The sequence below is a fragment of the Salvelinus sp. IW2-2015 genome, linkage group LG23 (genome assembly GCF_002910315.2).
Source record: "Salvelinus sp. IW2-2015 linkage group LG23, ASM291031v2, whole genome shotgun sequence".
NCBI classification, from domain to species: domain Eukaryota; kingdom Metazoa; phylum Chordata; class Actinopteri; order Salmoniformes; family Salmonidae; genus Salvelinus; species Salvelinus sp. IW2-2015.
Window position 1 is genome coordinate 31,066,354 of NC_036863.1, and position 61,187 is coordinate 31,127,540.

The 61,187-nt window shown below is 41.6% G+C and overlaps 1 protein-coding gene across 2 annotated transcripts; it reads right to left on the bottom strand.

The window, feature by feature from the left end:
• Window positions 1-24,841: 24,841 nt before the first annotated feature.
• LOC111950752 (SWI/SNF-related matrix-associated actin-dependent regulator of chromatin subfamily A member 5) lies at window positions 24,842-50,884 on the bottom strand. 2 transcript variants are annotated; one of them, XM_023968619.2, is made up of 24 exons: window positions 50,735-50,884; window positions 49,771-49,860; window positions 49,245-49,411; window positions 48,964-49,064; window positions 48,668-48,768; window positions 40,401-40,580; window positions 40,121-40,276; window positions 39,855-39,986; window positions 39,227-39,295; window positions 38,267-38,376; window positions 37,910-38,136; window positions 36,603-36,724; window positions 36,186-36,338; window positions 32,574-32,706; window positions 31,379-31,524; window positions 30,586-30,714; window positions 30,050-30,160; window positions 28,195-28,308; window positions 27,445-27,567; window positions 27,178-27,310; window positions 26,907-27,025; window positions 26,443-26,655; window positions 25,505-25,615; window positions 24,842-25,279 (listed from the first exon to the last, which is right to left on the bottom strand). In XM_023968619.2, the coding sequence occupies exons 1-24, from the start codon at window positions 50,879-50,881 to the stop codon at window positions 25,211-25,213; spliced, it is 3,156 nt and encodes a 1,051-aa protein (XP_023824387.1). In that variant the 5' UTR covers window positions 50,882-50,884; the 3' UTR covers window positions 24,842-25,210. The 2 variants fall into 2 exon arrangements, with proteins under 2 accessions (XP_023824387.1, XP_070290645.1); XM_070434544.1 differs by lacking the exon at window positions 49,245-49,411 and having other exon boundaries at window positions 50,735-50,873.
• Window positions 50,885-61,187: the final 10,303 nt, after the last annotated feature.

Consider the following 61,187-nt stretch of genomic DNA (forward strand, 5'->3'; position numbering starts at 1 on the left):
GCCCAAATAAATGCTTCACAGAGTTCAAGTAACAGACACATCTCATCATCAACTGTTCAGAGGAGACTGTGTGAATCAGGCCTTCATGGTCGAATTGCTGCAAAGAAACCACTACTAAAGGACACCAATAAGAAGAAGAGACTTGTTTGGGCCAAGAAACACAACCAATGGACATTAGACCAGTGGAAATCTGTCCTTGGGTCTGATGAGTCCAAATGTGAGATTTGGGGATGGATGATCTTCGCATGTGTGGTTCCCACTGTGAAGCATGGAGGAGGAGGTGTGATGGTCTGGGGTGCTTTACTGTTGACACTGTCAGTGATTTATTGTCACGCCCTGACCTTAGAGAGCTTTTTATGTCTCTATTTTGGTTTGGTCAGGGTGTGATTTGGGTGGGCATTCTATGTTAATTTTTCTATGTTTTGTATTTCTTTGTTTTGGCCGGGTGTGGTTCTCAATCAGGGACAGCTGTCTATCGTTGTCTCTGATTGGGAACCATACTTAGGGAGCATTTTCCCACCTGTGTTTTGTGGGTAGTTATTTTCTGTTTTGTGTTTCTGCACCTGACAGAACTGTTTGTTGTCGTTTTGCTCTTTGTTATTTTGTTCAAGTGTTTTTTGAGAATAAATCATGAACACTTACCACGCTGCGCTTTGGTCCACTTCTTCATGCAACGATGACCGCTACATTTATTTAGAATTCAAGGCATACTTAACCAGCATGCTACCACAGCATTCTGTAGCGATACGCCATTCCATCTGGTTTACGCTTAGTGGGACTATRATTTGTTTTTCAAAAGGACAATGACCCAAACACACCTCCAGGCTGTGTAAGGACTATTTGATCAAGAAGGAGAGTGATGGAGTGTTGCATCAGATGACCTGGCTTCCACAATCACCTGACCTCAACCCAATTGAGATGGTTTGGGATGAGTTAGACCGCAGAGTCTAAAAGCAGCCAACAAGTACTCAGCATATGTGGGAACTCCTTCAAGACTGTTGGAAAAGCATTCCTCATGAAGCTGGTTGAGAGAATGCCTAGAGTGTGCAAAGCTGTCATCAAGGCAAAGGGTGGTATTTTGAAGAATATAAAATATAAAATACATTTTGATTTGTTTAACACTTTTTTGGTTACTACATGATTCCATATGTGTTATTTAATAGTTTTGATGTCTTCACTGTTATTCTACAATGTAGAAAATAGTAAAAATAAAGAACAACCGTTGAATTAGTAGGTGTGTCCAAACTTTTGACTGGTACTATATATGTAATAACAATGTAATAACAATGTGTACTTCTGTTGCTTACTTTAAGTAATGGTACCTGCTACCGAATGATACGTAAAGTTTCTAGTTTTAAAGAATATAGCAATAATACAATAGTAAGGTTGTTACAATTTAATTAGAATGAATTGAATATCTGGTATGTAGAAGATTGCAAAATAAGGTGTAACCCAGTTGTGTGTCAGTAAAGTAAATAAAGATAAAGATCTCTCTCCCAAGGTAGTAGGTTCAGACTCAGAACCCATTAGTATGAAAGACTGGAACTGCTGCATACATTTTTCAGGATGTTTCCTCACATTTTATCACCATTGCATCACTGGTAAGTGATAAGGGAAGACCAAAATCCAAAAGGAGTTCACCCCCCTTGCAAACTTTCAATAGTCCAATAATCCATGAAATTGGCCCCAACTCCCAACTGTTCACTGTGCCCTCTAAATCAGGTATGCACATTCCTTTATATGATGTGGGAGTATGTATTCAATATATTCAATGCTTTGCATCTATTATGTTACTTAACGATAATAGCTCCTTGAATCTCTCAATCAATCAGAGACGATTACTGCTGGCAGGCAGCACTGCCGCAAAAAAAGATGTTGGCTCTTAGATGACAATCACCTCACTCTCTCCCGATTCACCAGTAGATACAGTTACTATTAGAAGTTATAACATTATAATTATCGACAGCTAGAATGAATGGTGCTGGTCAAGGAACAATTGAGACCTGGAGAAATATACCTGACACTGTTAAGAATAATCTTAGCTAAAACCCAACACATACAAATAAACAATCTATAAAGCCTAACACATACAATATACTGTATATACAGTATATCGTATGTGAGTATACCAAACATTAGGAACAACTTCCTATTGAGTTGCGCCCCCATCAATAATGGATCATAGCTTTCACCTGGATTCACCTGGTCAGTCACTCTGTCATGGAAAGAGAAGGTGTCTTTAATGTTTTGTATACTCAGTATTTATACACTGAACAAAAATATAAATGCAACATGCAACAATTTCAATGATTTTACTGAGTTACAGTTCATATAAGGAAATCAGTTAATTTAAATAAATTCATTAGGCCGTAATCTATGGATTTCACATGACTGGGCATGGGCGCAGTCATGGGTGGGCCTGGGACGGCAAACGTCCACCCACTTGGGCGCCAGGCCAACCCACTGAGAAGCCAGGCCAAGCCAATCAGAATTCGTTTTTTCCCCACAAAAGGGCTTCATTACAGACAAAAATACTCCTCAGTTTCATCAACCGTCCGGGTGGCTGGTAATAGATGATCTTGCAAGTGGAGAAGCCGGATGTGGGGGTCCTGGACTGGTGTGGTTACATGTGGTCTGCGGTTGTGTGTCCAGTTGGATGTACTGCCAAATTCTCTAAAACAACATTGGGTAGAGAAATGAACATTCAATTCCCTGGCAACAGCACTCATGGACATTCTTCAAGTCAGCATGCCAATTGCACGATCCCTCAAAACTTGAGACATCTGTGGCATTGCGTTGTGTGACAAAACTGCACATTTTATGGTGGCCTTTTATTGTCCCCGGCATAAGGTGCACCTGTGTAATGATCATGCTGTTTAATCAGTTTCTTGACATGCCAAATCTGTTAGGTGGAAGGATTTTCTTGGCAAAGGAGAAATGCTCATTAACATGGATGTAAATACATTTGTGCAATATTTGAGAGAAATAAGCTTTTATTTCAGCTCATGAAACATGGGACCAACATTTCGCATGCTGTTTTTATATTTTTGTTCAGTATAGATACATATTTTCATCTTTTTGTACTTTCTTTACTTTCAGGCCCACAGGGAAGGGTTGGTATGGGGGAGGGTTTTCTCTGGTTTCCGGGAGAGGGGGCAGGAGGGTGGATGTAAAAGCATCCTCGGTTGACAAGCAACATTGGATGTTTAGGGGGTAGAGGGGAGGGGGACTTAGTCAATACGTGGTGGGGGGAGGGAAGGGTAGTGGTTGGTTGAGGTTAAATGGAGACATGTTGGATGGGTGGGGTTGGGGGAATGGGATAGCAGGTTGGGTGTGGATGCAAAAATAATAATTGTTTCCAAAGTGAAATGATTCAATACGTTGTACTCCTGTACCCTTTTTGAGTGTCAGACCACAGAATGTATCTATTGTACCTGTAATCCCCCCCCCCCCCTACCCGACAAAGTCGGAAAATGACAAAATAAAATGTGGTCACAAAAAATTGTCCAGTAATCCTATTACATACTTCCTCTATCTTAATTATTTTATAGCCAGGTCAAAATATCATAGGGTATGGTTGTATTATGACTGCAGACGTGCTCCAGTGGATCTTCAGAATCAGTGTGGAAGACAGAACAGCAAAGGGTTAACCTTAAGAGAGGAACAAAGAGAAGAGTCAGGGGGCTGGGGCTGGCTTCAGTCTACTTACTTCTCCTTCTTGATCTCTCACACCCTGGAGAGGACAGGGATATTTCCAGCCTCTTTCCCACATTTATTCCCGAAGGGAGGACAGGCTCCAGTGTGTGAGATAATCTGCAAATCAATGAAGGAGGTTGTAAAACTCTTACTAAGTCATGTCACCCCAGCTGGGGGTAAATTCACTCTGAAAACTTCTAATTAGGAGTGTCAAACCAGTTAGGGTGTTTTAAAAGGTGGGGTGATATTTTGTCACTTGGTGACCGTTTGCTACCCTCAAAATGTCATAGTGCGGTAGCAAGGAAAGTTGCACTGTAAGAATTTGATTTGGTTGACGTTAACCTGCAGCCCTGGTTTTCAGTCAGGTTCAGTCACAGAACTGAAAATTGTACTAGATTGTAAGAGGATGTGAAGATAATAAAAAGAAAAATGAATACAGAGCTGTGAAGAGCGAGGCACCATCTAGTAGAAGAGGAGAATGCAGCTGCTTCTCACACTGGTTGTTTCTGGTCACAGTGCTCATAACTAAAAACCTGGAGGGTGTTTTTCACCACCAAAATAAAACATGTAATGTCTTATTGTTAATGTTTAAAATCATTGCTGAGTAATATATACATAAAAATGTGAGAACCAGCCCCGCTCTCCCCTACAGATTTGATAGAACATGAAAAGATGAAAGGTTTGAATTTTGTCCGAGTTCATGCAGATTTTCTCTTTTTACTTTCCTATCATTTATAATGTTAGAAGTGTTTACAGCTCTTGATGAGTATGACGTTATAACTTAACTCTGTGACCTCATAAGCATTGTAGGTTTGCTCTTGCTATTAAAAGAGTCTGCAGCAAAGTCCTTGACATCATATACTATCTGTATGCAGACCTTACCTCCACAGTAATCCACACTTTCCACAGTTTGTCTCCAAAGACCTCTCTGCCCTCAAGAAGACAAACAAAGGATTTTTATGAATCCCTTCAGGATTACTGCCAACCAATAATTATTCCAGCACTCCCTTATCACTTAAAGCTAATCTAAACATGTCTATGGGCAGGAGGCTGATGGACAGCCCGTCCACCTCTTTGCATAGGATAGAACATGTTAAGCAAAATCCTTTTTTTGTTGAATTTATTCATTAAAGGTATTTAAAATTAACATTATTTACCTATATTTGACCAGGTAAGTAGATGAAGAAGTTGAGAACACATTCTCTTTTTTAATAATGACCCAGGGAAGAGTTGCAGAGGAGAGGTGAAGAGTTGAATGAGCCAATCTGAGGCCAGGGTGTTCAGGTGGTCATGGTAGCATGGGCAGTCAGGTTGGGAATTCAGACAGGACACTGGGGTTAACACCCATTGTCTTGTGACAAGTGAAATACGATCTTTGAATGACCATTGAGAGTCACTACATCCATTTAGCGTGCCTTCTGAACAACAGAGCACGCCTCCCGAATCTTATGGTCTCCCATCCAGGTTTCGAAAAGGCCCCACCTTGCTTAACTTCCAACAGAGGAAATCAGAGGGCTGAAGGGTGGCAGTTATGGCACTCATGTTTTATTCAGAGGAAAACAGTAATAGTCTTGACCTCACAACAATGTTCTATTCAAGGGTATGGTTGAGAAACAATAAATTAAAGGATATTTCAACTTTTATTTAAAGGGTGAAATTGTTTCAAAGCCTTGTGCCTAAACAGGCAAATCAGTCGCATATTACTGTCATGCAGTCAGGAAATGCATGTCCTAATCCCCCAATACAAATAAGGCTGAGATTCTGCCATGTCACGTCCAAGGCTTAGAAAGATTATTCTTGAACCACATCGAATGCCTAAATAGATTAAGAAAACCGATACAGCATCCTGTTAGACTCCTGCTTTAAAGTAAGAATTAAGAAGAGAGAGGGCTTTTGGATTTCCTTCATTGCATATTTTATGCTGTATTTGTTGGTAATGCAAAAGTGTAAACCTTAATAAGTGCCCTGAAGGGGTGTACCACTTGCTATCATGATTAATGAATGGTCTACCTACCTGGGAAGAGGTCGATAGGTAAAGGTTGTTTATACTGAGCACAACTAGCTGAGGTGAACTCAAGATTTCAGTTGACTCATGAGGTTACAATGCAAGTACAGAACACATTTTATAGCTTTTTATCAATTTTTTATTCCTTCCCATTCCCCAGAGGATTTCCTGTTTCTGTCACATTTTCATCAAGAATATTTCATTCAATTTTGGATTCCATTATCTACTGATTCCAAAAACAGACGACCTGCATCTGACCCCATGATCTTAAGGTGGTTTTGTTGAAGAATGGGTCACAGAAGGACAGGGAACAGAAGTGTGTTTTGCCCTGGCATTTCTCTGGCACCTTCATATTGTCGCTTTTCTATTGCTCCTTTAAGGTCACTGGGTGCTTGCTGTGTCTATCATTGTGCTTCTGGTGGCATTTCTTTATACAATACCATGAATATTGAGGTTGTTTAAGTCCGCATGTCCCACACAATATAAATGGTTTGGTTTTCCTGCAAAAGTATGAAAGGAAATTGATATGACATTTCGGTATGAATCATCACCCCAGCTGCTATATTTCAGACCCTAATGCAAACATGTCAGTGGCTTTTATCCTCACAAACATTTTGATGTTAGAAAATAAAACATGTTACCTTGAGGGAGCTGTAAAGTGAGTGAGTAAACTGCCGGGGAGAAACCTGTAAAATCCAGGGACTGTTAATTGCAATTGGGTCAGTTAGTGCTACATGTCTAATCAGATATATAGAGACCTGTAATAGTTAGATCTACAGGCCTGCTGGGCCAGATAAATGCTGTATAACACAGCTGCCCCAGCCTCTGAACTGAGAAACTGTCATTGGCCTTTGGAATTGCTAATATATAAACAAGCTCTCCTGTTTATTTCCCAATAATGACATATAAATCACAAGAGACACTGCCTCTTGCAGGTCACACTTCATTTTACTGTGCTTATTCACCATAGGTATACTATGTAGAAAAACTATATCATTAACTATCTCTAATTAAATTATTACCAAGACGCACCAATGAGAACTTAATTTTAAATTATTTATAATTACTCATTAAGTCCCAAATCTCTGGTGCAGTTAACATTTAAAAACTCATATTAAAAACCCACTCTAAAACCCATATTAAAAACCCACTCTAAAACCCATATTAAAAACCCACTCTAAAACCCATATTAAAAACCCACTCTAAAACCCATATTTGTCAGATGTTTTTAGACATCAAAAGTGTTATGTTGAGATGGTTTCATGTCCTGTGGTATCTGTTGTGTAGATCCAGCTATATGCCTCAATCGAAAAGATAGGTACACAAATAACTAGATTAGACATTGTGTTTCTGGCCTTTCTCCTCTCCTTTTATCGAGCTAATACTTGAACAAGGTTGTATTTAGTTGCATCAGCATTATGTGAGTGCACATGTTTGTGCTCAAATTACCGAGAGTAGTGCTAATTCAATCTATCACTAGAGGAGTCCTGAGAGACCGGTGTCTTCGTCCAACACTATTCTATCAATTACAACCCAGAAGGGCAGGTGGGATTTTCTGGTTCATACCCTAATCTCCACTATCAATAACCTCATAAGGTCAAACCATTTTGTTGCTTTTGCATGTTGTGCTATGTTGCTCTGTCTGCATGCTATGTCTTGTTTGTCCTTTTTTTTAACCTTTATTTAACTAGGCAAGTCAGTTAAGAACAAAATCTTATTTTCAATGACAGCCTAGGAACAGTGGGTTAACTGCCTGTTCAGGGGCAGAACAACAGATTTGTACCTTGTCAGCCTAGGGGATTCGAGGAGATTCCTAGGGGATACTAGTCCAATTCTCTAACCACTAGGCTACCCTGCCGCCCATGTTGCTCTGCGTGTGCTCACTGCTCATTGATTGTCTGTATTGTAATTGTTTTTAATAACCTGCCCAGGGACTGCGATTGAAAATTAGCCGACTGGCTAAAACCGGCACTTTTACTGAAACGTTGATTAATGTGCCCTGTCCCTGTAAAAAAAAAAAAAACTCAAACTCAATTAACAAGCAAAAATATGTTTGTCTTGAAATCAGTCTTTTTTAACCAGCAACATTCATTGTACCCAATAAAATAAGTGAGTGAATATAATAAATACATAACAATCTGACAAAACAGAAATCTATAAATTAAATGCTCTGTTGAGGCCACTGTGCTCATTTCCAATGAGCTATTTTAACATGAGCGGAGTTGGCTGGGAAAAGTAGATTTTGTATAAAACTTGAAGTGGTATTAGTATAATTAGTTTTCAAAGACCCTCCCTTTATTTGATGTATGCATTTTATTTCCTAGATGCTTAGTTAGTGACTGCTTCCTGCTTTAACTTTACTAACCATATTATTATAACATGTTATTATAGCTACTGTACATACACTGACTGGAGGTAGGAGACTGAACAGAAAGAAAAGTTTATGTGAGAATGAAATATAACCGTACTGCATGCTTTAGTTACATTCAAATTCTTGCTTTATTTCTTAAAAACGTATGACAGTTAAAAACAAGTCGGGTTTCCTTTCAACTCCAGGCCTTTACCTTTCATACGTACTTTTTTCCCTAAGTGTTGATCTCTTTGTAGTGGATTTCAAACCTATGCTCACAAGGGATGAAAGAGATGTACTTTTCCTGATGCCTTGTAAAGCATGCATAAAGGTAGCCTTGATGAGCTGTTTCTGAAGCTCATTTGAGATGTCAGATCTTCTTGTTGAGGTGCTAGACAGTTGAAATGATCACATATTTATTCAGAAATTCACTCTTGAATTTAGGTAAGGGATTTAAAAATCTCAATAATTCTCAACAACACTATCCTGATGAAGTCTTCAACAAATGAATGGACAACAGATAGTGCCAAATGTATGGTTATTTGGGCTCAAACTGGCAACATAGCCTAATAACAATAATATTTCAAATGCAGTAATAATGTTCTTTCACAATAAATGTACTGTCTATGTCAGTACTATGTACTAGCTCATAGTAGGCCTACCACAAATCAACAACAACACAATGCTGAAAAGCAGAGTGAGGGACACACTGAAAGTCTCCATGGCTCACTAAAGATGTATCTTGCTCTTATCTCCATTTCCATCTTGTATGGACAGATTATTCTCTCTTCTGCCAGTCTTCACTGACCCTCTGTCAAGCCCACATCCTGAGAAAAAAGGGAAGTTAGCAAATCAATCCTAAAGAGATTCATTTCATCAACTGGCAGGTAGAGAAAGACCTGACACCCTGAATCCATCATCTGGGCAGAATCCTAATAAAGACAAATTCAGTCCTGAAGAAAGTCAACAGTAATTCAATTGTTTTATTTATCCAAATGATGTGCGCACCATTGTTTATCATTTAATTTCCTGCTGCTCATCATGATTGGGGTAAAATGGGAAAAAATATATGTTGTTAGCACAAAGTGATCTCCCAACATCACATACTGTATCTGTAATGGGTGCGTGCTGGTGGCAGGGAAGTCAGGCGCAGGAGAGTGAACTTGGTATAAACGGAGCAGTTTAATAAATGCTCAAAAAACTCAGAAAACCAATATATACAAAAATAATATAAAAGGGTACAAAACCCGTCGAACACCAGAACATGACACCAGAACATGACACCAGAACATGACTTGCACAAAACATACAACAAACAATCACGACAAAGACATGAGGGGAAACAGAGGGTTAAATAAACAACATGTAATTGATGGGATAGAAACCAGGTGTGATGGAAGACAAGACAAAACCAATTGAAAATGAAAAATGGATCAGCGATGGCTAGAAGGTCGGTGACGTCGACCGCCGAACACCGCCCGAACAAGGAGAGGGACTGACGCGCGGCTCCAGCAGCGCGTCTACATCGACCTCGGGGACGACCCGGAGGGCGAGGCGCAGGGCGATCCGGATGGAGACGGTGGAACTCTCGCAGCATAGAAAGATCCAACACGTCCTCCACCGGAACCCAGCATCTCTCCTCCGGACCATACCCCTCCCAGACCCCTCCCATACCCCTCCCACCCGACGTCTCGAATCCAGTATGGAACAAACGGAGTACGCCGGGGCCCCCTCGATGTCGAGGGACATCGAGGGGGCGGAGGAACCTCCCGCACCTCAGACTCCTGGAGCGGGCCAGCCACCACCGGCCTGAGGAGAGACACATGGAATGAGGGGTTAATGCGGTAATCGGGGGGAAGCTGTAACCTGTAACAAACCTCGTTCACTCTCCTCAGGACTTTAAATGGCCCCACAAACTGCGAACCCAGCTTCCGACAGGGCAGGCGGAGGGGCAGGTTTCGGGTCGAGAGCCAGACCCGGTCCCTCACTGCGGTGACGGTCTGCGCCAACTTTCTGGCGCAGCACGGCGTGCTGAAGGTGGACATGGGCGGCGTCCCGTGTTTCGTCTGCGCGCCGGAATTAGTCATCCACCGCAGGAGCCTCGGTCTGACTCTGATGCCAAGGAGCCAGAACCGGCTGATACCCCAATACACACTGGAAGGGAGAGAGGTTAGTGGAGGAGTGGCGGGGAGCGAGTTCTGGGCCTTCTCTGCCCAGGGCACGAACGCTGCCCACTCCCCCGGCCGGTCCCGGCAATAAGACCTCAGAAACCTACCCACATCCTGGTTAACTCTCTCCACCTGCCCGTTACTCTCGGGGTGAAAACCTGAGGTAAGGCTGACCGAGACCTCCAGACGTTCCATGAACGCCCTCCAGACCCTCGACGTGAACTGGAGACACCGATCAGACACTATATCCTCAGGCACCCCGTAGTGCAGGAAGACATGTGTAAACAGGGCCTCCGCAGTCTGTAGAGCCGTAGGGAGACCGGGCAAAGGAAGGAGACGACAGGACTTAGAGAAACGATACCCAACAACCAGGATCGTGGTGTTACCCTGTGAAGGAGGAAGATCGGTCAGGAAATCTACCGACAGGTGCGACCACGGCCGTTGTGGAATGTGATTGGACAGCAGACYGAACGTACAAACGCCCAGCTGGACACTGGAGGGGAGMGGCTCTGCACGTGACACCTCCTCAATGTCCGCGTCCAGCTCCCACACTACCGGCGCCACCAGGCAAGAGGCGGGGAGTATGGGAGTGGGATCCATGGGCCGCTCCTCTGTGTCATACATCCGGGACAATGCGTCTGCCTTAACGTTCTGGGAGCCTGGTCTGTAAGAAAGGGTAAACACAAAACGGGTGAAAAACATGGCCCACCTTGCCTGGCGAGGGTTCAGTCTCCTCGCCGCCCGGATGTACTCCAGATTACGGTGGTCAGTCCAGATGAGAAAAGGGTGTCTAGCCCCCTCAAGCCAATGTCTCCACGCCTTCAAGGCCTTGACGACAGCCAACGTCTCCCGGTCCCCCACATCATAGTTTCGCTCCGCCGGGCTGAGCTTCTCCGAGAAGAAGGCACAGGGGCGGAGCTTCGGTGGCTTACCCGAGCGCTGAGAGAGCACAGCTCCTATCCCAGCCTCGGACGCGTCCACCTCCACTATGAACGCCAAAGAGGGACCCGGATMGGCCAACACGGGAGCRGAGGTGAACAGAGCCTTCAGGAGACTAAAAGCCCTGTCCGCCTCAGCTGACCACTGGAAGCGCACCGGGCCCCCCTTCAGCAGTGAGGTAATGGGAGCCACTACCTGACCAAAACCCTGTATAAACCTCRGGTAGTAGTTGGCAAACCCTAAGAATCGCTGCACCTCCTTTACCTTGGTGGGAGTCGGCCAATTATGCACGGCTGAAATGTGGTCACTCTCCATCTCCACCCCTGAGGTGGAAATGCGATACCCTAGGAAGGAGACAGACTGTTGAAAGAACAAGCACTTCTCAGCCTTGACGTACAGGTCATGCTCCAACAGGCGGCCAAGCACCCTGCGCACCAGGGACACATGCTCGGCGCGTGTAGCAGAGTATATCAAAATGTCATCAATATACACCACCACACCCTGCCCGTGCAGGTCCCTGAAAATCTTGTCTACAAAGGCTTGGAAGACTGATGGCGCATTCATCAACCCGTACGGCATGACGAGGTACTCATAGTGCCCTGAGGTGGTACTAAAAGCCYTCTTCCACTCGTCTCCCTCTCGGATACGCACCAGGTTGTAAGCGCTCCTGAGATCTAGTTTAGTGAAGAAGCGTGCCCCGTGCATTGACTCAGTCGCTGTGCCTATGAGCMGTAGCGGGTAACTACACCTCACAGTGATCTGATTAAGACCCCGATAGTCAATACACGGGCGCAGACCTCCCACCTTCTTCTTCACAAAAAAGAAACTCGAGGAGGCTGGTGAAGTGGAGGACCGAATGTACCCCTGACGCAGGGATTCGGAGACATATGTTTCCATAGCCTCCGTCTCCACCTGTGAGAGGGGATACACATGACTCCTGGGAAGTGCAGCGTCTACCAGGAGATCTATCGCACAATCGCCCCGCCGATGAGATGGTAATTGAGTCGCCTTCTTTTTGGAGAAGGCGAGAGACAAATCGGCATATTCAGGGGGAATGCGCACGGTGGAGACCTGGTCTGGACTCTCCACCGTAGTAGCACCAACGGAAACCCCTACACACCTACCTGAGCACTCTCGCGACCACCCCGTGAGAGCCCTCTGTGGCCAAGAAACAGTGGGGTTATGACAAGCTAACCAGGGTAGGCCCAGCACCATGGGAAACGCAGGAGAGTCAATAAGGAAAAGACTAATTCTCTCTGTGTGACCCCCCTGCGTCACCATGCCCAAAGGAGCGGTGACCTCCCTAATCAACCCTGACCCTAATGGTCGACTATCTAAGTGTGAACGGGGAAAGGCACATCCACGGGAACAATGAGGATCCTTAAACTATGGGCTAACGCTCTATTAATGAAATTCCCAGCCGCGCCTGAATCGACGAGCGCCTTATGCTGGGAATGCGGGGAAAACTCAGGAAAAGTGACAAACACAAACATTTGTGCAACAGAGGGCTCTGGGTGAGAATGGTGCCGGCTCACCTGGGGTGACGCCCTGCCTGCTGCCTCGATTCTTAGAGGAACCAACCCGGCACCGACCGGCAGTGTGACCTCTGCGGCCACAGATGGTGCACGAGCGGGAACCCCCTCTGGTCTCCCTGCGCACCGCCCCTCCCAGCTCCATGGGTATCGGAGAGGGGGTGCGGGAGGATGGAACCACCAGACCCCGATCTGAACGTCCGCGAGTAGCCAGCAGGTTGTCCAGCCGGATGGACAGGTCCACCAGCTGGTCAAACGTGAAGGTAGTGTCTCTGCAGGCCAGCTCCCGACGGACGTCCTCACACAGACTGCAGCGGTAATGGTCGATCAGGACCCTGTTGTTCCATCCRGCACCGGCAGCCAGGGTCCTAAACTCCAGTGCGAACTACTGGGCGCTCCTCGTCTCCTGCCTCAGATGGTAGAGTCGTTCACCCGCCGCTCTACCCTCGGGCGGGTGGTCGAAGACTGCCCGGAAACGACGGGTGAAGTCCTCAAACTGGTACAACGCCGCATCTCCCTCTCCAGAGCTTTCCCGGTGAGGCATGAGACGAGGGCGGACACCCTCTCACGGCCCGATGGAGCCGGGTGGACGGTGGCCAGGTYTAGCTCCAGTTGAAGTAGGAACCCCCGGCAGSCCGCAGCCTCTCCGTCGTACTCCTGGGGAAGGGAGAGACGAATCCCACTGGAACCAGGAGGAACAGAGGCACTCAGGAGAGACCCCGGTTGTGCTGGTGGAGGCGCTGGAAGAACTCCCTGTCTCTCCCAGCGGTCCATTTTCTGGACAACGCGGTCCATGGCGATACCAAGATGGTGAAGTATTGCTGCATGCTCCTGGACACGCTCCTCCACCTCTATGGCCGGGGTACCTTGTCCAACTGACTCCATAAATGGGTCGGTGATTCTGTAATGGGTGCGTGCTGGTGGCAGGGAAGTCAGGCGCAGGAGAGTGAACTTGGTATAAACGGAGCAGTTTAATAAATGCAAAAAAAAACTCCAAAAAACAATATATACAAAAATAATATAAAAGGGTACAAAACCCGTCGAACACCAGAACATGACACCAGAACATGACTTGCACAAAACATACAACAAACAATCACCGACAAGGACATGAGGGAAAGAGAGGGTTAAATACACAACATGTAATTGATGGGATAGAAACCAGGTGTGATGGAAGACAAGACAAAACCAATGGAAAATAAAAAATGGATCAGCGATTGCCGAACACCGCCCGAACAAGGAGAGGGACCAACTTCGGCGGAAGTCGTGACAGTATCATGGTGATACACACTACCGTGTCAGGAATTAGATGAAGTACGATAGGCATAAGATATAGAAATGAATTTAATCTCCCATGATACATCAATGTTCACTCAACACTATTCACCCCAGGGTYACATTGACATTGACACTTTTGCACAAAGAAATACTGCATGTTACTTATTTTTTTAATATCTTAAAAAAAAAAAATATCATAATATGGCATAGATTTTACATGTAAACTTTGTATCATTCTCTGAAACAGGTTTTCAGCATGAATTATTAATGCTTACATTAAAGCTATTGCATGAATATACATTGTTGTATGGTTTCCCATATGCAGTATAACCATACAGTACATACTGAATCTACACAATTTTAAAAAGATAGATAAAAATATTTCATTACCCCACAGATAGGGAGTGCTACTCAGTAGGGATTGGGGCATGGTCGTCTTTCATTGAGAGTTCCCTTAAGAAATCTAATGGACAGAATGATGGATGCAAAACATGGCTTTGCTTAAAAGAAAGTGCCTTGTGCCTTTGGCACAGGACCATTGTCAGTGGAGAAAATATGGACTTTCTTACTCCTGAGTTTCTCCCCAAATAAGCTCTGTGCATTGTAGTATGATCTATTGACATGGCCACCGTTTACCATGGCTGAATTAATGATGTTGATATTTACAACTGACCATCCTTTTATTACCAGACCATGTCAATAATTTCACCTCAAGTGTGGTTGGTTCTGACTGCTTCCAGTCTGTACATAGCAGCCTAGAAGGCATCAAAGTATTCTCATCCCTGGACGTACTTAAATAGTTCAATTAATTCCATTGTATCATTTTAGAGGTCTACTATGACTTATTGACCTAGAGAAAAGACATACAGCTCCCATGAGCATAGAAAGGGTTACTTTTGGTAGTACCCTTAAGCCTGAAATGTCACTGCCTTCATATTTCTTAATGCTTGGTATTTCCCGCTTTCATGCAGTAGTTACAGCTCACTAATGGTGCTGGAGTAGCTGAGCTGGGATAAATTTGTCACCAATTTCCAGTTTGTCTGTACATCAGGCCAGACAAGCCTGAATGCTAAAGAGATACCAGTGGGGGGGTCTAATTTGAGCCACAGCACTTCTCCATGGCGATTTGAAATTTGCAATAATCTGAAGGAAAACAATTTCTAGACATGTAGATTTGCACTGCTCAAAGTAATATATCACAGCTAGCTACTGTCCTTCACTTTATTATGTTACCCCTGTAATTGAAATGCTTTGCCTATTAACTAGATCAAGTTGAGTTAACAAAATGTAACATTAGTTKATGCTTAAAATTTTAAGTCAGAGGGGTAATATTTTTTAGTTCGAAAGTGTGAGATTTTTTTAGTGTAACAACATTCTAGTGCTTTCGGATAAGAATATATAGTAATATATTATTCCTAAGCATTTATTATTGAAATATTATTATTTCAATCACTTTGCCTGAAACTAGCCATCACAAATCACTCTTGTACAGTATTATTTGGAGACCTGTTGCTAAGAAACAAAATGTGCAGCAGTGCATGCCAGAATACTTACTGCTGTCAAATCCAATGAGGCATATACTAGACTGACAGAGAAAAACCAGCCCACATACAGATCTTGATTTATATGACGATGATTATTATAGATGCCAAATTTACAACAAAATATAAATGGCATGTCCAAATAGATCAAATACAATACAATTGAGAGAAAAAACAAGATTGATATTTACTTTTAATCTCAAAGAATAGGACCACTGAACAATTTCAAGCTCTAGTCTAGATGTTTCTGTTAGAATCAAGACAGCTAGACAATGTGCCTTTCATCTGTCAATGACCATTCACAAAGAGAATCGGAAAACTGAAATCAAAAGTGACATTTTGACAAAACATTATTATAAACCTTGTATTGGGCTACATAAATGAAACATTGTAGGGTGTTGAAAATGAAATTCAATACAAAGCATTTTCTCATGAATATCAAATTGGAATCCATTTCTTAGCATTTGCATGATATTAAAGGGGGACTACAAAAGAATATGCCTATACCTCCCCAGGGTTGGTTGGGCAGATCAACCACTTTAAGAGAGGAGGAAAGTTGCACATTCACCCTGAAGTAAATTTAGTGTGCCAAAACATAGGTTCTATCACGTAAATACAAGGGGTGTATAATAAAATGCATGTACATTGTCTATAATTTTTTGGTGTGTGTCTTCCACCCCTACTCTGAGACAAACCACTTTAGAGCCCATGAATACACATTTCAAATTGTTTACAAAAATACTGATCATTACTAGTCTGGAAAGGCTCCATGATGTTGTAGGCAAGATGTGTCAATAATGAAGGGGGCTGTGCTTCTTACTGATTGGTTCCCCTTGGTGTCTTTCTCACTCAACTACCAACAGGAACAGCCACACACAGCCCCCGAGCGTCGCCCCGTTCCAATACAACTGTTGGATTTTCAAATCCAAATAACTGGAGGTCTCAACCCCCAGATCCTTTTGTTGTTGTTGAGAGAACCAATCAAAGCTTAAGCCTCAACTTCTGTTTGAATACCACACTAACAGCGAATACTGTTCGCCTGTCCAGACCAGTGTGTCACAGCTCTCCCTCGCTGTGTACCACACGTGTTGCGTCAGCCAGGCTAGATCGTTACAAGTAAACAGAGAAGTAATGGTAAAGGTAAAAAAGCACACATTATTTAGAAGACTGAGAAATTACTGCCCATGGGTTTCTATTTCTACATAAAACTGAAAATCAAAGAACATTTTATTTCTACTGTATATTGATATACTTTTGTTTTCTGTCTTATTTTCGGAGGAAATGAACAATGAGTTATGCTACATTCTTCCTCCCACCTCAAAAATACATTGTGAGATTGGATTTCCAGCTCATTTAACAGGCAGAAAAAGTGCGAATGGCATTCTGGCTCTTGGACTGGGAGTCATTCAGATTGTAATGAGTAATCTGGGCCATGTCCTGCCCCGGGTAGTGGAATCACTGTGTGACTGAATACAGAGGTTAATTCAAGCACCTCTACAGGTGTTGGGGAAAATCAGAGCTCCGCTGCCTCTGTAATACAGTAGTCCCTTTCCTCAGATCAGAACACATCTGCTGTGAGATTGGATGCGGGGCTCTCTCTTTTAAATAAAGTGACAGGTGACCCAGTTTGCCCTTACAAAAAAAACACATGTCAAATTTGCATTTCCACATGTGAAAATCACATTTTCAAATGTGAAATAGCTGTTTGCACATGTTGAGCTTAAATTACACATGTGAAACCATATTTTCGTATGTATTACATTTAGAGTTGTTCACACCACCTTTTCACATGTGAGGGAAAAAAAACATGCTTTCACCTCATGTGAATTCCACTACATGGTCAAAACTTTCATGTGAAAATATGATATGCAGTTTCCTATGTGAAAACATTACTCATGTGGAATTGCAAGTTGTGAAATCTAAAATTTGGAGTTTCACATGTAAGAAACCTTCGCATGTGAAAATATAACATGGGGAAAAAGTGTTATTCTCCTCACATCTGAAAAGGTGGTGTTAACACGTTGCAGTAGCAATGTTTCCACATATGCAATTGCAAATTCTGTAATGCCATTCTGTAAAAGCCTACCTGAGTATAATAATTCAACTCAATTAAAAATGATGAGCCATCCATTCGGAATGTTACTGCTGCAGGTGAACGCCTCTCTTCATAGTGTAACGACCCTGGGTTTATATGCGCGGAAATCGACTYTACCGCACGAGCATGCTTTTGCGGCACAGTCGATAGCGCGCCGGACCTCGGGCTAGAAGGTCGAGGGTTCGAGACCTGCTACCTGCTGTTTCATTACAATATGTTGGTTATTGACCGATGGAAAAAGCCCAGTGAAAAGAACAGAGAGGCTAGCGCTCCGTGTCTCCTTATTTATCCTGTTCAACATGTTAAAATTAGCGCTGTCAGTTGTTAATCAGATAATTGTTTGAATTTTTAGTGAAAGCTTTCAAAATACACTGAAAACATGCAAAATGCATCATCTATACAGCTAAAAACAACAATACGAAGTCAAAACAAATTGACTCTGAGGTTAAAGAAAGTGTTTATCAATTTACCAGATTTTGCTAATCGTTACTTTGGACAAAATCAAGACGTCAAAATWCTTGTAATGCTTTTTGTATAAAAAATCTGAAATTACAGCTCAATCCTGCGATATACACGATTACATTGTTGAATTGTTTGACAGCCCAAATTGACTTTAAAATATGAAAATGCACACGTGAAAGTGTAGGTGACATGAGTCAGTCATGGTTGCTCGTGGTCATGTGATGAGGTAGCCTTGCCTGCGACTTCAAAATTAGTGTTGCCCCTCTTGGTCTAATGGTGAAGACGTTGGCTGAGACCTGGGTTCTAATCCCGCCCGTTATAAYCAAATTTATATCACGTGAAATGTTTGGAAACAACGTGTCTGAGTCATGTGAAAAATCCATGTGAAACGCCACAAGTGTCCGAAAAACACGTCTGACTCGTGAAAATATCAAACGTCACACGTTTTCAAAAACCACYTTTTTTCACAGGTGTTCTTTCCACGTTTTATTTTTAAGGGCGGTGCCATGTCGCTGTGCCTATAAAAAAACAGAGGTCCAGCAGAGCTTGTCTGACTTTTTAACAGTGTATGAGAGGTGAAACATACACAGGTCTCATGAAGCCATATTGATTTCCAATCAGCAGCAGTGTCCAGATGTGCGTGGACAGAGAAGCGGGGGGCTTATTGAAGGTCTGGGTTTTAGGAGCTGGTCAACAGGTGTACTGTTAGAATGACCTGCTGTGCTTGATAAAAGACAGTACGGGCTGTACCACAGGGTGTATGTGCTATTTCTATTCGGGGAACAAATGAATCACAAGATGCAGGAGGGTATGGAAGAATGGCACATGGGTAGGTGGGAAAGCAGATGGAGATTATGAAAAAGTACTTGGCGTTGGCTGAACAATACAAAAGAAAGGCAGCAGCAGGCAGTTCTGACAGCAGAACTAACAGTTACACTAAGGCATAGTGGCAAGGCACTGGGAGACAAGCCAGCAGCAGAGGAGGCCCCAGGATATTAGGACTGGGTGTCAAAAGTAGGAGGAATGGTAAGCTGAATTAATTACAGGCTTTCAAAGTAAGACTCTTCTTCTTTATGATGTATGCTATCATTTAACATTATATGTAGTTCTGCTGGCTTGCTGTCATGTTGATGTCACCTGTGGAAATTATATGAATTATACATATGATAGGCAAAGCAATATACATAGAAACAATATACTGTTAAGAAAAACTTGGAAATCAAGTGATTATGTTAGCACTGCACATGCCATACCGTTCTGCCACAAACAGTACCTTTGTTAGAGTAGGCCTACACAGAGCTGTGCACAATGGTTTCCTTCCCCCACATGGAATAAACAGCCTATTCGCCTTGGGACATTGTGATCYGGTCATGTGTGAATGTAAATCTGTAAACCACTACACAGGGCTTTGGCACCTATCATGCATCAGAACGCTACTGTGAAGTGATATTAGACTGGGAGGTCATACCGATATTGTGGACCGCATATAGCTCTTCTTACAGCAACCTAATGAGGTGCATAATTACAAATATAAACAATATTCATAAAAAAAAAATTGATTGTTGTTCATTTAGAGTGATTGGTGAGGTGATTTGGTCCAACAAGTAGGTCACTTTAGTCCTGAACAGGTTCTGCAGAAAACACTGGTTCTTACTGAAAGATAAGACAAATCATGAAACACCCCATCATTAGCATTGTTAGTTGGTTTGTAAGACCGAATAGTCATCTTGCCATACGTAGAGCATTGTTCTCTCACCAGACAGCAGTTAGTGCTGTAAATGTACAGGGTGTCATCTCTCATCACCTGACTGGCAGCCGTCAAGTGATGGAAAATGACTTGGAGACAGGCCAAGGTTTCCTCACCCCTCTATTGCTGGGCCTGACAGTGAGAATAGCAGCTATTATCATGTACTGTTCACAGGGTGTTTAGTTGGCCAAAATAGTCTCAGGGGCAACATTGTGTCTTCCTCGCAGACAGAGCTGATGCCATTTTGACTGGTTCACATATATAAACTGAGAAAATAGTGGTAAAGGGGTAGTGCAGTAAAAAACAGTGCAGTTCTTCATTTTTTTTAAAGGATTTTTGGTTGAAATAACAGGTTGAATAACACAATGAAATTGGAACAATGATGATAATGCCTTTTTTGTGTATGAGCTGTTTGAAAAAAAAAGGTGAGATGGAACTTTTAGCCCACATCATGAAGTCACAATGTGATCTGATTATAATAGACCAATGCCTTTTCATTTGGTTAAGGGGGTGGGCTCTAGACCATACTATCAGCCAATCAGGGCTGTGTATGTAGATATCTTCAAATTTCTTTCCAAACGCCAACACGATCAGACTGAGCATTTCAAGGGCCAAAGGATTCTCAGGGAAATAACTTTAAAAATATATTATTTTCATTAAATAAACACACATTGATTTATTAGACATATCGTGATGATTTAAAAATACAATTACAAAGACATATGGATTTTTCACATCAGTGTAGTGAATCAAGAAATGTATCTAAACATAACTCTGTCTAGTTTGTATGAATATCAACAGTTGTTACAGGTACAATGAGAGATGTTATCTCTTCACCCATAATTTAAATAATTCTAAAACCACCTAAAGGCAACTCCAATTCAAATTTGGCCATTTCACACAATCTATTTTCTATTGAGTAATTTCAGATGGAAGTTCACACTTTGATACACCATAGTTTCCAGCAATATCACAAGGGGAAGATAGTAATTAAATGAAAAAAAACTGAGACTATGTTTGGAGAAATCGATTACAAACTCKATTACAGAGTCAATATTGTGTTAATGTCAACAGACAAATTATCTTTGCGACCGAGAATTATCTCTGTGTACCATCTACACAGGGACAAGAAACAAGTAAACTTGAAAACATCACCTTTCTAACTTGTCTTAAGTCGTGTTTCATCAGCCCAGTCTCACCTGGGACTGAGATCAAGGCAAACACATTGAATGGAGGGATGCTGATCCTCCTCTGTGAGGCTGTTGTTGCTTTTCTTTCTTTTAGTTTTTGCTCTTTTCTTTCCTCTAATCAATTGATGCCAATCTCTGAGGGCCTCATTATTTCTTAATTATAGATAGGCTGGCTCTACGATTTGGGACCAAAGTTTTATGAGGGCTGTCATGCATCATGGCTCCCTTCTTCTCACAGAGCATTTATAAGACAACAGTTCACCTTGGGATATTCTCTAGGAGGACAATGGCATGAATCTCACTCTTAAAGTAAGGGAATCATATTCATCAGCACAAAGAAAAAACTATTTGACGCAGTGTCAGTGTGTCACACAATGTTGTCTTTCAGATGATGCAGTAGCCCACAGTATAAGATGTTCCTGATTGACAATGTACACAAACATAATACATCTAACATCTAATACATCTAATTTTAACTCTGCATTATGCATCGTATGTAGTTTATTCTGCTTAAATAGGTGTACTGTTGTCACCTGTCAGAATTTAAATTGTGTATCAACTAAGTGACCCAAACTAAAGCTCCTAGTGATTCACACCAATTACACTATTTGAAAAGCGGCAAATGAGAACCTCCCTATTCACTGATAATTAGATAATCCATGCATTAGGAAGGATGTAACATTGTTAACATTTATCACACCTGAGTAATCACAGCTACTGTATGTGTTAATTAGAACTAGGCTCCATGTAGCTCCACATACTTTTTAAAGCTCTGGCAGAAGACACCTTAAAGATCTGCATGCTACCGAGGATCACTTACAGTTTTTCTACAGATGTTTGTAAGTATTAGTTACAGTATAAATTGCAAATTGCAGGGCCTAATATCACGGTCTCAATCAGATCATGCTAGCAGTCTCACAGCTTAAAGTAAACTCACAGCTCTGAAGCAGCGATTCTATTTCAATTAGATTAAAGGTAAAAGTATGTGTGATTTGAATTACTGCTTTTTGAAAACAGAATAAAAAACGAGTTGAGTTGGATTCAAGGGGAATATCCACATACTGAAGGGTGGTTTGCAATATCATTGGTTTCTTAACAGGTTATAAATGACATGATGAATATACTATAGTATATTCTCAGACTAGCCACCTGGTTCAAGACTGCCTCTTATTCTAGGACAGCGTTAAAATGCCCCCATGTGGACATATAGTGTAACTGCATCCTCCATGAATCACGAAGAGTTCCCTCCCAATAATAAATGAGCAGCTTAGATTAATCATTGCTCAGTGAAGCATATTATTGCTCTAGAATTTGTAAAAGGGGAACCACACACATTTTATGCCAACAAAAATGAGGGTCCAACATGTTACAGCAGTCAGTGTCAATACAATATATACCACATGACCAAAAGTATGTTGACACCTGTTCGTCGAACATCTCATTCCAAAATCATGGGCATTAATATGGAGTCCCCCACTTTGCTGCTATAACAGCCTACACTCTTCTGGGAAGGCTTTCCACAAATTTTTTGGAACATTGCTGCGGAGTCTTGCTTCAATTCAGCCACAAAAACATTAGTAAGGTCTGGCACTGATGTTTGACAATTAAGCCTGGCTCACAGTAGGTGTTCCAATTCATCCCAAAGGTGTTCAATGGGGTTAAGGTCAGGGCTCTGTGCAGGCCAGTCAAGGTCTTCCACACTGATCTCAACAAACCATTTCTGTATGGACCTGGCTTTGTGCACTGGGGCATTGTCATGCTGAAACAGGAAAGGGCCTTTCCTAAAGTGTTGCCGCAAAGTTGGAAGCACAGAATAATCTAGAATGTCATTGTATACTGTAGCATTAAGATTTCCCTTCACTGGAACTAAGGGACCTAGCCCGAACCATGAGATAGAGCCCCAGACCATTACTCCTCCTCCACCAAACTTTACAGTTGGCACTATGCATTGGGGCAGGTAGCTTTCTCCTGGCATCCGCCAAACCCAGATTTGTACTTACACATACCCTTATCTTATGTAATACTATCTGCTCCTGTGGGGTCACAGCTTTCTTTAGTTTAGTTTGATGAGTTTAATATAATGTGAACTGGGATTTTGTGTGACATAAAAGTTACTCTCAAAAAACGGTAAAGTACAGTATAACTAAGGTTGGATTTTGTTTAATGAACTCGTACATGAAAAAAATTAACAGGAAAAGCAAAATACAACAGGTACTTTTTGTTCGGATACCAACACTTAAAAAGGATCAATGGAATTAAACTCAATATAAAATGAGCTGAGGATATGTGCAAAGCAACAGGTTATATAAGGTGCATACAGGGAACCGCTTGATGTAACATAATAACAATGTGTCAAACACAGGGCTTCAAAAACAGCCATGCACAAAAATAGAGGAAAAACAAACATACAAAGGTTSCTATTTCACCACCACGCCAACTACACAAGAAATGAAACAATCAAAACACATCCGTAGACAAACTCAGCAAAAAAAAGAAATGTCCCTTTTTCAGGACCCTGTCTTTCAAAGATAATTTGTAAAAATCCAAATAACTTCACAGATCTTCATTGTAAAGGGTTTAAAACACCGTTTCTCATGCTTGTTCAATAAACCATAAACAATTAATGAACATGCACCTGTGGAACGGTCGTTAAGACACTAACAGCTTACAGACGGTAAGCAATTAAGGTCACAATTATGAAAACTGAGGACACTAAAGAGGCCTTGCTACTGACTCTGAAAAACACCAAAAGAAAGATGTCCAGGGTACCTGCTCATCTGTGTGAACCTGCCTTAGTCATGCTGCAAGGAGGCATGAGGACTGCAGATGTGGCCAGGGCAATAAATTGCAATGTCCGTACTGTGAGATGCCTAAGACAGAGCTACAGGGAGACAGGACGGACAGCTGATCGTCCTCGCAGTGGCAGACCACGTGTAACAACACCTGCACAGGATCGGTACATTCAAACATCACACCTGCGGGACAGGTACAGGATGGCAACAACAACTGCCTGAGTAACACCAGGAACGCACAATCCCTCCATCAGTGCTCAGACTGTTCGCAATAGGCTGAGAGAGGCTGGACTGAGGGCTTGTAGGCCTGTTGTAAGGCAGGTCCTCACCAGACATCACCGGCAACAACGTCGCTGGACCAGACAGGACTGGCAAAAAGTGCTCTTCACTGACGAGTCGCGGTTTTGTCTCACCAGAGGTGATGGTCGGATTCGCGTTTATCGTTGAAGGAATGAGCGTTACACCGAGGCCTGTACTCTGGAGCGGGATCGATTTGGAGATGGAGGGTCCATCATGGTCTGGGGCAGTGTGTCACAGCATCATCGGACTGAGCTTGTTGTCATTGCAGGCAATCTCAACGCTGTGTGTTACTGGGAAGACATCCTCCTCCCTCATGTGGTACCCTTCCTGCAGGCTCATCCTGACATGACCCTCCAGCATGACAATGCCACCAGCCATACTGCTTGTTCTGTGCGTGATTTCCTGCAAGACAGGAATGTCAGTGTTCTGCCATGGCCAGCTAGGAGCCCGGATCTCAATCCCATTGAGCACGTCTGAGACCTGTTGGATCAGAGGGTGAGGACTAGGGCCATTCCTCCCCAGAAATGTCCAGGAACTTGCAGGTGCCTTGGTGGAAGAGTGGGGTAACATCTCACAGCAAGAACTGGCAAATCTGGTGCAGTCCATGAGAAGGAGATGCACTGCAGTACTTAATGCTGCTGGTGGCCACACCAGATACTGACTGTTACTTTTGATTTTGACCCCCCCTTTGTTCAGGGACACATTATTCCATTTCTGTTAGTCACATGTCTGTGGAACTTGTTCAGTTTATGTCTCAGTTGTTGAATCTTGTTACGTTCATACAAATATTTACACGTTGCTGAAAATAAACGCAGTTGACAGTGAGAGTACGTTTCTTTTTTTGCTGAGTTTACACATAGCATGCTGAGTTTCAAAGGTCATCAAACAATTGCAAAAAAAGAGTAATACAAAATGTCTTAAAAATGAGAAGCCACACTTCCACAGAAATTACTACAACTATTGAAGGTTGTGTTTGTATTTTTTGTGTGGGTGATTAATGCTGTTTGTTTTTGATGGGCCAAATCCTAACTTGAGAACTGTGTGCGTAAATCAAATGACTTATCTTTCAAGTTAGGATTGGGCCTGCTGGGAGCTACATTAATTACATGACATCTTCAGGCTCTCGCTTTCTTCTCTTTGCGTCCTGTGCCTTCTGATGACGCATCTGCCTTCCTTTTGTGAGCCTTAGAATAAAAATGACATTAGAATCAAATCAATTGCATGTCTATGTGTAAATGTTACAAGGTATGTATGAAATATTAATATTCTAACACTTGAGTATTGATCCATTTGTCATGGTAACATGGTTCAGAATCCTCAAGATGGTCAGCCAATACACCTGTTGGATTTTGGACATTAAAATAGTTCAAATCTGTATATTATTCTTTTGAAATGGTAAGATCAATTACCGTCTGGCTTTTTGGTGTTCTTTTCTTCTTTTCAGCACGCTCCTTTTCCTCAATCTCCATATTTTCTTTTTCGATGAGGGAGATGAGAGTGTTACAACGTCGCTGGAGTTCCTGGGGGAACAAGAGACAGCTGTTAGCAGAGAACAAGAAAACAATAGTACAATGTATGTCTGCTGTTCCTCTCTGTTAGCCAGTCTGTTTGTAGCAACAACAAAAATATATATTCATTCAATATGCTCTTGTGTGGTTATTACAGTTTTTGTTCATAATATTGACATTTCAATAACCAAAACAGTTCATGTAACATACCACTTTGTCAAAGCACAAAGTAATGAAAAATAACCRCAGAGAGGTAAGTGTCTCTGTATTCAAGTGATGCATGAAACTGAATCTATAGGAGTCTTTCATCCCATGAATTCTCATCCATCTCAAATTGTAAAGGAGGAACACATTGAAACAAATTCAATTCTATATTCCGCCATACCTACTATAAATGTCAGGCAAGCAAACAAGATGATCTCTGAATTCACTACAAATGTACTACTTTCTATAATAAAAGTAATAAAACAGGTTTTTATGATGGGTCCAGAGAAAGCAAAGAAGTAGGACACTAAGACACTGTAACTGGGTTTATTGACAGGCAGTCCAGGTGTCATATCAAATACCTGTTAAGTTCATGTTTTAAGTATCCCTATACTTCTGTTATTACGGGGCTATCACTGAGTCAAGAGTGCGCATGCGCAGGATGTCTTGTGGTTGATGGACCTAGCCTTGAGTGTAATGGCTACCTTGTAGTGTGTTCATATAGTATAGAAAACTTTGTTAAACTGGAACCTTGTCGTTGTGTCATTTCGAGTTAACAATACCCGTGCCCATGTTTGCTCACCTAACCCTTCGAACAGCTACAACATAGTCAAACTGTTCAGGGTATACTGTACCATGGCAGTTCGGGACTTGATGAACCAGTCAAATCTGAACTGGGGAGCGTTCCGTACACACTGTCGGAGTTCCTCATAAACATTCTCCTTGTCAAAGCCCATCTTGTGAAGCATACAGATCAGGAACCTGTCCTCCTCCTCTGTGTAGTTCTTCCCTTTATTGGTGCCATACTGAATCCTCAACTGGTGGAATGGGGCCTTGTATCTCGCAACCTGAAATGAATCAAGACAACATTTCCATTTCGTCAATTTGAAATTAAGAATTCATCTTGGCGCATACTCAAAATAAAAGGTTGCTAGTATCACATTCAAATAATTAATTTCCACAGTATTTACAAGGAAAAATATGTTTTAGAGGTAATCATTTYATTTGAAAGATCAATACAAAAATACTTATCAGCCACTATCCAACACACTTGAGCACTTATTTAGAAAATCTAAACAACTTATGTAAAGTAGTTCACCTTAGCATCCAGTGCCTTCTTAATGCTGATCCTCCTCTGGATGCGGGCCTCACCACGCTCGATCTGGGCCATGATTTTCTCAATATCCTGGAGTTCATTGCACCGCTCCCAGAAAATGGCTTGAAAATAAAACAAGAGTATGAAAAGACTAGCGTGGAGCATATAAAATGATAATAAGCTGTAATACATACAAGAATGGGTCTCTAGTAAACAACTGTAATGGAATAATAGATGATGATCATTATGATGATGAGGACCTCCGGTATCTTACCAGAATATTCAATGACTTCTTCAGGGTTTTTCCCCTCGACTTCCCGAGCGATGTTGTCGATGTCATCACGGCCATATTTCTCATTGGCTTTAATGAACTGATTGAAATCTCTCTTGTTCCAACTTGTGAACCCCTGCGAAATAACATTCACCATAAACACAGCACTTGTTAGATACAAGCTTTAGCATGTCCAATAATGTGGCACCTTTTGTGACAAACACTATAGGGATCTTAGACAGTTGTGTCTAGCCTAGCGCCCTCCAGTACCTGTGTAAGAAGCTTCTCCTTCTCCTCAGTCTCCTCAGGACTGAGCGGCCCTGCCTCGTCGATCTTCCTCTGCTCCTCCTTCTGCACCTGAGCAGAGTTAGAAATGTCAGGGCTCCTGGGCACCTGCAGCAGCACAGAGGAGAGGACGGACACAGCTCATATTAGATAAACCTCTGATGAGACATAACACTGAACCGCTCTGTCTCTCGCTATTAAGCTGGGCGAGAGACCCCTAAGGCTGGGTGAAGCGATAGACAGGCCTGTTGGGGAACCAGGCTAACTGGGCAGAACTGAGCAGATGTACCCTGGGATCAGGTGGCATAGGGGGAATGTGTGTGTGTATTTGTGTTCTGTGGTTCTGGCAACATGGAGGAGTAAAAGCTCCAATCTGTCTCAGTTCAGCAGTCTGCCTTGGCAGCGAGTGCCTTGGCACAGTTAAGCACTTGGGATGCTGCTCACAAATGTCAGAGTTGAGACACACTTCTATGGGCTCTATTCACCATCCCACAACTAATATGTTGGCTCTGTGAAAGCACAAGCCAACAGATTTCAAAATATTGTTTTTAAATATTCAACTTTGTAAATTGTTTCAGTAAAGTAGAACCAGCAAGAAGGGACATTCAAGTCACAATACCATGTGCAGGAAACAAGAATACATGACTATAAATGGCTAAGCTTAACGCTACCTATGTCAACATAGGCACACTTTATTTATCCCTCAGACAATGAACTTAACTACAGCCGTCTTACCTTGTAGCCTATAGTATTCCTGTAGAAAAGGATCTCCATCTCTAGCAACTCAAACAGGCGAGGGGGAAAGAACTGGAAGTCCTGGATGTTGGGCTGTTTGGGGGGACGTGGGGCCTGAAATACATTCATCATTATTAATCATGTTCTGGTGCGCAAGATTAACATATACCTCTTCGTATACCTCGTCATCATTCTGACTTCTTGACCATCATTATTTGGAAGAAGTGGGAAACAAGAGGAATGATTAGAGTTGCAAAGCTACCGGTAATATACCAAAGTTACCGGAATCTTCTATAATTTCGGTAATGAAGAGGTAATCTATGGCAATTTAGGTCATTTATACTTTAATAACTCACTTTTTTTATTCATATACAGTATTAATTTATTATATCTGTGTCTATATTGCCTATGAGTTTCTAGTGGATAGACCATATGGTTAAAGAGAAAATAGCCTAATTATCATAAAAAGTATATAATCAACAAAGACATTATTTTCAATTAACTCTGCAATTCTTCCAAGTATTGACTTTTTTTCACAACTGCCACCAGTTTGGAAGTTACCAAAGTTTGAATGTTACCAAATTTCTGGTAGTTTACTTTGCAACCCTACGAATGATTGACTAGCAACTCTTCCATGAACACGAGGACCACGGTTACTATAGTTTTGTGATATAATGTTGGTTTTATTTCTATTGGTTTTTATTTGAACATTTTGTGAGGTGGTTGTTCGGTTTCTCAAGCTTGATGACAGTTGTCCACAGACAGAGAATATTCTCTCCACGAACGCTTGGGATGCAGGGGCAGAAACCAGATCCAGTGTCACAGGGTACAGCTTTGGATAAACAGCGATCCTTGCCTGCCAGAACTGGAGGTGACTCTAAACATGCCCCCCTTCACCTCTTCCAGGCATTTCCTCAGCTCACACGGGGCACTTAATGCCCTGCCAGGTTGACTCTTGGGACAGTGAACTCAGACACAATCCTCGATGCGAGAAAGCTATATTTATGAAGCACTGTGGTCGAGATGCTTGCTGGATTGATCTTGCTGGTATCTTCTTGGGGTACTCCTGCCCCATGGCTGTACTCTCTGATTTACTGAAGTACAAAAGACTCTGCTTCCCTCATCAGTGGCTCCGTCTGTTGAGCGAAGTGACAGAGAGACATTTTGGGTCCATCAAGCAAGCTGCTGCAGGGGATGGATCGAAATTGGCTGCCAGAAGACTCAGTATGCATGCGAAGTGCTCACACTGACTTCAGGAGGACCTGTGCCAACTGTTTTGCAATAGTAATTGACTGCAAGTGTGCCTCAAGGTTGAGAAAGCACGGCACCACATCCGACTACGACTGGCTGTCAGTTTGAAGTTGGTCGGTGTAGATTGTGAACGGCTCCAGCAACTTCACAAGCTGTTCTAGCTTGGCCCAGACATACTCAGTGCTCGCCTTTGGATTTCTTCCCTGTTAGCTAATGATAGTGATGCACAAGCTAGGCCTATCTGAAACATCGGCATCTACTAGAAGCATTTACCCGCCAGATTCAGAAGCCAGAAAACCCCATTAGAAGCTTGAAAACCTTGTCCAAGAAAAAAATGAACTAAAGATAATTTGATGGTTTTTCCTTTAAGTTAATTTTGTAGTCAAATATAATAGTTTCAGTATAGTTTTCGTTTTTCAGATTTTTATTTATTTAACTAAATAGTTTTTCCAATTTTGTTTTTATTTTAGTTTCAGTTTCAGTTTTAGTTTAGTATAATAACCTTGATTGGGACAGCACTTGAATAAGCATGTCATTTAAAAGCAGGGATGCAAAGCAAGGCGGTTGGCGGTTTCTGTGTGATTGATCTGTGAGTGGGCGTTACCTTGGGGGCTCGAGGTTCACTGACACGCAGGGCCTCTCTGAAGTAGGCATCTACCGCATAGTTGGCTTTCCTCTCTCTTTTAGGAGGCTCAATCCATTCCATCATACTCAGCTACAAAAAAAGACCAGTCCATCCCTCACAAGGTGAACCAACTCAGTGTACGGTATATGATGCACACCTCATTTCATGGTTACGGTGGTTTGATAAAGTTTATTTCATAAGCATCTATGAATAGTATATGTATGCCATCTTTACCTCTATCACACAATATTCACAAAGTTCAATATCTAAGATGAAATTCAACCTGAGGCACAAGGGACTTAGCTAATCAAAGTACAGTATCATATCAAGCTGCTCAGTTGGTTGAGAATGGCACTTGCAATGCCAGGGTTGTGGGTATGATTCCCACGGGGGACCAGAATGAAAAAGAATCGCTCTTGGATAAGAGAGTCTGCTAAATGACTAAAATGTCAATGCAAAATGCTATTTGATGCTATTAACCGTGAGTCATGACAAAACATGTAGTAATTTAATACCTTTTGCTTCTCTCTGTAGTCCTCCCCTTCAAAGTTGTAGAGGCTGGTCTCTGCTCCTCCGGTGTCCACAGTGAAGTTCCTGAGGGAGCTCTCTCCCAGAGACTCCATGCGCTCGTTCATCTCAGCTGTCTATGATAAGTCAAAAGGCAGTGGTGTAAAGTACTTAAGTAAATAAATACTTTATACTACTAAAGTAGTTTTTTGGGGGTCTGTACTTTACTATTTATATGTTTGACTACTTTTGCTTTTACTCCACTACATTCCTAAAGAAAATTATGTACTTTTTTCATACATTTCAAATGCTTAGCAAGACAGGAAAATGGTCCAATTCACACACTTATCAAGAGAACATCCCTACTACCTATGATCTGGAAGACTCACTAAACACATGCTTCGTTTGTAAATTATGTCTGAGTGTTGGAGCGTGCCACTGGCTATCCGTAAAATAAAATAATTTTTTTTACAAATTTTTTAATCGTGCTGTCTGGTTTTCTTAATATAAGGAATGTGAAATTATTTATACTTCTACTTTTGATACTGAAGTACATTTTCACAATTACATTTACTTTTGATGCTTAAGTATATTTAAAACCAAATACTTTTAGACTTTTACCCAAGTAGTATTTTACTGGGTGACTTTCACTTTTATTTGAGTCATTTTCTATTAAGGCATCTTTACTTTTACTCAAGTATGACAATTGGGTACAGGTGAAGACAGGTGAGCACAGAAAACCAAGCAGCCAGTCTGTCAACCAAACACTGTGTACTGATCCTTCCCATGGTCCTCACTCACCTTCTTTGCCCCCCTCTCTAAGAGGGTGTTGATGTCTTCGTCCGTGAGCTCATTGTCTTTGGAGGCGAAGACGTGAGTGGCCCCATGCCTGATCATCTGCAGCATCTCATCTTTCCCCAGCTTGTTGGACTGCTCCATCAGCCTCCCTGGAAAGTTGAAAAGATGTGAGAAGTAGTTGTGGTGTGGGACTGAATGTACAAGACCCTGCAGCAGGCACTTCCATCCATGTCTCAGGGTCTAGATCATTCTATAAAGTACATGTATGCATGCATGTACAGTATACATGTGTGGTCTAATTTTGTCTCAAGCCTAACCAAGGTCTGTCTTGCCTGTCCCAATAACAAATCCAAGTCTGATTTACTGTCTGCTGAGTCAGACCATACATTTTTTTCTTTTTAAAGGTAAGGACACATTTAAGGGATTTGAACATAGAATTAGGAATTAGAATACTAGAATGGACATGAACCTTCTTATGATGGTCCAAAGGTCAGCCATGTTGGTCAGGGAGTTGGTCAACCACAGTTTGTCAGTGCTGTGATAAGATATTGTGAAAAACAATGAATGTGAAGAAAGTATCTGCACTGTGTGTTAACTAGCTAGCCAGGCAGTTTTAGAGGAATCACCTGCCAATATGCCAACATTCCATTCAAACAATGCAGTTAATCCACAGCCATACACAGGCTCAGATCAGTTCATAATAAGAATAATTCATTTAATTTGTAAAGCTCTTTTCTCACACCCAAGGCACTGAATAGGACTTGGATGAGTTATAAATGCAGCAGGTACTGATATTGTATCATATAATAGCACTCAGCTTTCCAAGAAAACACAACATGAGACATTTATGGACTGTTTACATATATTTTAGATGCTGTTTATCCAGAAAATGTGTATAAAAATCCATACTGTAATTATAATATYACAATATTTTATGTTGACTATAATTCCATTACATAATTTTCCTGTGTAAGTAAAAGCAGGAAATGCATCACCTACATTATGCCTCTACTGCCATTCATTCCAATTAGACTGGTTTTGGATTTCTTCCTGACCAAGCTGGCTGCAAATTTCACCCCATTATGGAACTTTGAGAGTTTATGACATAACCCCTCTAGTAGTTTTATATGATCTACATGGATTTGAAAGCCATGGAATGATAAACCACGAAGTTGCAAATTAAAACCATGCTGAATACCTTGTTGTATAACAATGGAGTCTAGCCTCAACTTCATCTCAGCTCTCTCTACAATCCTCTCTTCGACTGTATTATCAGTGATGAGGCGGAACACACGCACTGGTTTCTTCTGACCAATTCTATGAGCCCTGTCCTAGAGAGGCAAAAACAAACACACTGATTGCCTCAGTGTATGGATGTGTCTATTTCTTTGAAACAAGACACTTTGTAAAAGTAAAAGACAAGATACAAGCCAGTGTTATGAACTAACATTACTAGTATTTTTGTATGCATGACATAGAATTTCACACATAAGTGACTAATAATAATTCATATTTACTTTTATTTAATACTGACTAATAATTACTTATACTTACTACTGACTAATATTTACTTTTCCAAATGGTTAATATACAGTGCATTCAAAAAGTTCAGACCCCTTCCCTTTTTCCACATATGTTATGTTTCAGGTTTATTCTAAAATTGATGTAAAAAAACTAAAATCCCTCATCAATCTACACACAATACCCCATAATGACAAAGTGAAAACAGGTTAAGACATTTTAGAAAATGTATAAATAAATAAACAGAAATACCTTATTTACATAAGTAAATCAGACCCCTTGCTATGAGACTCGAAATTGAGCTAAGGTGTTTCCATTAATCCTCCTTGAGCTGTTTTTACAACTTAATTGGAGTCCACCTGTCGTAAATTCAATTAATTGGACATGATTTGGAAAGGCACACACCTGTCTATATAAGGTCCCACAGTTGACCATGCATGTCAGAGCAAAAACCAAGCAATGAGGTCAAAGGAATTGTCCGTAGATCTCCGAGACAGGATTGTGTCGAAGCACAGGTGTGGGGAAGGGTGCCAAAACAATTCTGCAGCATTGAAGGTCCCCAAGAACACAGTGGCCTCCATCATTCTTAAATTGAATAAGTTAGGAACCACCAAAACTCTTCCTAGAGCTGACCGCCCGGCCAAACTGAGCAATCGGGGGAGAAGGGCCTTGGTCAGGGAGGTGACCAAGAACCCAATGGTCACTCTGACAGAGCTCCAGAGCTCCTCTGTAGAAATGGGAGAACCTTCTAGAAGGACAACCATCTCTGCAGCACTCCACCAATCAGGCCTTTATAGTAGAGTGAGCAGACGGAAGCCATTCCTCAGTAAAAGGCACATCACAGCCTGCTTGGAGTTCGCCAAAAGGCASCCAAAGGACTCTCAGAACATGAGAAACAAGATTCTCTGGTCTGATGAAACCAAAATTGAACTCTTTGGCCTGAATGCCAAGTGTCACGTCTGGAGGAAACATGGCACCATCCCTACGGTGAAGCATGGTGGTGGCAGCATCATGCTGTGGGGATGTTTTTCAGTGGCAGGGACTAGGAGACTAGTCAAGATCGAGGGAAAGAAGAACGAAGCAAACTACAGAGAGATCCTTGATGAAAACCTGCTTCAGAGCACTCAGGACCTCAGCCTGGAGCGAAGGTTCACCTACCAACAGGACAACGACCCTAAGCACACATCCAAGACAACGCAGGAGTAGCTTCGGGACAAGTCTCTGAATGTCCTTGAGTGGGCTAGCCAGAGTCCGGACTTGAACCTGATCGAACATCTCTGGAGAGACCTGAAAATAGCTGTGCAGTAAAGCTACCCATTCAACATGACAGAGCTTGAGAAGATCTGCAGAGAAAAATGGCAGAAACTCCCCAAATATAGGTGTACCAAGCTTGTAACATCATACCGGTACCCAAGACTCGAGGCTGTAATCGCTGCCAAAGGTGCTTCAACAAAGTACTGAGTAAAGTGTCTGAATACTAATGTAAATGTCATATTTAAGTTATATTCTTAATACATTTGCAAAAAAATTCTAAACCTGTTTTTGCTTTGATATTATGGGGTATTGTGTAGATTGATGCGAAAAAAGGCTGTAACGTAACAAAATGTGGAAGAAGTGAAGGGGTGTGAATACTTCCTGAATGCACTAATATATATAAATATATATATATATATATACACACAGTGGGGAGAACAAGTATTTGATACACTGCCGATTTTGCAGGTTTTCCTACTTACAAAGCATGTAGAAAATCCAGAAAATCACATTGTATGATTTTTAAGTAATTAATTTGCATTTTATTGCATGACATAATTATTTGATACATCAGAAAAGCAGAACTTAATATTTGGTACAGAAACCTTTGTTTGCATTATAGAGATCATACGTTTCCTGTAGTTCTTGACCAGGTTTGCACACACTGCAGCAGGGTTTTGGCCCATCCTCCATACAGACCTTCTCCAGATCCTTCAGGTTTCGGGGCTGTCGCTGGGCAATACGGACTTTCAGCTCCCTCCAAAGATTTTCTATTGGTTCAGGTCTGGAGACTGGCTAGGCCACTCCAGGACCTTGAGATGCTTCTTACGGAGCCACTCCTTAGTTGCCCTGGCTGTGTGTTTGGGTCGTTGTCATGCTGGAAGACCCAGCCACGACCTATCTTCAATGCTCTTACTGAGGGAAGGAGGTTGTTGGCCAAGATCTCGCGATACATGGCCCATCCATCCTCCCCTCAATACGGTGCAGTCGTCCTGTCCCCTTTGCAGAAAAGCATCTCAAAGAATGATGTTTCCACCTCCATGCTTCACGGTTGGGATGGTGTTCTTGGGGTTGTACTCATCCTTCTTCTTCCTCCAAACACGGCGAGTGGAGTTTAGACCAAAAAGCTCTATTTTTGTCTCATCAAGACACATGACCTTCTCCCATTCCTCCTCTGGATCATCCAGATGGTCATTGGCAAACTTCAGACGGGCTGGACATGTGCTGGCTTGAGCAGGGGGACCTTGCGTGCGCTGCAGGATTTTAATCCATGACGGCGTAGTGTGTTACTAATGGTTTTCTTTGAGACTGTGGTCCCAGCTCTCTTCAGGTCATTGACCAGGTCCGTGCGTGTAGTTCTGGGCTGATCCCTCACCTTCCTCGTGATCATTGATGTCCCACGAGGTGAGATCTTGCATGGAGCCCCAGACCGAGGTTGATTGACCGTCATCTTGAACTTCTTCCATTTTCTAATAATTGCACCAACAGTTTGTTCTTCTCACCAAGCTGCTTGCCTATTGTCCTGTAGCCATCCAGCCTTGTGCAGGTCTACAATTGTATCCCTGATGTCCTTACACAGCCTCTCTGGTCTTGGCCATTGTGGAGAGGTTGGAGTCTGTGATTGAGTGTGTGGACGGGTGTCTTTTATACAGGTAACGAGTTCAAACAGGTGCAGTCAATACAGGTAATGAGTGGAGAACAGGAGGGCTTCTTAAAGAAAAACTAACAGGTCTGTGAGAGCCAGAATTCTTACTGGTTGGTAGGTGATCAAATACTTATGTCATGCAATAAAATGCAAATTAATTACTTAAAAATAATACAATGTGATTTTCTGGATTTTTGTTTTAGATTCCGTCTCTCACAGTTGAAGTGTACCTATGATAAAAAATTACACACCTCTACATGCTTTGTAAGTAGGAAAACCTGCAAAATCGGCAGTGTATCAAATACTTGTTCTCCCCACTGTATATATATATATATATATATATATATAGAAGTACATTTCCAAGGAAGCCACAACTGAAATGTTTCTAACCATTGCTTGCAGGTCCACTTGAGGGTTCCAGTCGGAGTCATACAGGATGACGACGTCTGCAGTTGCCAGGTTAATGCCCAGACCTCCAGCTCTGGTGCTCAACATGAAAATGAACTTGCTGCTGTTGTCAGCATTGTAGGCCTCTATGGCTTCCTTGAAACATGGCCATAAAGCTAATGCATTAGTTAGACACAATATCTAAAATATCAGTTTTGTTTCATGTAGTTAAATTAATTACACTTTACACAAATTTTACAAGCACAGTCAGTACGAGTTCAGTGTTTTGAAGTAAAGATACTACAAAAACACGACCATGGTAGGTTTGATTGAACTGTTCCAATACAGCTCCTTATGTTTTCCATGGGAGCCTGTGATTGTGGTCAATGAGGCCTCATCAGCTGAAGTCATGCCCCGTACCTGTCTGGCTTCGTGTGGAGTGTTCCCATCTAGACGGCAGTACTCATAACCTCTCCACATGCAGTAGTCCTCAAGAATGTCAAGGACCCTGGTCATCTGGCTGAAGATGAGGACTCTAGACCCTGGCAACCAATGAGACAAAACAGTAATTCCATTAGGGAACAGAACAGCATACAATATCAGGTCACATAGCTCTAGTTCAAATGCAATCTCCACAAAGGGGAAAAAACATGGCAGAAAATGATTCATGGGGTTTCTTGCATGCCAGCAATGTTTGATTAATTCTAAATGAGCATGGCTAATTTGATTGTCAAATGAACGTCTCATCATGAAAGCTTCATGAAAAAACTTGAAATTATACATGTGAATCCTGATATTCTTCAACAAAATGCAAACTTTTGAGCCTGTATGCTATGAGGTTGTCCTTGCCCTTTTAACCTCTACGAGATGGGTGTCTGATTTGTCATCCTGAGGGTCCCAGAGATAAAATGTAGCATCGTTTTGTTTGATAAAATATTTTTTTATGTTCAAATGTAGGAACTGGGGTCTACAGTTTGACCCCACTGCTGTCTCTGGCTCCACACTCACCTCACCACCTAGATGTGAAAGTTCATGTATAAGCTAATGATCCATCATGTATGACATTCCTGGGAGTGTGTAAAATGTAAAAAGTTTTTTTTACCATAGCATTTTTGAATGTTCTCTATAGTTATGTACTTGAAAATGTATCAATTGACCAATTCAGCACATTTGGACAAACTCCTGGCAGACTTGATACAAAATATTGTYCAGTAATGTAATTCACTGGATCAGTCTGACCTTGCACACACACACTACTGTCATCTGGTAGCCAACATCTAAATTACACCTAGACTCCTATCTGAAAGTATGGCCTTTCTCTTGCATTTCAAATATGTTTTTGTTTGTATTATCTTTACCAGATCTAATGTGTTATATTCGCCTACATTAATATCACATTTCCACAAACTTCAAAGTTTTTCCTTTCAAATAGTATCAAGAATATGCATATCCTTGCTTCAGGTCCAGAGCTACAGGCAGTTAGATTTGGGTGTCATTTTAGGCGAAAATTGAAAAAAAGAGTAAGATCCTTAAGMGGTTTTAAAGGACCATTATTTACTTGAATCTATCAGAGTTTGTATATACAACCTATTGCATAGTCTGTTACAACTGAACATGTACAGTAACAACCACAGATCAAAGCTCTGAGATAAAGACATCAAATTTACATGAATAATGTTGGGATAAACTACAGTAAAAGCATTTAATGATCAGAGAGAATGTAGCACCTTGCTCCTGGACTTTGGGCAGCAGTTTGTCCAGGGCCACCATTTTGCCGCTGTTGGTTACAAGGTGAGTGTCGGTGGTGTAGGGGGGTCCAGGCTCGGCCCCATCAAACAGGTATGGGTGGTTGCAGCACTTCCGCAGCTGCATCAGGATGTTCAAGAGACGCATCTTGTCAGTTTTTCCAGAAGAATTGAGGATGTCAATGTCCTTCATCAGAATCCGTGTGTACCTAACAAAAATAGAACAAAACATTGTTTCATTTGAAATAATTTTTCTTGAATTTCATAGGTAGAAACATTGAACCAACAAAAGCTATTGCCAACACTGGGAAGTACTAAGTATTTGAACCAAACACATACCATTCTCGCTGCATCTTACTCAYTCCGAGGTAAATCTTCACCTCTTTTTTGGGAGGCAGGTTTTTCTCCACTTCAGCTTTAATGCGACGCAGAAGGAAAGGCCTCAGCACCTGTACAAAGCAAATGCTTTAATTAATCTATTTTTACCCATGTATTACAAGTATTTCATTACATACACTGAGTGTACAAAACATTAAGAACACCTGCTCTTTCCATGACATACACAATCTGTGTAGATGAAGGGGAGGAGACTGGTTAAAGAAGGATTTTTAAGCCTTGAGACATGGATTGTGTATGTGTGCCATTCAGAGGGTGAATGGGCAAGACAAAATATTTAAGTGCCTTTGAACAGGGCATGGTAGTAGGTACCAAGTGCACCATTTGTGTCAAGAACTGCAACGCTGCTGGGGTTTTCACACTCAACAGTTTCCCATGTGTATCAAGAATGGTCCACCACCCAAAGGACATCCAGCCAACTTGACACCACTGTGGGAAGCATTGGAGTCAACATGAGCCAGCATCCCTGTGGAATGCTTTCTTGTAGAGTCCTTGCCCTGACAAATTGAGGCTGTTCTGAGGGCAAAAGGGGGTGCCACTCAATAGTAGAAAGGTGTTCTTAATGTTTTGTACACTCAGTGTATATCATTAACAAAATATATATTTAACCTTTATTTAACTAGGCAAGTCAGTTAAGAACAAATTCTTATTTACAATAATGGCCTACCCCGGCCAAACCCGAACGACGTTGGGACGACAATTGTGCGCCGCTCTATGGGACTCCCAATCACGGCCGGATGTGATACAGCCTGGAATCAAACCAGGGACTGTAGTGACGCCGCTTGCACTAAGATGCAGTGCCTTAGACCGCTGTGCCACTCGGGATGTATTATTTATACTGAAAATAAATATAGATAAGAAGGAACCTGCAGTGAACTCTGAACGTAATGAAACACAGCTTACCGCATGCAGACGCTCCACCAGCTTCTGGTCCCCCAGACAGTTGTTGGTGTCAAACCAAGAATCAAAGTCCTGAGAATTAAAGAAAAATGTTCCTTTTGTTTTTAACACATAGATTTTCCATGAAAGTGCAAAAGTTATTTTAGAGAAGAAAAAGAAAAGAAAAGATGATTCTGCTTTGGCTTCAGATGTAGAGGGGATTAGAGAAAAGGACAGGATACATATGATCAGCTACTGCCTCTGGGGGTGACTGGGGGGAGGGATCCCAGACAAACTGGGAGGAACTGACAACAGAACAGAGCAGTGCCTGAGGGGGGAAGCCTATGCTCGGGGCTACCTTTCCCTCTGACACATCATGGAAAGACAAGAAGCATGTCAGGTGGGGCTGAGGAGCTCAGTGATTGACTGAAGCGAATTGAAACTTGGTGATATAAATGGAACAACAAAAAACATTAAGATACTGCTGGAGGGTCTTTTGATACAAAACAACAAAAGAATGCAGTTCCATTTGCCTGGAGCGATATATGAATTTCTTTTTCCTCGATTTGGTATTCCAGTCACATGAATCTAAAGGAGAGGAATATCACTACAAGAGGAATACATGGAGAGAACAAACAGAGGCAGGACTCACGTTGGCAGAGTTGAAGACATCAGGCAGCAGGAAGTTGAGGAGTGACCACAGCTCATGGAGGTTGTTCTGCAGAGGTGTTCCAGTCAGGAGGAGACGGTTGGTGGTTTTGAACTCACGGACAATCTCTGAGAGCTGACAACACAGGATTAATGTAAAGGTTACATACAAATCATTAAAAATGATTGTGTATAGGCCAAACTTCATTAATTGAAAAGTAGAAAAAGAAACATGTTTTATCCCTAAATTATTTTAATTTGAGTTCATACCTTAGACTTCTCATTTTTTATCCTATGAGCTTCGTCAATGACAAGGTATCTCCAGTTGAACTTCTTGAAGACAGATTTCTCTCTGATGACCATCTCATAGGATGTGACGCAAACATCCCATTCCCCTGGCATCATGACATCACGAATGAAAGCCGCCTGGTGAATAAGGAGAACATTTGTCAAAGGAGTCATTAGTGGTCTTGGTTACCTACCCACCTGATAATGTGTTATGAAAGGGGATGTTTAATCAGTGTCAATCAAGAGAAAATACAGGACATACCCTTGCATCCTTGTCCCCGATGAGACAGACTGCCTTAAGGGTTGGTACCCAGCGTTTGAACTCATTCATCCAGTTGTGTAGCGTTGATTTGGGAACCAGAACCATGTGGGGGCCTGGAATGTTCCTGTAATGCTTCAGGTATCCCAGCAACGCAATGGTTTGGAGGGTCTTCCCCAAGCCCTGTGGTCAATAAACAAATAAACAACCTGTCATACATACAGCGCATAAGCTTGACTCACAACTAGTGGCACTTACCAGAGGCTTAAGGGCCATCCACACCAAGGACAATAACTATAACAATAAAAAAAATAAAAGTTGTTCTAATTCAAGTGAACAGCAGCGTCCACACTACAACAATAACTATAAAAACAGTGGAAAACAATAACAATAGCTATCGTTGGGATAACTTTGTGTGATTTTATCCCTGTCTCCCCAACAGTACAACGTCAAAAAACAATCCAAAATACGTTCTATTAAAGCGTTCTAGGTTCTAGGTGCGCAAGGAATAGCTGCTCGGAGGGGAGAGGCAGAGTGTGCGGTGAGCTTTTCTGAATAAATGGGCATGTAAGCATATTGGTATCCACATGAATTATAGGACGACTTCGAAGACTCATGATCCACGACAGACAGCGCATCTCAATGTCAGAAGAAGCCCATATTTTCCTATGTACACCATATAGAAAAGTATGTGGACACCCCTTCAAATTAGTGGATTCGGCTATTTCAGCCACACCAGTTGCTGACAGGTGTATAAAATTGAGCACACCGCCATGCAATCTCCATAGACAAACATTGGCAGTAGAATGGCCTTACTGAAGAGCTCAGTGACTCTCAARGTCGCACCGTCATAGGATGCTACCTTTCCAACAAGTCAGTTCCAACAAGCTGCCCTGGTCAACCGTGTGCTGTTATTGTGAAGTGGAAACATCTAGGAGCAACAACTGCTCAGTCATGAAGTGGTAGGCCACACAAGCGCAGAGAACGGGACCACCGAGTGCTGAAGCGCGTAAAAATCGTCTGTCCTCGGTTGCAACACTCACTACCAAGTTCCAAACTGCCTCTGGAAGCAACATCAGTCAGCACAAGAACTGAAATGGGCTCGCCGCCATTGGACTCGGGAGCAATGGAAGCTCGTTCTCTGGAGTGATGAAGCARGCTTCACCATCTGGCAGTCCGTCGAACGAATCTGGGTTTGGCGGAAGCCAGGAGAACGCTACCTGCCCCAATGCGTAGTGCCACTGTAAAATTTGGTGGAGGAGGAATAATGGTCTTGGGAAGTTTTTCATGGTTCGGGCTAGGCCCCTTAGTTCCAGTGAAGGGAAACCTTAACGCTACAGCAMACAATTACATTTTAAACGTTTCTGTGCTTCCAACTTTGTGGCACGTTTGGGGAAGGCCCTTTCCTGTTTCAGCATGACAATGCCCCCATGCATAAAGCGAGGTCCATACAGAAATGGTTTGTCGAGATCGGTATAGAAGAAATTGACTGGCCTGCACAAACCCCTGACCTCAACCCCATCGAACACCTTTAGGATGAATTGGAACGCCGACTGCGAGGCAGGCCTAATCGCCCAACATCATTGCCCGACCTCACTAATGCTCTTGTGGCTGAATGGAAGAAAGTTCCCGCAGCAATGTTCCAGCATCTAGTGGAAAGCCTTCCCAGAAGAGTGGAGGCTGTATTTTTTTTTATATAACCTTTATTTAACCAGGTAGGCTAGTTGAGAACAAGTTCTCATTTACAACTGCAACCTGGCCAAGATAAAGCAAAAGCAGTGCGACAAAAACAACAACACAGAGTTACACATGGAATAAACAAACGTACAGTCAATAACACAATAGAAAAATCTGTATACAGTCTGTGCAAATTAAGTAAGGAGGTAAGGCAATAAACAGGTCATAGTGGCGAAGTAATTACAATTTAGCAATTAACACTGGAGTGATAGATGTGCAGATGAGGATGTGCAAGTATAGATACTGGTGTGCAAAAGAGCAGGAAAACAAAAACAAATATGTTATGAGGTAGGTAGTTGGTTGGATGGGCTATTTATAGATGGGCTGTGTACAGCTGCAGTGATGGGTAAGCTGCTCTGACAGCTAATGCTTCAAGTTAGTGAGGGAGATATAAGTCTCCAACTTCAGTGATTTTTGCAATTCGTTCCAGTCATTGGCAGCAGAGAACTGGAAGGAAAGGCGGCCAAAGAGGGTGTTGGCTTTGGGGATGACCAGTGAAATATACCTGCTGGAGCGCGTGCTATGGGTGGGTGTTGCTATGGTGACCAGTGAGTTGAGATAAGGCGGAGCTTTACCTAGCAAAGACTTATAGGTGACCTGGAGCCAGTGGGTTTGGCGACGAATATGAAGTGAGGACCAGCCAACAAGAGCATACAGGTCGCAGTGGTGGGTAGTATATGGGGCTTTGGTGACAAAACGGATGGCACTGTGATAGACTCCATCCAATTTGCTGAGTAAAGTGTTGGAGGCTATTTTGTAAATGACATCGCCGAAGTCAAGGATCGGTAGGATAGTCAGTTTTACCAGGGTATGTTTGGCAGCATGAGTGAAGGAGGCTTTGTTGTGAAATAGGAAGACGATTCTAGATTGCATTTTGGATTGGAGATGCTTAATATGAGTCTGGAAGGAGAGTTTACAGTCTAGCCAGACACCTAGGTATTTATAGTTGTCCACATATTCTAAGTCAGAATCGTCCAGAGTAGTGATGCTAGTCGGGCGGGAGGGAGCGAGCAGCGATCGGTTGAAGAGCATGCATTTAGTTTTACTTGCATTTAAGATCAGTTGGAGGCCACGGAAAGAGTATTGTATGGSATTTAAGCTCGTTTGGAGGTTTGTTAACACAGTGTCCAAAGAAGGGCCAGATGTATACAGAATGGTGTCGTCTGCGTAGAGGTGGATCAAAGAATCACCTGCAGCAAGAGCGACATTAATGATATATACAGAGAAAAGAGTCGGCCCGAGAATTGAACCCTGTGGCACCCCCACAGAGACTGCCAGAGGTCCGTACAAAAGGCCCTCCGATTTGACACATTGAACTCTATCTGAGAAGTAGTTAGCGAATCAGGCGAGCAGTCATTCGAGAAACCAAGGCTGTTGAGTCTGCCGATAAGAATACAGTGATTGACAGAGTCGAAAGCCTTGGTCAGGTCGATGAAGACGGCTGCACAGTACTGTCTTTTATCGATGGCGGTTATGATATCGTTTAGGACGTTGAGCGTGGCTCAGGTGCACCCGTGACCAGCTCGGAAACCAGATTGCATTGCGGAGAAGGTACGGTGGGATTCGAAATGGTCGGTGAGCTGTTTGTTCACTTGGCTTTCGAAGACTTTAGAAAGGCAGGGCAGGATGGATATAGGTCTGTAACAATTTGGGTCTAGAGTGTCTCCCTCTTTGAAGAGGGGGATAACTGTGGCCGCTTTCCAATCTTTAAGAATCTCAGACGATACGAAAAAGAGGTTGAACAGACTACTAATAGGGGTTGCAACAATGGCGGCGGATAATTTTAGGAAGAGAGGGTCCAGATTGTCTAGCCCAGTTGATTTGTAGGGTTCCAGATTTTTCAGCTCTATCAGAACATCAGCTGTCTGGATTTGGGTGAAGGAGAAGAGGGGGGGGGGGGGGTTAGGGCCAGTTGCAGAGGGGGGTGCAGAGCTGTTGGCCGGGGTTGGGGTAGCCAGGTGGAAAGCATGGCCAGCCGTAGAGAGATGCTAATTGAAATTCTTGATTATCGTGGATTTATCAGCGGTGACAGTGTTTCCTAGCCTCAGTGCAGTGGGCAGCTGGGAGGAGGTGCTCTTATTCTCCATGAACTTTACAGTGTCAGGCAGTTAACCCACTGTCCCTAGGCTGTCATTGTAAATACAATTTTGTTCTTAACTGACTTGCTTAGTTAAATAAAGGTTAAAAAAAACAATAGCATGGGATTTATTCACTGTAATAGCTACTGTAAATTGGACAGTGCATTTAGATGAACAAGAATTTAAGCTTCCTGCCCATATCAGATATGTCTATGTCCCGGAGAGTTGGCTGTTGTATACTACGTCATTCTAGTCACATTAGCGCACGTTAGCGACAACCTTCCCAGTTTAGGACCCAACCCGTAAAAGTTAAAAAGGCTTCTGAAGTTTGCAATTTACGCTTTGAAATTTCAGACTTAATTTTCCCTCATAAAGAACGCTACAGAGGGTAGTGCGTATCGCCCAGTACATCACTGGGTGCAAGCTTCCTGCCATCCAGGACCTCTATACCAGGCCCTAAAATTTGTCAAAGACTCCAGCCATCCTAGTCATTGACTGTTCTCTCTACTACCATACGGCACCAGAGTGCCACGTCTAGGTCCAAAAGGCTCCTTAACAGCTTCTACCCCCAAGCCATAAGACTGCTGAACAGTTAATCAATGCTATTTGCATTGACCCCCTTTTTTAAGCTTCTGCTACTCGCTGTTTATTATTACCTCAATTACCTTTATTATTACCTATTGCCTCAATTATCTCGACTAACCTGTACCCCTGCACATTGATTCGGTACCGGTACCCCCTGTATATGTAAGTGCTAATGCCCAAGAAGCCGGTGTCTGGAGGATATATTGGCACGGGTGTTGTTAGGCCCGAGCCGAAGTCGATGGCCGGCAAACCGTGCCAATATATCCTCCAAACACCGGCCTAGGGGGCATTATCACTTTTATACAACGGGTTACAAATATATTCAAATAATGATTTACGTTATTTAGATGAATATTTATCTTATTCATACTATTTCATAATTCCACAAGCTATATTCCCGGCACAAATCTAGGGTTGCTACCCAAGCCGGCTGGTCATTCATTCTATCGGTTCAGTTGCCAGAGACATGGGTTGCAAAATTCCGGGAACTTTAAATAAATTCCCTGGTTATGCAGAAATCCTTGTTGGAAGATTCCAGGTTTCATGTTTATTCCCTCCTGATTCCGGGATTCCTCCATCTGGGATTTTGGGAAAACCAGGGAATATATTGAAAGTTCCCAGAATTTTGCAACCCTACCGGAGACACAACCCAGTCGTTCAGTCTTTTTGTTCTGGATCTATGGACGCGACCCAGTCGTTCATTCTAAAATTGTTCCATTGCCATACAGGCTGGCAACTTTTCATCCCTTGCTTTATCACAAGAGTAGCTGCATTTGCATTTGTTTAAGCTGTTTTCTAGAGTCATTTAGTTGGATACATCCAATGAGCTAATGAGGCGCGATTTCGCCGGGCATAGAAAATGTGCTCTCTAGTCAGGACACTGTTATTCTAGGAGCTAGCCAACAACAGAGCTAACACAATCACTACAAACTGAAGCTGGAAAGACTGCAAACTAGCTGCACTTCGTTTCGTTTGACCTTTTTTCAATTGACATTTCTTTGTATATATCCTTAAAAATGATAAAAGTTATTTGTCACATGCGCTGAATACAACAGATTTAGACCTTACCGTGAACTGCTTACTTACAAGCCCTTAACCAACAATGCAGTTCAAGAAATAGAGTTAAGAAAATATTTACTTAATAAACTAAAATAAAAAAACAATKAAAAAGTAAAACATTAAAATAACAATATCGAGGGTATATACAGGGGGTACCGGTACCGAGTCAATGTGTGGGGGTACAGGTTAGTCAGGGTAATTTGTACATGTACTGTAGATAGGGGTAAAGTGACTATGCATAGATAATAAACAGCGAGTAGCAGCAGTATAAAAACAACATAAATAGTCCGGGTGGCCATTTGAATAACTGTTCTGCAGTCTTATGGCTTGGGTGTAGAATCTGTTAAGGAACCTTTTGGACCTAGACTTCGGTACCGCTTGCTGTGTGGTAGCAGGGAGAACAATCTATGACTAGGGTGGCTGGCGTCTTTGACAATTTGTTGGGCCTTCCTCTGACACTGCCTAGTATATAGGTCCTGGATGGCAGGAAGCTTGGCCCCAGTGATGTTCTGGGCCGTACGCACTAGCCTCTGTAGCGCCTTACGGTCGGATGCCGAGGAGTTGCCATACCAAGCGGTGATACAACCAGTCAGGATGGTCTCGATGGTGCAGCTGTAGAACTTTTTGAGGATCTGGGGACCCATGCCAAATCTTTTCAGTCTCCTGAGGGGGAAAAGGTGTTGTCATGCCCTCTTCACGACTGACTTGGTYTGTTTAGACCGTGATAGTTTGTTGGTGATGTGGACACCAAGGAACTTGAAACTCTCGACCCGCTCCACTACAGCCGCGTCGATGTGAATGGAGGCGTGTTCGGCACTCCTTTTCCTGTAGTCCACGATCATCTCCTTTGTCTTGCTCACGTTGAGAGAGAGGTTGTTGTCCTGGCACCACACTGCCAGGCCTCTGACCTCCTCCCTATAGGCTGTCTCATCATTGTCGGTGATCAAGCCTACCAATGTTGTGTCGTCAGCAAACTTAATGATGGTGTTGGAGTCATTATGAAAGCTGACTCATGATTTCAACTGGCTGAGAAATGCTGCCTGCCTGCCTGTCTCGACACGTTCATTACTATGGGACAGCTGGAGATAGAATTTGAATTTTTAAACAATGTTGCAAATGTTGGAAAGACAGACAGCAAGGTTTATACAAATCTCCGCTGTTGAAAACTAAATATTAGTCTAAAATGAAATGTGAGATAATGTCTAGATGCTTTTTATAGTGGAGATTAAGTTTATAAATTACCTGGCTGGGCTGATGAGACAGTGGATTGCGCAGTCAGATGAAACAGAGTAAATAGGCATTTTAAAGTCATAGATTTAGCCGGTGGTAACTTGTGGAATAGACACTGGCTGGAATGCGGTTTAAACCAATCAGCATTGAGGATTAGACCCACCTGTTGTATAAAGCCTCGTTATTGTAATTTTATTGTATWACTTTTTTTCTTACTTTAGTTTATTTAAAAAATTGTTGGTTAGGGGCTTGTACGTAWGCATTTCACAGTATTTTATAAAAAATGTATTTAACCTTTATTTAAAGGTCAGTTAAGGAAAGTCAGTTAAGAACAAATTCTTATTTACAATGACTGCCTACCCCGGCCAAACCCTAACCCGGACGACTCTGGGCCAATTTTGTGCCGCCCCATTGGACTCCCAATCACAGACGGTTATGATACAGCCTGGAATTGAACCAGGGCCTGTAGTGACGCCTCTAGCATTGAGATGCAGTGCCTTAGACTGCTGTGCCACTCGGGAGCCTCACAGTAAGGTCTACACTTTTTGTATTCGGCGCATGTGACAAATAAAATGTGATTTAATGTTTGATTTGACACATCTCTACTAGCCTCTCTCTTCCAGCTGTTACCATGCGCATTCCCAGGAAAAGCTACAGGCTACAAAAGCTATATGACATTTATTTTTAGCATTTTTTTTTATAGTACACCTAACAGCCTATTCGAGGACACAAGCAGGCATGCTCTTGCTAATTGCTGAATGTAAAAAAAAGTTGAGGAGAAAGAGTGTTGGTGTGATTACTTTAGCTGGTGATAACATTGTTGCATTGCAAATGGTGCACAGAACAGACAGATGAAAAAGAAGATTTGACAACTATTAGAAAAATTGAAATCACTTGCACACCACTAGAGCAACGAGGCAAGCACGACATGAAGATGCACAGGCTAAACAGCGTTTGTTGTTGAATTGCTACATTTAAAATATGTGTTTCTATATTATTATCTACATTGAAGTATTATTTGCAGTAGTCACTATGAAAATGAACACACCATGAAAATAGTGAATGGTATGCGTTACATTAATAAGCCTACAGCGTGCAGTAGGATGCGTTAATCAGTTGATTGACAGGTGTAGCCTAGAGTGTAGAACAGGGGTCGGCAAACTACGGCCCGCATGGGCGGGAGGTTTGAGTAAAAATGATGAGCTGGGAAATGATTGTTTTGGGTAAAAAAATAAACCCCAGGCCATACTCAAACATCTAAAACTAGATAGAAAGTATGTAGATTTTATAATGGACCTATATATTTTCAAATAACTGCTCTTTTTCTGTCCCTCCATTGAATTTCAAAATCCTGATGTGGCCCTAAAGCCAAAAAGTTTGCCCACCCCTGCTGCAGAACGATAAACATTCCTCTAGTGTGGATGCTTGCCAACGTTTTATAGTTATGTATAGTTTATCTTTATCATCCTTGGTGTGTATGTCCCTTTACACTTGGATATCAATATATGGCTCTGGCACTTAATGGAGGCAAGTAAACATCAACTATTGTTAATTCTATGATTAAGTTACAGTCATTATTACCATTTCATCAGCCAAGATTCCATTAATGCCATTTTCATAAAGGGAGATCATCCAGTTGAGACCTCTGATTTGGTAATCTCTCAGCTCTCCATTTTTTACATCTGGAAAATACAAAAAGTTTTGTCATTAATGGAGGGGGAAAAAACGAATCATCAGCAGTTCTCAAATGGGAGCTAATTAGTATTAGAGGTATACACCTGCTAGAATACAACACTGAGTTACACCTGCTACAGTTCATTTACATGGAGGGCTGACTATTAAAATTAGCATTTAAAAGCTATATGAAAACACCGTACAGGATGGGGACTCTTCAAAGCGAACCAAGACGTTAGCTGCCTTCCTGCTCTCAGATAACAACTCCTCATCTTCTTCTTGTTCTGTGCGTCGGTGGCGGTTACTGTAAAAACACAGGTGGCGGACAAATAGTATGCTTTGCTACAATGGTAAACAGACTGTATTGTTTATTATTCATGGATTATTCACCAATATAGCTTGTTTATTTACAACAACATAGACCTGACATTTAGAAAGTTGTAAATAAAGGCAAGACTCTTAAAACAAGTCAGCAGCCACATACTCTCCAACAGAGAGGAGATTTTGTTTCTCATCCTGTTTAACGCGAGGTCGTCCAGGTTTCACTTTCAGGGGTGAAGTAGGAGACTTCTGAGACGCAGGCTGGATGAAGTGGGCAAAGAGTTCTGTTTGCTTGAGCAGAAACTCAAACCGGTTCGCTCTATCTGTTTTCTATGGTAAAAAGACAGGGGGGGGGAAAAATACAGAAATACACCAACAAGTTGTTTTTGACTAGTAAGGATGTGAGATCAATGTTATGCTTAACTTTAATTTTGCCATTCACATTCTCCCTATACACTGCAGTCTCACTACACACTGCAATTCCCCACATTTACCACAGTGGGGAGCCCATTGCAAAAGTTGGAAAAAAATGTTATGTTTTTCTCAAATATCTGGCACAGAATTCAACCAATGCTGTGACTAATCTGTGTCACGTGATACTCCCTAATGTAATCATTCAACTTGCAATTGCATTTTTAAATATTAAATGAATCCATAGAGAGAGTTTGTGACAAAGCAATTTGTCTCACCCTTTTCTCTTCGTATTCTGGATCCACATCTCCCTCCGCCTTAGGCAAAGCCTTCGGGGGTGGCTTCAGCTGAAATGGGGGGTCTTTTGCCTGCGCACAAACACAGTAGACTACTTTATGACTTGCTCACTGAATTGTARATATTTATTTAGCATATGATTCACTAACATTTAATCAATGTAATGTGCAATTTAAAACAATTTTGTATGGCTATTTCAGTGATCTTATACGGGAATGTGCTGTGTATTGTATACCATTTCCTGTGAATTCATGCAACATTATTTTATAATACGTTTAATCAATATAGATTTATGGTTGAAGGTCGAGAAAGTTTGCTACATGTGATGCTTGTTGCACAATRAATTATAATACATTTTGAGCACGTTCACATATTATTTATTATAAAATGTGCAATAAGTTATGCCTTCAATTGAACCGATGTTAAAGTTCAAGCAGTTAGGTACACCTCACCACGAATGTTCTTCATAAACATTAAATTGTTAGCTACTGTAGCCAATTGACATTCCCCAGAGCGCAACAAGCAGCTAACGTTAGTGTTGAAAGTAGACAGCTGATTTGCTCTGGGCTGGTCTTGCTGCATGCGACTGTGCGGTGTGCTGCCTGGGCTAAGTGAAACAGACGACAAGCTACACATACAGTCAGTTTGGTTGCTCTGGGACTCCAAGGTTTGTCAGACTGAAATTGGCAGGATTTAAAAGTCTACGGGAATATTGGCAACATTTCTCTCAACCGCACGACGACAAACATTGTAGCTAATGTTTTCTGGTCAGCGTTTGACCTGGTGGTATCTAGTTAGCTAGCATCTGTAGAGAGCTATGCAGATGTGTAAGCCTCCTTCCCGCCATGTTCCCCCCCAAATCAACAATACTGCAAACTTCTAGCTAGCTACTAACACTCTATCTCATATTTCTGGAAAAGAAGATGTCTGCTTTCAAATGCTCACCTCTTCATCTTCGGGTAAAGGCTCTCTTGAAGTTGACGGAATCTCTTCATCTGACATTCTGTGGACTTTGCTTTTATCATGAGTTTTTAGACCAGACTGTAAGTTATTATACAGCAAATAGGCTTGGTACGTCATTAGATAGAGCATTGTGAACCTAGCGACATTAAGGTCACATTATCAAACGAGTACATTTCATAATAAAAGTCCCCTCAAAAATGTTTACTAGACTTACAGTACGTTTTTAAATTTAAAATCAGAACGGTTATAGTTTAAAGTTACTTAAACATTTAAATTAATTATGTCATACATTGTACCTATGGGCTGCATCTCAGAAAATAAAATAACATTACAAAAGGTACCTAACTACAAAGCATTGATCATTTTGACGGCTATATTTATGTCATTTAATAGTTTATTTGAGGACAGTCAACTGTTACCAAAACCGTATTGTCATTACAGCACTTTACAGCTATTTGTTACTGTACTATTGGAACAATACAAGTTATATCCAATAAAGGAGGTGATTTGGAATCCTCAGACACTAATAGGATCCAGTGTTATACAATCAAAGTTTGCGTCATCAGGCAATTTTTTTCAGCAGAAATCTACTTCCACTGCTGACATTTATTTTGATTTGATTTAAGTCCTCTATGACAACACTATACAAGATAATGTGGCGTGGCGATTTAATTCACACAACACACTCTGGCAGGGGAACATGAAGAACAGAGGTGAAAGAGCTGGTGTGCCTGAATGATGGCCGAGGGACCAGGATTAATGTAGCCACAGGGAATGATTCTGCCTTGGACCACACTCTGGTATTTAGTATGATGGCAAGAATCTTGGGGTGGAAGGTATGGGAGGAGTCGACGTAGGGAGGGATATTTACCACTTAGTAGGCCTGAGGGAGGAGGAGGTGTCAGTGGATGGTGTAGGAATGTGGGTGTTTGGAAGGGCAGAGTGTGACCAGTTTCAGGAGCTGAGTGAGCAGGGAATGGCTTTGGTGGTTATGATAGGTGATGTGAGTAGCGGGAATATCTAGGTGAGAGCAGAATTAGTAGGGGCTACTGAGAAAAATGTACATGAATACAGCATATTAAATCCTATTGGTTACTTGAAACTCAGTCTCATCTACAACAACCTCATCATCTTCAGATAAGTGGTTACATGTCTGTCTGTCTGACTGTCTGTGAGTTATTTCTTGGTTCTCCTCTTGTAACTTTTTATATGGACAACTTTCCCCCTTCAGCTCATGTGTTTCTGCAAACCCTTTATGATTTCACCCACTCTTCACAATGTAGGTTTGTTGTTTTAACAATGTAATAACAATGTACAATGTAATATGTGTTTATAACAGTCAATAACAGTGTAATAATTGTAAAGTTTATAACCATGCACACCACATCTACCAGTGCATGTGTTTGACTAGTTTAATCCTCAGACGCCTGATGTGGAGCAGCATGGGGGACAGTGCCATCCAGTGGAATGGAAATTAAACTAATATTAGAATATTTAACTTTCAATCATTAATTCGTTTTCAATTAATTTACATGTAACATTGATGTTTAATAAATATGTCCCCTTATTAAAATAGAATGATTGCATTTTTGTGTTTATTTACCCACCTTGGCAGAATATTTACAAATAACCTCTAGAACTTAACCATGAGCCTTAATATCTATTAAAATAACACGAAAAGATGAGGGTAGGATCAGAAAAACAGAACAAATCTTGAAACAGACAAACTATAATACAATTTGTGATAGTGTTCAGGTAAATCTATGATTTTGTTTTGTAGCTTTTTGCGCGATTTGGGACCCGTTAGTGTCGCTTAGTGTGGCTTAATGTCGCTGATTTCACGTAGCTATTAAATAGAATGTACACGAGAGAATACGCCCCTTTCGTAATTTCTCGCTGGTTTACAATAGTGAAATACCGCGATAACACAATTTATACCACTAGAACGTTCTCAATAATATTGATATAATTTATACATGATGATAATAACCTTGGAAATTAATATAATTGAGAAGGTAACACATTTTGTTTTTTTCTATAATGTGTGAAAATCTTAAAATAGTGGGCATCAACAAAAACAATGGTGCATCCCATCATATGTTCACATGTACAGCACTTGGTGATTTCTATAACACATCTAATTCACAAAGAATAACAATCCAACATAATTTGGAGCTATACATCATTTGTTTATAAGGTAGGCTATCCTTTGGAAACAAAAGTATTAAAAAATTGAGTTTTTTGTTTTTGTTTGAAATAAGTAAAATAAGAGAGTTAATCCTCAATAAAGTTTATAAACCATATTCTTAGAAATTAAGGCTGTATTTCGTTGAAATTAGGCCTGCTAGATACAGTATCTACCACAAGATGGCAATCAGGGATAAATCTTTACTGTCTCGTTCACCAGCCATGTATCTTGTTCAGCATGACAAGCTAGACCATTTAATTAATATACAGTGCATTCTGAAAGTTTTCAGACCCCTTGACTTTTTCCATATGTTGTTACGTTACAGCCTTATTCTAAAATGGATTCAATTGTTTTTTCCCCTCATCAATCTACACACAATACCCAATAATGACAAAGAAAAAACAGGTTTGTATAATTTTTTGCAAATTTATAAAGAAAAAACTACTGAAATATCACACTTACGTAAGTAGTCAGACCCTTTACTTTCATATCAAATCAAATCAAATTTGATTGCACATACACATGGTCAGCAGATGTTAATGCTAGTGTAGCGAAATGTTGTGCTTCTAGTTCCAACAGTGCAGTACTATCCAACAAGTAATCTAACAATTCCCAACAACTACCTAATACACACAAATCTAAAGGGGTAAATGAGAATATGTACATTTAAGTATATGGATGAGCGATGGCCGAGCTGCATAAGCAAGGTGCAGTAGATGGTATAAAATACAGTATATACATGTGATATGAGTAATGTAAGATAGGTAAACATTATTAAAGTGGCATTATTTAAAGAGGCATTGTTTAAAGTGACTAGTGATCCTAGTGATACTCAGCACTTTGTTGAAGCACCTTTGGCAGTAATTACAGCCTCAAGTCTTCTTGAGTATGACGCTACAAGCGTGGCACACCTGTATTTGGGGAGTTTCTCCTATTCTTCTCTGCAGATCCTCTGTCAGGTAGGATGGGGAGCATCGCTGCACAGATATTTTCAGGTCACTCCAGATATGTTCGATCGGGATCAAGTCTCTAGCTGGGCCACTCAAGGGCATTCAAAAACTTGTCCTGAAGCCACTGCTGCGTTGTCTTGGCTGTGTGCTTAGGGTCGTTGTCCTGTTGGAAGGTGAACCTTCGCCCCAGTCTGAGGACCTGAGCATTCTGGAGTAGGTTTTCATCAAGGATCTCTCTGTACTTTGCTCCGTTCATCTTTCCCTCGATCCTGACTAGTCTCCCAGTCCCTGACTCTGAAAAACATCCTCACAGCATAATGCTGCCACCACCATGCTTAACCTTAGGGATGCTGCCAGGTTTCCTCCAGAGGTGACGCTTGGCATTCAGGCCAAAGATTTGAATCTTGGTTTCATCAGAACAGAGAATCTTGTTTCTCATGGTCTGAGAGTCTTTAGGTGCCTTTTGGAAGACTCCAAGCGMGCTGTCATGTGCCTTTTACTGAGGAGTGGCTTCGGTCTGGCCACTCTACCATAAAGGCCTGATTGGTGGAGTGCTGCACAGATGGTTGTCCTTCTGGAAGGTTCTCCCATCTCCACAGAGGAGCTCTGGAGCTCTGTCAGAGTGACCATCAGGTTCTTGGTCACCTCCCTGACTAAGGCCCTTCTCCCCTGATTGCTCAGTTTGGCCGGGCGGCCAGCTCTAGTAGGAATCTTGGTGGTTCCAAACTTCTTCCATTTTAAAAATGATGGAGGCAACTGTGTTCTTGGGGGCCTTCAATGCTGCAGACATTTTTTGGTACCCTTCCCCAGATCTGTGCCTGGACACAATCCTGTCTCTGAACTTTACGGACAATTCCTTCGACCTCATGGTTTGGTTTTTGCTCTGACATGCACTGTCAACTGTGGAACCTATATAGACAGGTGTGTGCCTATCCAAATCATGTCCATTCAATTGAATTTACCACAGGTGGACTCCAATCAAGTTGTAGAAACATCTCAAGGATTATCAAATGGAAACAGGATGCACCTGAGCTCAATTTCGAGTTTCATAGCAAAGGGTCTGAATAATTATGTAAATAAGGTATTTCTGTAATTTTTTTTATATACATTTGCTAAAAACCAAATTGACCTGTTTTTGATTTGTCATTATTGGGTACCTCATAACGACAAAGTGAAAACATGTTTTTAGAAATGTTTGCAAATTTATTGAAAAAGAAATAAAGACATTTATATAAGTATTCACACCCCAGAGTCAATATTTTGTAGGAGCACCTTTGGCAGTGATTACAGCTGTGAGTCTTTCTGGGTAAGTTTTCTAAGAGCTTTCCACACCTGCATTGTGCAACATTTGCCCATTATTATTTTCAAAATTCTTCAAGCTCTGTCAAATTGGTTGTTGATCATCGCTAGACAACCATTTTCAGGTCTTGTCATAGATCTTCAAGTAGATTTAAGTCAAAACTGTAATTCGGCCACTCAGGAACTTTCACTGTCTTCTTGTTAAGCAACTCCAAGGGTAGACTTAGACTTGTATTTTAAGTTATTGTGCTGCTGAAATGTGTATTGGTCTCCCAGTGTCTGGTGGAATGGTTTTCCTCTAAGATTTAAGCCTGTACTTAGCTACATACAGTTTATTTATTTTATCCTGAAAAACTCCCCAGTCCTTAACGATTACAAGCATACCTATAACATGATGCGGCCACCATTATGCTTGAAAATATGGAGAGTGATACTCAGTAATGTGTTGTATTGGATTTGACCCAAACATAACACTTTGTATTCAGGAAAAAAGTTACAAGTTTAGTGCCTTATTGCAAACAGGAACATTTTTCTTCTGTACAGGCTTCCTTCTTTTCACTCTGTCAATTAAAATTGTAGTCATTTAGTAGATGCTATTATCCAGAGCAACTAGGGTAAGTGTCTTGCTCAAGGGCACATCAACCAATTGTTCACCTCTCAGCTAGGATTTGAACTAGCAACCTTTACTGTTTTTGGCCCAACACTCTAACCGCTAGGCTACCTGCCACCCTAAATTAGGTTAGTATTGTGGAGTAACTACAATGGTGTTGATCCATCCTCAGTTTTCTCCTGTCATAACCATTAAACTCTGTAACTGTTTTAATAAATCTTCTTCTTAAGGCTAGGGGGCAGTATTTTGACGTCCAGATGAAAAGCGTGCCCAAAGTAAACAGCCTGTTACTCAGGCCCAGAAGCTAGGATATGCATATATTTGGATAGAAAATACTCTAAAGTTTCTAAAACTGTTAAAATTATGTCTGTGAGTATAACAGAACTGATTTGACAGGCGAAACCCCGAGGACAAACCATCCAGGGGGGAAAAAATTGAGGTCATATGATTTTCCAATATATTTCTATGGGAAACCCTATTTATTAGGAACCTGGTTGCAGTTCCTATGGCTTCCACTAGATGCCAACAGTCTTTAGAAATTGGTCMATGTTTTTCTTTCGAGAAATGAAGAAGTAGTGCTGTTCTTTGTACGTGTCAATCTGAAGGTCCCTAGTCTTTTGCTGCGCGTGAACAGGAGCGCGCTCCGTGTTATTTTTCTTCGGTATTGGAAACAGATTATCCCATCTTAAATTTGATCGATTATTTACATTTTAGGATACCTGAGGTTGGATTAGGAACGTTGGTTGAAATGTTTGGACCAAGTTTACAGGTAACTTATTAGATACTTTGTAGTCATGTTGGGCGAGTTGGAACCGGTGTATTTCTGAATCAAACGCGCCAAATAAATGAACATTTTGGGGATATAAAGAAGGAATTTATCAAACAAAACGACCATTCATTGTGTCACTGAGACATTTGGGATTGCAACAAGAAGAAGATCTTCAAAGGTAAGGCATTTATTATATCGTTATTTCTGACTTTTGTGTCGCACCTGCCTGGTTGAAAAATGATTTTCATGTGTTTGTATGCGGGGCGCTGTCCTCAGATAATCGCATGGTGTGCTTTCGCCGTAAAGCCTTTTTGAAATCTGACACAGCGGCTGGATTAACAAGAAGTTAAGCTTTATTTTGATGTATTACACTTATATTTTTGTGAATGTTGAATATTGATATTTCTGTAGTTTGAATACTGGCGCTCTGCGATTTCACCGGATGTTGTCAAATCGATCCCGCTAAAGGGATTGGCGCTTTAAGGGATCCCTAAGAGGCTTTAGGATTGGCGTCCCGTCATCGGGACAGTTGTAAATCATGCAGCGCCTTATGTCAAGAACACAGATTTTAGAGAAACAACTAATGTCGGTACATATAAGGGTCTTATATCAGCTGAAAGCTTAAATTCTTGTTAATATAACTGCACTGTCCAATTTACAGTAGCTCTTACTGCGAAAAAAGACCATGCTATTGTTTGAGGAGAGCTCCTAACAACAAAACACTTTTTTCACGCAATAGATTTGATAAATTCCCCTCTGAAGGTGAAATGTGTACTTACATTCTGAAATCTTGCTCTGATTTATCATCCAAAGGGTCCCAGAGATAACATGAAGTATAGTTTTGTTAGATAAAATCCTTTTTCATATCCTAAAAAGGTCCATATAGCATGCACAATCGATTTTGTATTTCCACTCATTCAATTTGCAAAGAAAGGAATCTGTGAAAATCTCACCCTGAACGTTGTTTCAACGAGTCAAATCACGTTCGTATGTATTCCTCAGAGATCCTAGAAGGTAACAAGACTTCACTATATCATTAGGGGTGTAGTATATCCTATAGGACACCATATTTGGTCAGAGAGCGACGCCTTCATGGCACGCCGATGACGCGGGCAGTCATCACTTGAACAAATGTATCTTCGTCAAATAAGCACCAATCGGGGTCAAACAAAGCTAGCTAGATAGTCAATGGGCTGGGCTTTACGGGAGTATCCGGAAACCATGTATATGTCATAAAATGTAGCTACTAACCTTGTACGACAGTATGCCTTTTCATTTTGGACAGAAATTATAAGAATATTCAGAGTTATGAAGTAATGAATACTGGTTGTTTTGCAAATGTTGAACTTATAATATGGCTACTAATACTTGGAAAGCTAAATCAAAGTCCAAGTATACAGATTTTACGATATTCTTGCAGAAAAATGTAATATGAATGCGAATTGCCCAAACGATTTGCCCAAACGTACCTGGGGACTTCACACTAAAAGTCTTGTAGTTCACTCATTCTTCAAGTTATCTGTCTGAAACTTTGCACATACACCGTTGCCATCTTGTGGACACTATCGGAATTACAATCAGAGTGATGGCTAGAACTGGTACCTTTCTCTTGCATTTCAAAGATGGTGGTATTTTCTTCTACCAGATCTATTGTGTTATATTCTCCTACATTCAGATGGTTCCAAGAATGTGCATATCCTTGCTTCACGGCCTGAGGTACAGGCAGTTAGATTTGGGTATGTCATTTAGGCGAAAATTTTAAAAAGGGGGCTATCCCTAAGTCACCATTGGCCTCATGGTGAAATCCCTGAGCGGTTTTCTTCCTTTCTGGCAATTGAGTTAGGAAGGACGCCTGTATCTTTGTAGTGACGGGATGTTTTGATTCACCATCCAACATGTAATTAATGACTTCACCATGCTCAAAGGGATATTTCATGTTTGCTTTTTTTTTCTTACCTGTCTACCAATAGGTTCCCTTCTTTGCGAGGCATTGGAAAACCTCCCTGGTCTTTGTGGTTGAATCTGTGTGGGGTACAGAGATTAGGTAGTTATTCAAAAATCATGTTAAACACTATTATTGCACCATGCAACTTTTTATGTGATTTGTTAAGAACATTTTTACTCCTGAACTTATTTAGGCTTGCCATAACAAAGGGGTTGAATACTTATTGACTTAAGACATTTCATCTTTTCATTTTACAATTTATAAAAATATAATTACACTTTGACATTATGGGGTATTGTGTGTAAGCCAGTGACAAACAATCTCAATTGAATCCATTTTAAATTCAGGCTGTAACACAACAAAATGTGGAAGTCAAGTGGTGTGAATACTTTCTGAAGGCACTGTGTATATTTTTTACAATCATGTTGAGCCCTAAATCATTTGGCCTTCGACCAACAGCGCAGTTTTAGTTGTTGTTGTTTTGTTTTTATTTTTATCAGGCAGAGGCATTCTAAACCAAAGCATGATGTCTCCTTCACTAAATGATCCTACATCAATAACCCTAGTTATTTCATTTCCCCTACAAGCAGCCTATTGTAATTAGTTCTATCTTTCAAATTCGAAAGGTTTTTATAGAATTTACATGAAAAATGCAATATCAAGGTTTGCTATAATATTTTTCCTCTGTTAGTGCATTTAACATGCACAAACAAAATAACAAATAAATCGTATTTTGTTATTTATTTCAAATCAAATCAAAGTTTATTTGTCACGTGCGCTGAATACAACAGGTGTAGACCTTACAGTGAAATGCTTACTTACAGGCTCTAACCAATAGTGCAAAAAAGGTATTAGGTGAACAATAGGTAAATAAAGAAATAAAACAACAGTAAAAAGACAGGCTATATACAGTAGCGAGGCTATAAAAGTAGCGAGGCTACATACAGACACCGGTTAGTCAGGCCGATTGAGGTAGTATGTACATGTAGATATGGTTGTTGTTCTAGGACTGAGGTTGTTATTTTGGTACACACCGGTATTCTGACACTAAGACATTGAACATTGCAAGGCCTGATGTGACAGATGGCTCATGAAACTCCCTCCACAGCACTTTTCAGCCAGACACAGTTCAACTACAGCTCATCCACATGAGTGCTGCTCTGTTTAGAAAAAAATATTCTCATGTGCTGGTCTTTTCTCTAAACACAGACAGACAGACAGACAGACAGACAGACAACAAGACACAGCCACCCACGTTCCCCCCCTCTCTCTCCTCTCTCTCTCCCTCTCCTCTCTCTCTCTCCTCTCCTCTCTCTCTCTCTCTCTCTCTCTCTCTCTCCCTCTCTCTTCTCTCTCTACTCTTCTCTCTCTCTCTCTCTCTCTCTCTCTCTCTCTCTCATCTCTCTCTCTCTCTCTCTCTCTCTGTCTCTCTCTCGTCGTCTCTCTCTCTCTCTCTCTCTCTCTCTCTGCTCTCTCTCTCTCTCGATCTCTCTCTCTCTCTCTCTCTACTGCTCTTCCTCTCTCTCATACTCTTTCTCTCTCTCTCTCGTCTCTCCTCTCGCTCTCTCATCTGCTCTCTCTCTCTCTCCTCTCTACTCTCTCCTCTCTCTCCTCTCTCTCTCTCTCTCTTCTCCTACTCTCTCTCACTTACTCCACTCCACTCTCTCTGTCAGACGCCACACAATCTGCAGACCCAACACACATCTACCAGACAAGCATACACACATCTCCCCCGTTCTCTCTCTTCCCCTCCTTTTTCTTCCTCCCTCCCTCCCTCTCTCTCTCTCCATCCTCCCCTTGTCTGTCAGGTGATCAAATGCGCAACTTGACTTGCCTCCTTTTAGTACGCGCTGGCAGCTGTTATACAAGAAACCACAGAAATCGCCTGGCGTGCTGCCTCACAGTTTCACAGCCAGCAGCAGCAGCCATAGTGCTAAAGACAATAATCCAGAAAAAACCGCCGGATTCCCTCTGCAGTCAGAATGCAGTCAGGGATTGCGTCTGCACTGGCTGGCCTCATCAAATCTCCCCCTGAGAAACGGGAAACTAAAGAGATACTGTGATAGGGAATCAGGCTGGCGCGGGTTGCTGGCTCTGTGCTATTGTGATTGCCATTATAGCCAAGCAGTCAGTAGTACCATTCAGGGTGATGTGTGTGTGGGGGGGGGGGGATTCTCAGTTATCAACACAGCTGCACTGCTATGCCGTTAGTTCACAAGATACTGTTGGTTTATTTTCCCAAATGAAGCTTGCAGAGGCATGTAGAATAATGACCATTGTATGCCTTTTTGTAAACAGTGTTTTCATGCAACCTCGCCAGTGTCTTCCTCCTCATTATAATAGTGGCCATTACATACTGTAGGACATGCTGTTATAACTGCTGGTCATGCTGATGTGAATCGTTAATGCACTGTGAAAATAGCATTTTAATTTCCTTCAGTAAATGCACATGTATTTTAAACATATCAAACGGCTTATAAACCATAATGTTTACAATTTTTTAACTTTGTTTAGAATTTTATATTTTTTGCAGATGGGTTTAGCTCTTATTAATAATTCAAGTGTATTATACTCTAATGTTAACATGTCTGGATTAGCATGTTTGACCAAAAGTGAACTGGGACAAGTGCCTGGCAATCTGCAATGTTTCTGTAGGGGTCATGTGAGAATGTTG